Source organism: Miniopterus schreibersii (assembly GCF_964146895.1).
Source record: "Miniopterus schreibersii genome assembly, chromosome: Y".
NCBI lineage: Eukaryota > Metazoa > Chordata > Mammalia > Chiroptera > Miniopteridae > Miniopterus > Miniopterus schreibersii.
This window is the reverse complement of record NC_138120.1, coordinates 5761334-5822281: the sequence shown is the minus strand read 5'-3', so window position 1 is coordinate 5822281 and position 60948 is coordinate 5761334. Positions and strand designations below refer to the sequence as shown.

At 38.1% G+C, this 60948-nt stretch overlaps 1 protein-coding gene across 7 annotated transcripts; it reads right to left on the bottom strand.

The window, feature by feature from the left end:
* Positions 1-395: 395 nt before the first annotated feature.
* Positions 396-31189, bottom strand: LOC308552023 (lysine-specific demethylase 5D-like). Of its 7 annotated transcripts, XM_081126989.1 has the most exons (27): positions 30611-31183; positions 29110-29187; positions 27828-27950; positions 27403-27573; positions 26490-26624; positions 21112-21235; positions 20825-20988; positions 19093-19251; positions 18609-18728; positions 18342-18500; positions 13660-13841; positions 13402-13564; positions 8550-8669; positions 8236-8430; positions 7779-7960; positions 7570-7694; positions 7297-7444; positions 5185-5281; positions 4514-4663; positions 4305-4432; positions 3744-3882; positions 2952-3131; positions 2665-2802; positions 1889-2488; positions 1542-1620; positions 1234-1433; positions 402-1117 (listed from the first exon to the last, which is right to left on the bottom strand). In XM_081126989.1, the coding sequence occupies exons 1-27, from the start codon at positions 30812-30814 to the stop codon at positions 818-820; spliced, it is 4563 nt and encodes a 1520-aa protein (XP_080983115.1). In that variant the 5' UTR covers positions 30815-31183; the 3' UTR covers positions 402-817. The 7 variants fall into 7 exon arrangements, 5 of the variants coding, with proteins under 5 accessions (XP_080983115.1, XP_080983114.1, XP_080983117.1 ...); XR_013998091.1 differs by having other exon boundaries at positions 396-1117; positions 1889-2550; positions 4305-4663; XM_081126988.1 differs by having other exon boundaries at positions 4305-4663; positions 30611-31189.
* Between the last annotated feature and the right edge of the window lie 29759 nt (positions 31190-60948).

The following is a 60948-nucleotide window of genomic DNA, read 5'->3' as shown; positions in this document are numbered from 1 at the left end:
TTATGCTGCAGCCATCTTGCCTCTGCCCTTAATTGAGTAACTTTTCAATAAGTGATGCTGCACCAATTGGGATCCACAGAGCAAAAATGTGAATCTTGACCTAAGTCTCATACTTTGTATAAAATTAACACACCCCAGCGTTACCATAAAAAGGATCATGGATTTTAAGACTATGTTCTTATATTTCTTAACTTTAGTCTTTTACTTGTATATTCCAAAAAGTGCAAATAAGATGCACTGTTTAAAACACACAAGTTTTATTTTTACAAAAGTCAAATTAAAAATAGCAAGAACCAAGAACTAATTCTACCTTTGTTGGCTGTAACAGGTAATTACATCATACAATGTTTTGTTTTGTTTAACAATTGAACCAAGGTAAGAAAAGAAAAGGAGGTAGAATAAAGGTGCAGAAATCCTTGAAACACCAAAATATTTTAATATATACGGGAGGTAGAGGGAGAGGAAATATACAGGAAGGGGGTAGGGGATGAGATACATTTGCCTTTTTGAAGTTTTATTTGACCCAGTCTAGAATGAAACTCACTTAAGAAATCACTCACTGTGTTTTAGTCACAGTAATGCTGCTGGCAAGAGACTGGGAAGAAGCATACAAGGTATTGTGTTTATGACCTGAGCATTAAAACACTGCCTTTACCAGTTAGGATACTGAAATTTCTGAAGTGACAAATTCTCAATAGGAAAGAAGGTCCAGGACACACAAAGGACCAGGAGGCAGCAAAATAAAAAAAATTTAAAAATATTTTGTGCTGTTGTCACAACTCTTGCTGCTGAGGGTAGGACAAGTGTAGCAAAGGAGTTAAAGAAGGAAAAGAGGTTGTTGAACCTGAATCCTTTTGTCGTTAGTTTTGTTTCCTTTCAAAATGTGATTATGGACAGTGGAAGGTGTTAAAAGTATATTTTCATGATCTGCTTCCTTCTCAAACCCTCGCTCCTCTTGATTCTCCTCAAGTTTGATTCCTGAGCTCCGGGCCTTTTTTGGCTCTCTCTCTTCTTGAACAAGTCCCTCATTCTTACTACCCAGATTTACTTTCCGCTGTGGTCGCTTCTCCAATGCCTGGACCCTTGTCCAACTGCCTTGATGCTCAAGCTTCTCCACCTAGAACCATACACAGGAAAGCAAAAAGAAGTTGTAGGTCCGCACTTAGGCTTGTACTCCCTGCCTCGTAAATCTCCCTGGCTTGGTAACCTCCTGGCCATGACCGGGTGCCTTACCTCCAGAAGTGTATGAATCCGTTTCAGGTCTGGACACTGCCCAGCCTGCAACAGCTGCCAGATGCTGTAGTTTTCATCCAGGGTCACCTCAAGCAGATCCCCCTCCAACATGAGCTCCTCCAGTGGGACCCGGGTTTCCTCAGGCAGCTCCAATACAGGACCAGTCAACTGTGGCAACAGTGAGGACAGCAGGCCCAGGTCTGAGGACAAGATATGTTAGATATTGCCTCCAGTGTACTCTCAATTACAGAAAAGCACACAGTTCAGTACTGATATCCAGTGAACAGTCTACTTACACCCTGACCTACCTGTCTTCCTTGAGCCCTGCGCTAGGGCTACCTTCTCAGGACTGGTCATGCTGTCTCTGTTCTCCAGCAACCTCTGCACCTGCCAAGAATGGATAGCAGTACTAGAAGAATTAGGCCTTATTCTTCATCCTCTGCAATAGCCTTGGGACCTGTCTGCCTTCTGGAGGAGAAAGACAAACACAAATTGATAGTAGGGAATAGTCCAGAGATCTGCACAGGATGCACAATGATGCAAGGTGGCTGGACAAAAGGAGAATGAAAATAAGATAACAGGGATAGGACTAGAGCCAAAATAGAGGTAGTGCTAGGAGATACAAGTTCAACAAGATCTGGGCTGCACAATTTACCTTAGGCATATCCTTGCCACTGCCTTCTTTGAGAGGCTCTGAAGTGGAGAATGAAGGATGGGTCAGGAACTCCTTGGACCTGTGTTCAGCCTGTAGCTGTTGACGAACCTCAGAGAGCCTTCCCAACAGAGTTGTCACATTTTCAGAAGCCAGAGCCTGCCTGGCACGGCCCTGCCATCCAATGGCTCTCTCTGTGAGGCACTGCAGGGCCTCACCTTCAGGCAGCCGCACAGGCAGTCTCTGAAGAGCTACCAGCAGTGCCAAGATAGTCTCTAGGCGTGGGCGCCGTGAGCGCATGCACAGTGGACACAAAAATTTTGTGTTCCACTCCCACCAGGCCAGCAGTGGGGATGAGGTGGAACTGGCCCTTAGAGAGCTGAGAAGGTGGGGTACTGACACACATTGCCCATGGAACCAGTCCCGACACAGGTCACACTGTACAGCTCCCATCCCAGCTGGCACCTGTCCACACACACAGATGGAGGTTGCAGAGGACACCGTGGTTGATGATGCAAGTGGACTGGGCTTGGCAGAGTTGGTGCGTCGCAGCTGCAGGATACCCTCCTTCTCCCTCTGTTCCCCCATCTTGAAGGCCACAGTCTGAAATGCCCAGGAGAGGGGAAGACATCAGCAGTCCTCCCTTCTGTGGTGCCATTAATACCCTAATTCCAAACCAGGAGAACTGAGGTCCAGGAAGCAGGTGGTGTGACCATGGTCACCTAGGACAGACACTTTATCACCAGGCTTTTCTCCCTATTTACCCCCAAATCCCTTACCACAGAGCCTGGGTCCCTGAGGTCCTGCGCAGATAATCCCAGCAGCTCTGTGTCAGACTGACATAATCCAAGTTTCCTGTCTGTCCACCGGCTGCGCCTGGTGCTGTCTGAGCCCACATCTGCACATGGGCAGAGCACCTGAGGCAGGCAGACAGAGGAGAAATGATCAGGATTCCCCTCCCTCTTTCTCCCCTGAGCACGCTACAATCACACATGTAATCTTGAGTTATCTCAAACCAGGTAGGCCAGGAGGAGGAGAGTCTTTGGGTCCGGGCCTGAGGACTTACCTCCAGCAAAGTATAACATGAATTCTTCTTTAGGAAGGTCTTGGAGGCCTTCTTTCTCCAGGAGTGTGCCGTCAGTACCTGCAACTCTAGCTGTCTCAGCTCCTCCAGACCCACAGGTAGGTCCCGGCCCACAGCCACAAGGCCCTCCAAGTCATCCAAGCAGGGATAGTGGTCACCATTCTGGCAAAGGGGCAATAGAAAGCTCCCTTAAATTATATCAACCACCATTATATCTCCACTGCATCGAACAATCTTGAGTATTACCTGCATAGTCATATGTCAATAAGGAAAACCTACTCTCTTCTAAAAGAACATATGGGATACCTTTCTCACAAAATTCCCAGTTTCACTGCCTCAAAAAAACCCACATCCACTTAACACCTTACTGACCAGCTATTTCGAGCCACAACTTGCCCCTGAGGCCAGCTACTCTTCCATTGTGACCAGTCAGCAAGGTGTTTAAAACTACTTAAATTAATCTAAGTGTAGACACGAGTTATCTCATGACCAGTCAGCAATATTCAGACATGGAAACGTGTATACTTGTGACTGGTCAGCAAGGTGTTCATACCAGTTATGCTTTGATTCATCTGCCCCCCCTTTGTTGATGGTATCTGCTTAGCTGTAGACCCATACACCTCTTCTTTCTCTGTTGTTATCCTAATACCGACAGCCCCTTTTAGACCTCCCCCAACAGGCTGCCTCCCCTTTCTAATCAAATCCAGTTAAAAAGTCAGTGTCTTTCTTTTGGCTGCCTGCCAACAGTAGGAAAGTATTAAACAAGGTCCTCACTTGAATCTCATCCACATCAGCTATCCATGCTTGTGCCTTAATAAGTGCTTCTTTGAGTGCCTCAATGTTAGGCAGGTGAAGGGGGATGTTTTCTGCCTCACGGATTATGGTTTCCAGTGTTGCTGGTGGATGTTTCTGGCTAAACATAATGGAGGAAAGAGAAATCCAACCTTAAAAGTCACATGTATATAGGTATGTTTTTGGTCCTGTTTCCTTGCCAAAAGCATAAACCACAAAAGATTCAACAGAGTTACAGACCAATAGTCACTCAAGTGTGAGGAATTCTCTAAACAATGAGGCAGATGTGACTCTCTTATAAAGCAGGTGTCATATCTGTGATCTGAGAACTAACTCAGTCTAGGAATATGTGTTTAATTATTGCTTTGACATAGCAGGAACATATATGAGACTGAATGAACATGTTACACCAATCCTTTACAGTTTAGCACATGCCTAAATGGAGTCTGGTGCCAAGGTCACCCATTGAAGCCATATTTAGCATCACACACAAACTCTGAAGACTGGAGTCAGAGTACATATGGGAGAAAGGCTAGGTCCCACCTGGCTTCCAGGCAAAAATGGGCTTTTTCTTCCCAGCGCTCTGCAATGGTCAGCAGCTCCTGAAGCTCTGCCCGGGCCTTGTCCACTGAAGGGCTGGAGGCTACCTTGGCGCCCGTAACCAACAGCCCCTGCATGATAACCAGAGAGCCCCTTTGAGTTGAAGGAGCCACTGCTTGCTTCACCTCATCTAGCCATCGTGCCTGTTCCACCTGCTGCTGGAGCTGATGGGCTTCAGGCACCTCCACACCCAGCTGCTGCCCCCTTTCTAACAGAGACCGCAGTAGCCCTAGACTGGGGGGTAGTGAGGTCAGGGCCTCCCTGGCCTCTGCTTGGTAAGCCTCCACCTGTTCCAGGACATCCTGCAGAGATATGGGATAAAGAAAAGATTTAGCCATCTGGAAAATCAACCACCTGGGTTTGATCTGTTAGTCATCTTCTCACATGGACATAAACTGTTGATTTGTACTTGTCTTTAGTTATGTCCTAAGATGTGATATGCTTGATAGGAACAAAGGTTCTGTATTTACTGTACATCAACCTGCTTTTCCTTTATCTGAAATTTACTTTTCCAGATACACTTTAATACTATTATCATTTAGAAAGCTTCTTGAGACTTTGAAGTCTAACAAAAAATCTACCACCACCTTCAGGTTTGGCAATCCCAAAAGTCAGATTTCATGTAGCTTTCTGCTTACAACGTTTGCTTGGAAGGCGATCCCCTATTAAAAGCTATTAGGACTAAGATAGTACTAGACTCCCCACCTCCATAGTTTCTAAAAGTGATGTATTATAAGAAGCTACGTAAGACAATCAGTTTCTAAGACTTCCCTGCTATCTAAGACTTTGCTAGTATTTCTTGCTAACAAGAAACCATCCTCACCTTGACAGCCCCAATCTCATCCATAGCACAGGGCAGTCTGCCCATCTGCTCAAGAAGGACCTGGAGCTCTGTCAGTGTCAGTTGTGGAGTTTCAATCCTGTATGAATCAGGAAGAAAGGACTCACTAGGTGAACCTTCAAAGGCCACACTTCATGCATCCAATATCCTTATTTCTATTCCATGTCATAGCAATTAATATGTTTGAAGGTCATCTTCTACATTCAAGGACTCTGAAGCAATAAATTTGTACTTCTTTTCAAATACAGTAGAAAGGTTTTATATGAAAAGGGAATTCATTTTACATTTATTTTAATCTTCGCTTATGGATATTTTCTCCATTGCTTTTCAGACAGAGTAGAAGGGTGAGAGAGAAACATCAATGGAAGAGATACATCAGTTGGTTGCCTCCCACACGTGCCCCGACCAGGCTGGGGATGAAGCCTACAACAGAGGTACGCACCCTTGGCCACAGTCAAACCTGGGACCTTTCAGTTCACAGGCTGATGCTCTAACCACTGAGTCAAACCAGCCAGGGCACTACCTCATAATTTTAAAAAGTGTGGATGCTGAACACACAATATAATACACAGACGATGTACTGTAGAAATTTACACAAGAAACCTACATAATTTTATTAACCAGTATCGCCCAAATATATTTTTTAAAAAAAGAGCACTGGCCAATGTCACTCAGTGGCTACAGCGCTGGCCTTCACAGGCTGATTCCCCAGTCAAGGACACATACCCATGTTCCAGGTTCAATCCCCTATCCCTGGTGAGGGCAAGTTTGAGAGGCAACTAATTGATGTCTCTCTCACATTGATGTTTTTCCCCCCTTTCTCTCCCCCTTCCACTCTCTCTGAAAAGCAATGGAAAATATATCCTCACTTGTCCAGTGAGAAAAATAAATAAATAAATAATAAATAAATAAGAGAAACCAACAAGAACAATTGAGAGATGAATACAAGGGTCTGAAAAATTTCACTGTACTATAGAAGCTTACTATGTGATCAAGTTAGCATATCAAGTAAGTTGGAAATAATGATTTAATAAATGGTTTGAGGCCAATATACCCTGAATTTAAAAAATATTCCAAATACATTTTGAAACTAAAACTGAAATTTAAAATCTCTAAAGAAGGCAGAAGGAAAACAAAATACAGTATGTAGAGGCTCTGAAGAGAGCCATTAGTCTGAGACAGAAAACCTATTGTGTGTGAGTCCTTATGGCTGAGAGGAGCTGTATAGGGGGACTGCTAATTAGAGAGGGGACAATTCTTTGACAAACTGATGTAAAGCAGTTTTATTTTTAATAACTGATAAGTGAAGCACTCATATGTATATTTAAAAAATTGTTTGAATTTAAGAAAATCTGACTTTGACATTATAATAGCTCCTGTTCTTTCTACTCTTACCTGGAATTTATAAAGCATATGTATATAAATAATCACTCACTTGATTTTTCAGCCAGAAAAGTAGATGTATCTATTTTCATATACATTTGATGGCCAGTAAGTTAGCAAAATTTGAAAATTTCACTTTAACCCACACAGACAAGAATAAATTTTATGGAAATTCTGATGCCTGAATACATTTATAAAAGGTGCAAGTATGGCAGGACTGAAATTTTTCTATCCCATCTTCATTTCCATTGTTATTTATGGTGAAGTCTGAATCACACACATTCCTCAGAAACACTGCAGTTTCAGTTCCAGACCACTGCAGTAAAGCAAGTATCATGATAAAGCAAGTCATAATCTTGTTGCTTTATTACCATAATCTTGGTGGAGGGTCTTGCTTTCAATCTGTAAAAAACACAACACCCATGAAGCACAACAAAGTGAGATATGCCTGTAAACCCGTTTGAGATTGACTATTTTCAATGATTTCTAGTTCCTATTACATTGTCTTCATGTCTTATCTGGCCATTGTCACTATAACTTACCTGGAGTTGAATACATGATTCTTCATCTAGGTTATCTCCAAGTTTTCATCAGCAATATGGCCATATATTATTATTAGCTTTTGCTATGTATATTATTTATGCTCTGTCCATTTTTTTGTTACCCATTTTCACATAGTTCCATCTTTTTTTGCCCTTTTCTCTAACATACCTAGCCTTTTGGCCACTGACCAGCCCCAGGACTAGGGAAACACAAGCTTCTGCTTCATTCAGGCAGTTCGTTAGACGCTGAAGCAGCTCACTGTTAGGAAATCGTTTCTCACGGGCCTCAGACTCTAGTGCCCTTAGCTCTTCAAAGCCTGGAGACAGAGTAAAAGTTGCCAAGAGGTAGACACTGTTACCAAAAAAGGGGAGGAAGGAGGCTGAGAATGCTGATACAAAAAAACAGAGTTGCCCGTGGATCATTCCATTTGTCATCACTTACTGCACTTTCTGCCATTCTCTACCTCCAAGGCCACTCTCACTTTGTTTGCCCAGGAGTCAAAGGACTCAGCCCGAATCTTCAGCTTATGCAGCATGGTAGGTAGTTCATCCAAGGTGTACCGATATCTGGAAAAAAAGGACAAGGAAAAGCACATCTGGCCCAGCTCTCTGTAATCTCCTCTGTGTCCTCTAAACAGGCCCCATGCTCACCGCAGGTACTGTCGGCTACTTGAGCACTTGCATAGGTCATTGATGTGGGAAAGGCAGACAAGGCCATCTGGGCAGTCATAGCATGCCAGAGCTGATAGGAAGCACGTTGTCTTGCACTTGATGCACTGGCGCTCATCATCTGGGAGCAGTTCGAAAGCCTCTCGTTCAGCCTCTGTGATGCCCTGGAGGTGTTCAACCCACATATACTGTAAAGACTAGGAGAAGGGTTGTGGACACCCCACCTCAGCCAACACTAAGCCCTTCTGTGGGCTCAACCTTGTTAGGATAGCTGTGAAGAAACTGGAAGCAAAAAATATAAACACAGTCTCTGTGTTTCCATTTTATAAGTCCTGTTTGACTTAGAGATATGCAGAGTGCCTCTTCAAGTTGCGTCTTTGTCCCTCTTCCACAGTCTATTTCATTGAATCCCTAAGCCCTGTCCCTACCACCCACCCACCTTTTCCAACAAGGCCTTCCGTAAACGTCGCTCCTCCTGCACCATTATGAACATCTCCTTGTGTACAGCCATAGCCAGATTCAGGTCCAACTTCTCTGGAAAGGCAGCCATCTTGCAGATGAGCTCCTCGTGGGAGAAGACACAGTAGCGCCGGAGCTGGCGGTAGTGTTCAATGCACTGGCGTCCAGTTGGTAGCTGCAAGTAATTTAAGACTGTGGCTACCTGGGATTTGCAATGCTTACACACTTCACAGTGACCTCCACTTTTATTCCTTCCTCCTCTCTACCTCTAAGTTCACCACATCCCAGACTCACCCAGTCAGCAGTGCAAAAGTTGACAGCCTCAGCAAAGTTGTAGCCTTGGTTAAAGCCACTGTGGTAAGCCCGAGGGAAAGTAATGACAAATTCTCCTGCGCACTGATTTGTGCGAACCACCTAAAAAAAATGGGAAGGGAGCTTGAGTTAAGACTAACGGAATGTGGGCTTAAGACTCCCTTTGAATTTTGTTATCGATATGGGAAAAGGAAGAGACGAAGGCTCTATCTTCATGTATGTACCTTAAAAGAGAGAATGAAAATGTGAATATGAGGTTAAAAGTAATATTCCCAACTGAGACCTGGTGGCTTGGGTGGCTGGAGCATCGTCCTATACACCAAAAGGTTGTGTGTTCAATCCTTGGTTAGGGCATATATGGGAAGCAACCGACTGATATTTCTAAACATTGATGTTTCTTTCCCCCCACCATTCATCTTCTCTAAAATCAATAAACATATCCTCAGGAGAGGATAAAAAAGTATTATTCAGAAGTATATATATAAAAAATAACATATAAGAAATATAAATGGGCCATAAACATGTCAAAAAACTTTCAATTTCTTCAGTTAATAAAAGAAATGTAAATCTCAAAATTCAGAAAATAAAGCCCCCAGGTAATGAAAGGGGAACTCCAAATTTCATCCTTCTACCAAAACAATCATTAAGTTAGAAGAAAGGGACAAAGTGATACCTTTATAATTAGCTATAATTATAGTTATTAATAATTATAGTTATTAATAAAAGGAAAGGAGCAAAGGGGAGGCGAGGAATTATAGGCACTGCCTTTTGAGCATCTTCACCAGGAAGATACAACTTTGCATTCCCCAGGGAACCACCTGCCCATCTGCAGATTACTGGGGGAGAGGTCCAACAAAGGGGAGACAGACACATGGGCAGTGAAGTTGGGGGTAACACAGGTAAGGTACCTGTCAGTGAAACCTGGGGAAATAGATCACTGGTTAGAGTTGAGTGTAGCTACTGCGAGCCCAAGAGAGCTTGGGAATATATAATTCCCCAAAGGAGTTCACTCTCTTGTTGCTCTTGTGACTTTTGGCATTCTTGCCTATGGCCATGCAGACTCCACATGCAACAGACTGATGGATGCACTAAGAAACACAAACTAAACTAGCTTGATGCTGGACTGAACTCTGCTTCAACATGGAATTATAACTCTGATTTTAGCAGTGTTGCAGGCAAAATGGTACATCTTCCATGGCAGGAGTGCAGAAGTAAAAATCACTTGTTCTCTCATCAGAGTCTCAAAAAATTCTTTTTCTAGGTATATTACAAGAATTACACTCCCACAAGCAACAGGTGGGGATCAGGGCCTCTCCCCACCAGGAACAAAAGCATTTTCAATACTGTGTAATAGAATCAGAAACTATGAATACCAGAACATTTAATAGAAAAAAAAAAGTAATTTCTAAATTTTGGTAAAAGAGCATTGTGCTGTCTATGCTGTCATAACTTCCACCTGCCTCCAACCCCTCCAACCCAATCTCAGCAGCTACAATGGCAACAGTAAACTAAGATCCTGGTGCAGTTTGCTGGTGCCACAGAGCGCAATGTGGGTCTTATTTGAAAAAAAGTGAGGACATGTGTAGGACTTGTCTTTATTTCACCTGCATGAGAGTTTCCCCAGAACACAAATAGGTTCCCAGGCTCTGTTTGTTAAAAGTATATAAAGTCAAATGTATTATCCATTGCACAGCCATCTGTGGTAAAAGATATTAGGCAAACAACAGAAATTCTAAAGTGCCTGGGGAAAAAAAGAAGGGTAAAGATACTTGAGGGGTAAGGGTTCTCAAAAAGCTCCCACATATTCCTGAGAGTTGAAAAGACTAGAAAAAGACATGAGAAGACTCTAAGCTCCCACGTCTGACTTTCAACTAAACAAGCTGCCACTACTACCACCAAAAGCAGCAACAATCAGAACTGGAAGGGGATACTGTGGGTAGAATCTGCTTTCCAGAGTTGCGACAATACTCAAAATATTTGGTTTTTAAGGAAAAAATTAAGAGGTATGCAAAGAAACAAGAAAGTATGACATAGTCAATGCACCTATTCCTGAGATAGCTCAAGCGTCAGACTTACTGAACAAAGACTGAAAATAAATTGTCTTAATATAATGTTCAAATAACTGAAATAACAACAATCCAACTCAGAATTATGCTCTCCACATAAAGAATCTCAACAGAGATAAAAATTAGAAAAACACAAGAGAAAAATATTCTGGAAAGCTAAAATGTACTACAATTGAAGTGACATTCATTGGATGGTTTCAAAGAATTTGGGAAGGCAGAAGAATCAGTGAGCTTTAGAACAGGTCAACTGAGATGATCCAGTCTGAGAAGCAGAGCAAAAAGAGAATGAAGGAAAATAAACACCTGTACAGCACCATAAAGTAAACAATATATACATACTGGAACTCCCAGAGGAAGACGAGAGAGATCAAGGGGCAGAAAGAATACATAAAGAAAGAATGGCTGAACAATTACCAAATTTTAGGAAAGAATGAATCTATACATCTAAGAACCTCAAATCCAAGTTAAGACAATGTAATCAAATTGTCAAAAGCTAAAGACAGAGAATACTTAGAGCAGAAAAAAAAAAAAAAAAAAAAAAAAGCACTTCATCATATGTAAGATTTTTCACCAGAAATTAGGGATGGCAGAAGGCATGGGATAACACATTTCAAGTGATGAAAGAAAAAATATTAAGGGAAAATGAAGACATCCCTAGGGATAAAATACTGTAAGGCTCTGGACAGGTAGCTGAGTTGATTAGGGCATGGTCCCAATATGCCAAGGTAGCAGGTTGGATCTCTGGTCATGGCTCATTAGAGGAATCAACCAAAAAATGCATGAATAAGTAGAAAAACACATCGATGTTTCTCTCTTCTCTCTCTCTTTCCCTTGCTCCCTCTCTCAAATCAATTTAAGAAAATACTTTACGAAGTCCTTTAGTACTACAAATGACACTAGAGCAAGGATTGGGAACGTAAGGCCCACAGGCCGTATTGTCTGGCCCTGCCAAGGCAACCGCAGGTGGGACTCAAAATTCAATAAACCTAGGAGCTCTTCTCATAGTTAATTTTTAAGTTAGTAATTTTGTATGGCCCACAAATGATGTTATAAATATCCAAATGCAACTTGGCAGAAAAAAGGTTCCCCACCCCTGCACTAGGGGATAACTAGACACATCACAAAGGAAGTAAAAACACTAGTTAAAGGTACCTATATAGGCAAATATAAAAACCAGAATTGAACTTTTTATTACTCCTCTTATTTTCTTTATAATTGAAAAATGCATGAAATAATAATTATGAAATTATGACGTTACACAAGCAATGTGGAAAGATGTAATTGTGACAATAATATAAAGAGGGATTGAACTAAATAGGAACACTTATTTTTGAAACTTACTATTAAAGGTAAGTTGGTATTAATTCAAACTGGATTGCTATAAATTAAAAATAGTAAGTGTAACATGATGGTAACTAAGAAAATAACAAAAATATACAGTAAAGAGAGACATTAAACAAGACCACTAGAATAAAGCAATTCATCACAAAGAAAAAAGTAATGGAAGAACTGAGGGACAAAAAAATATAACACGCAGAAAACAAAGTGGAAGAAGTTCTTCCTTACTGAAAGTTATATTAACGTCAAAATTAAACTTAATTTGTTGTTCCACTTATTTATGCATTCATGTGCCCTGACTGGGGATTGAACCCACACCTTGGCATATCAAGGAGACACTCTAACCAACTAAGTTAACCCAGCTGGGCCAATTAGTCAATGACTTTAAGTAAACACTGTTACGAGATTAAAAAAGGGCATTATGTACTGATAAAAGGGTCAATTCATGAAGATAACTGAAACATACAACAGAAAAACAATCAACAAAATCAAAAGCTAGCTCCTTGTAATAATTAACAAAAACTGATAAGCATTTAGCAAAACAATGACAAAAGAGAGAAAACTCAAATTATTAAGATAAGAAATAAAAGTGGGGATATTATTAATCTTACAGAGGTAAAATGGGTAAAAGAGTAACACCAAATTAAATTAAGTCTAGACAAAATACACAAATCCTAGTCCTGAACAGCTGTGGGAGTGTGTTGAGTACAAATCGGAGGAAAAAAATTAGTAAGCAAAAATCATGAGGCAAGACAAATGGTTAACTAGGTACCTATGTGATTTCATTTTCATCACTATTCAAGCTTATGTTTTTTTGAGATAATGATGATGTCAACGAAAAAAGTTGAAAAGTGCAAATAAAAACTGATAAAATTTCAGAAACAAAAGGAAGCCTTGTAGATGCTAAGCCCATTTTGCACAGATGGAAAATGTAAGGGAAATGGGCATAAAAGTGATAAAAAGTTATGCAGAGGTTAACCCAGACCTTATAAAAGAAAAAGTGTAGTATGTTGCATAGTGTGTTGCACATTAGGCCTTATTCACTCTTTTGCAAAACTTGCTGATATAAATCAATCCTGGAAATTCCCTAGTCAGAAACCATTCCCAGACCTCCATGACTTTATGAAATTAGAATTTAAACCCTGCAATATTAACAGAAGACTAATACTAGGCAAGGAGACATTAAAAGACAAATCCAGGTTTCAACTTTGTTATTAAATAATCATCTGATCTCTCCTTTCTCTTCCTCCTTAGGATACTCTACTCATCTGTTTAGATTGGCATCCAGACAGCAATAAACAGAGAGATATGATCACCTAGTCTCCACATCAAAATGCATGTAAATTTATTTCTGCAAAACTAAGTTCTCATTCCCTCCCCATCCTTGAGCAGAATTAAATTCCTTTTGCCCGTTATTTCCAGGTACTCACAGGAACACCATGGGACATAAGGGTGTTAGGATTCATCAGAGTAACCAGTTGGTGTAGAAGGTCAGGCTGGCTGTCAAAAAGCTCGGGTGTCAGCCTCTTCATCACCTCCTCCAAATGCTCTGCTGCCAGTGAGGGCACCCCATACCAGGTCTTTGGCTCACCCCTGCTCAGGTAAAGAGGAGACATATAGAGTCTGGAAGTATCTTTGCATATGAAGGGAGTCTTGATATCTATTCCAGCCATTTGGGCCCTGCTCACCAGTGTAGGTAGTTAATGGAGTAACTCCAGTGATCCTCAATATGCCAACAAAATGCTGAGAAAACCATGCCCACATATAGCCAGGGAACCTTCATGCCGGAGATGTCTGCATTGATGTGACAGAGAACAGATTGATCCAGCACTGGCATCACATTCAGGTTCCAACCACTGGTCGCATACTCCTGTCAGTTCAGAGATTTGCGAGAGTTGGTAAGGTACAGTACTGGGTAAAGAAAGCAAACTAAGCCAGGCTTATACAGGAAGACACAGACAGCCAAATTAAACAAAAATGTGGACTAATAAAAAAAGTTAACAACAGTCAAGGCTATTTGAATTATGTATCCATTCCCAATTATAAGAAAAAGCATAAAAATGGTTTAAACGAATGAATCTTTAACATGATAAAAATATATCCAGCATACTCAATGCTTAACAGACACTCATAAGAAACAATTTCATTATCTGCCAATGTTTTAGAAGCAACACCCAAAACAGAGGAAAAAAACAAAAACCCTGAATATAAATACTAGAAAAATGACAGAATTGTATTATCGGTATTACTGAATGATTCACTTCCAAAGTTCCTGAGTTAAATATTTATCATATATAACTTTAATTTTTTTTTTTTTTTTTAAATATATCTTTATTGATCTCAGAGAGAGGAAAGGGGAGAGACAGACAGACAGAAACATCAATGGTGAGAGAGTCATTGGGGATTGAGCCCGCAACCCGGGCATGTGCCCTGACCGGGAATCGAACCCCAATCGCCTGGATCCTAGTTCGATGCTCAACCGCTGAGCCACACCCGGCTGGGCTATAACTTTAATTTTCTACCACACTGTAGTTAAATATTGAGTGAAATCATAAAGTACCTCAAGATGGAAGACATACTTAATAAGATAAAACCTAAGAAAATGAAAGCATTTTACAAATAAAAGTTCTAAAACTAATGTTTGATTTGGGTCATTTATACTTTTGCTGGCCAAAGCTTAAGACAGAAGATACAACTTCAGGTTTTACAGACTTCAACCTAAAGTTATGACATTTCCCATCAATATTACCTGTTTGGTAGTAAAATTGAAGAGGGTGGGGAAAAAAAATCTCAAGTTAAAATGACTGACTGTATTTCCCTGCCTCTGTAAGAGAACCAAACAGAACAAATGTTCCTGAGAGTCCTGATTCACAGCCTATCATTCACAGTAATCTGGACCAGAATTCACACTTACGAGAACATGCCAAGCAAAAAACTGTAGTATCCTAAGGCTTTTAGCAGAAACAGTATAATTATTTCTAAACAGGGCGTATTTTAATTTAAGCTGCAGGAAAATGTCCCACATATGTGGTTAAAAGAAACATGAGTTCATAATTAACAAACAAAAGTCACTAAATATGTGGGGTGGGAATGAAATGAGTGAAAATTTGTTGAGCAAACATCAAAGCTCAACTAATAATAGCAGAGACAGTATAATTATCAGTATAATTTAAAACAAAAAACAAAATAACTGCAAAAGTATCAGGAAAAAGAAAATTTTCCTTAATATTGACCAGAAAAATCTAAAAAATGATCAAAAGTTCTGAAAAAAAATTTTTAATATTAGAAATCTGAAAGACTAAGGGCTGTTTAATAGTAATTAGCTATTGAGAAAACTGGTGAATTTTAAAATTCTTTTTAATAAATTACTGAAAACACAGTAGTAAGAGAAATAGGGAAAATATGAAACATTAAGAATCACGAAGATGAAGTTAGAATAAGAATGTCAGATTATAGGGTGTTATGACAGATAGAATTTAATATAAAAAGAGGTTATTTTAGAAGGGTCAATTGTCCAAGAATTTTCTAGAATTGATGAAAGTTGAATCTCAGCAGATTTCAGAAGTACTATATTTTTAAAAACTGCAGTTAGTGAGAAGAGATCTTATAGCAATCAAAAACACACACATATTAAATTACATATAAATTACTGTAATGTTTAATTAACTTCTCAAAAGTCAGCATATACTGAGTATTTTTAATGTCCTGAAAGAAAGTAACTCCAAAACCAGATTTGTATATAGCCAGAAAATACCTTTTAAAGAATAAAGGCAAAGAAACACAATTTTTGTCAAGTAAAAAAAATTTAGTACCTCAAAATTTGCAAAATTTTAAAAGAATTTACTTAAAAAAATAGTACACAGAAAAAGATCTGGGTTTCAAAAAGGGTAAACAAACAAAAGGTATATATGTGACTAAAATCTACATGAAACCTAAAAATAATAAATTGATAAAAATAATACCCATTTTATTGAGCAGGAAAATATTAAAAGCATACAAAATTTCTCCATATTAGAAGAGAGGGGAATAGGAGAATAATAGTCTAATACTGCTTACAAGGAGAAAAAAAATGCCAAATAAGTATAAAGGTTGAGTTACATTTAAAACAAAATAATGAAAATAATACATATATATTTTACATATACACATTTATATACTCATATATACATAATTACCAAACTAAAGGTGATTAAAAATAGAATGAAAAAAATTGGCAGAAAACCCAAAAAGTTGGAAAATTAAGTCGTAAGATAGAAAAAAATGGCTGTAAACCAGCAGTAAGCACAATGAGTTGAAAACTGACTCCAATTAAAAGATAAAAACTTTTTACTTGAATTTTTTAAAAATAAGTTATTTGTTTTTTATAAGAAATACCGCAAAAGCCAAAAATACACATCAATTAGAAACATGATCTAGGACTCAAGAGCCAGTGGCAGAAAAGAGACCACTGTATTTGTTTTATAATTAAAAGTTATAAAACTGATTAAACTACAACCTCATCATGGATGGGAATATTATACACAAAAATACTACATATACTCATATATCTACACAGACAAATAAACACATGAAAGTATTTCTGTATTATGTAAGTGCCTGCAGGCTTCTAACAGTCTGCTGACAACATAAAGTGTATGCCTTTAAAAGTCTATACTTGTAATAACCTAAATGTGAAAGTCGTTAGTGAGTGAAGACATGAATGACTAGTTCCCTCAATGGTCTGAGTATGACTTGGTAGAATCACAATCCAAATATATAGCCCAGAATTTCTTCCTTCAGTCAAATATTGGGAGCAATGCAACAGAAAAATAGAAGGGGAACAGGAGAGTAATAGTCTAATATTGCTTGCGAGGGGAAAAGAATACCAAATAAATGTAAAGGTTGAGTTAAATAATGGGGTATTATACAGCTTTATACAATGAAGGATTACACAATAGTGAAAAACCAGATAAATTAAAGCTGTAAGCAAAAAAACAGATTTTTCAAAGTATACCACTGACTGAAAAAAGCAAGACAGAGACATACAGAGCCAACTACAAAGTTCAAAAAATTAAATGATGTACATGATTCCTTGAGAAAAGGACTATATGTAATTCTTTTGTAGTTTCAAAATATCATGATTAATTTCTTCCAATTTCCAAAAAGCAATTAAAAGTACACCAAAGTGTTAATAAGGAAGGGTATGAGTGGTTTTCTTTCCTTTATCTTCATTTATATTTTCAATTTCCCACAAATGATATATAATATTTCTACCAAAAAACAAAACTAGGAGAGTGACAGCCTGCACCCAGGAGTGTCTCAGGTTTGATTCTCTGGCAAGGGTGTGTACCTGGGTTGCAGGTTCTATCCCAGCCCAACTGGGGCACGTGTGGGAGGAAACCAATTGATGTTTCTCTCTCACATCAATCTTGCTCTCTCCTTCCCTCTCTCTCTCTCCTCCTTCCCTTCCACTCTCTCTAAAAATCAATGGAAAAAATATCCTTGGGTGAGAATTAACAAACAAAAAACCCAAGCAATCTATTCTTTGTAACCAGACTTTATAAGTGCTTTTATACACATATATACAGTAAGACAGTATACATACACAAAAAGTGAATTTCTACCTTCTTAAGTCACTACTTTTAATATCTGGACCCACTGTCTCCAGAAAGCCTTACATATAGGTCAATCAAAGTGAAACACTAATTCTCATGGCTCTGGCCAAAACAGTAAAACAATAATTGTAAAAATAATAATTCTTCAACAATACATGAAATAGGTTATTTTTATTTATTTCTTGTCCCCAAATAAGGTTGTTCCATCTATCAAATTTTTTGGTTCTCTACCTAGGCAGAAATTTGTAATGTGATTAGTTACAACTTAGGTCATCCAAATGGGTCTCAGGCTATACAAGAGATCACCTTTTATTAAAGTATGAAATTAGTGGCTTCTCTATTACTCCATCTGTTCTACAAATTGTATGCTAATTGGTACACTCAATGAAGGTATTTCTTGATGACTTGCTAGTGCTTTACAACTACAAATATAAATAAGGTGGTCACAGCACTTGTTTTTCTCTATTACAGAGATAACCAAAAAGTGGTAATCTTCCAATATTTACTTTTAAGGAAAACTGATGGACTAATGTGGCCCCTAACTGAAAATTCCAAGGCATCATAATGTTCATTTCTATTGCCATCAGGGAAAAGTAGTGGTAATTGTGGCTATCCAAAACTCTGAGCCAATGACAGAACATCCAATGGCGTTAAATTTTATCTTTATATCTAATATGTGAAAATAGTGCTATGAGGATGGACTAATGAGGACACAGGCTTTCAAAATGTGAAAATAACTTTGCCTAATCTTGAATATGAATTACCAATCATATTACCTCTTCCTCAGGGGACAGGTTCCCTTTGCTACTGCTGACAGGAAAACCACTTCCAAATTCTTTGGAATGAATGTCTGCTCCATACTCAACCGTCACATCCTCCTCAATGCTGCTCAGCAACCTCCAGAATTCCTTTTCCACAAGTTCTGTGGGTACCATCTGTGATAACAGATGTAGAAAATAATCATAACTCACTATAATTCAGTCTCAGTCTCTATGACAGCTACCAGACATCAACCTCTATGTCCCCATTCCATAATCACATACGTGTACAGGCATGTTGAAGTAGCTGGCCTTGAAGGAATCAGCCATTTCACCAAAGCTCTGCAAAGTGTACTCCTGGGTAGCCTGCTCAAAGCCAAAGGCTTCAGGGGGCTTCTTACATTCCTAAAATAGAAACTATTTCAGCAACAGAGAAGCAACAGGCAAGGAACCCAAAGAGAACTGCTGATATCTCATGCTATACCTCCACTTTTTCTGGTTTCTAGGTAGGATAAGTTTCCTTAGTATCCATTAAACAGATTTCCTTTTTTCCCCTCACGGTTCATGTAATGTGGATTCTTAATTGTGTATGGATTATAGTCCTTTCTCTCTTTCTTAATTAAGTCTCTACCATCATACAGCTTGTCTGTTGAATCATTCTTGCTTATCATGTCACTGACAGCTAATTAATACCTAACAAGGTATAGGAGGTTGGATTCAAAAATTACAAAGAATTAAATTTAAAACATCTATGCTGAGTAGGCCTTACCGCCATAACACATTTTGGGCACCTCCAGATCCCTCTAGGGATTTCAGGAAGAGATGGCAATAGGCAGAAGATATGAAAACTGTCATCACAGGCATCACAGAAAAGAAGTTTATCATCTTCATCTCCTCGGGAACACATTCGGCAAACATGCGCATCGACCTACCAGGAAAATAAAAATAACTTTGCAATGTTCTATTCTTGACTTCACCCATGAGTTCTCTATCTGATGGAAAATATGAAAAGACATAAAAAATTACTAAATAATATAATGTTAAAAAATGATGCTTTGGGAGTAACAAAGTATACTCTTTATAGAAAGGTGAATGGTATAAACCTGAATTATAGTGGTATAAACTAGCATAAATCACTCAATTACATATGGTTAACAACTGGTATAGACTGTAAGCATTTGCATACATGCATGTATGTATGTTTAAATATACTTACATATCTAAGTCACATCCAATTCCAATCCTATATATATATACATGACAGAAATGCCTACATAGCTTACCTAAAATCATAATACTGTACTAGTAACATAATTCATAGTAGCCCCAAACTGGAAACTACCAAAAAAGTAATCCATGAAGAGTCCTAGCCAGTTTTGCTCAGTGGTTAGGCAATCAGCCTGTGGACTGAAGGGTCCCAAGTTTGATTCTGACCAAGGGCACATATCCCATGCCCCAAGTCAGGGCACATGTGAGAGGCAACCAATCAATGTGTCTCCCTCACATCCATGTTTCTCTCCCTCTGTACCCCCTCCCCACCCTTCCACTCTCTTTGAAAAGTAATGGAAAAAATATCCTTGGGTGAGAATTTAAAAGAAAAAAATCCATGAAAAGTAAAACAGATTAAAAAATTGACAAATTGTATTTAATAAAACTATACTTTAATGAAACACAATACAATGATAAGTTATAAAATGAGTGACTCTCAAATATAACTTTAAACAAAAAGCCAACAGAATGTACTGAGATACTACTTGTTGAAAAGTAGAAAAACAAGCAAAACTAGTCTTTATTTTTGTGTATGTATCCTATACTGCAATAAAAATAAAAAGGAAGTAAAACTAAGCATCATCTAGTTATAGGAGTTGGAGAAAAATCACAGATTCCCAATGACAAGATCTGTGACAGTCCAGAGCATAAGCAGCACAGGATCAACTGGGGACATACAGTAGTAATAAAGACAATGTATCAGTGATCAGGTAGGCATGACTGAAAGAAACACAGGAGTGTAGAACTCAAAATAAGCTGTTCAAGTATAAAATTTCTAGTAACATCAACATTCACAGAGTAGAAAGGGGCAAACAAAAATTATAAAAACAAAATGAAGCCAGAAAGGAATGAGGGCAATCAAGAAAGGTGACTTATCATTTTATAAAAATGTAGAAACTCTGGAATATTTAAGAGATTGCAAAAATCTTTCAGGTAAGGGGTAAAAAAAGAAGGAAAATATTGTATACATAAAGACACAAGTAAAGCAATTATAGAAGAGAGGCACCACTATAGAAAATACAGGTTTGGAGAAAAGTTCTAAAAAACAGGTGATATGAATTTTGCTCCTAACTATAATACCTTGAATATGTTTCTTCCCCTTCCTGGCCATCAGTCTCTCCATAACAAAGGCTCAGAAGGAAAGAAAAAGAAAGATGAATGAAATAATTTGAGGTTCTATCTAGTCCTGATAATTCAAAAACAATGCTGGAAAATCACAGGTGAGTCCTTACAAACTGGAGACTGCTGTGATTCTTTCGTAGCCGCTTTGTCATGTTGGTGCAGCGCTCTAAGCTTTGACTCAAGTCCTCTTCGGGCAATGCTGACATCACTTTCCTATTTCCACTTGGTTCCTCCTTCATTGTAACAGTGTTGGGGTATACGACCTCTTCTTTATCTAAGAGTTAGAAAGAAACCCCAAATAAAGAAATCTATTCTCCATCAGGATTAACAAACCATCTCCCACAATACTTGAATACTTTACCCCTTATACTGTCTCTCAGCCTATTAGGTTTCATACCTTTCTTCCTTAAAGTCTTATCCTTGGCCACAAGGCCCAAGCCCATCATTTTGGGACCTGCCCCATAGATCTGTAGCTTCTTTAACTCTGGATTCCTCTCAATATCCACCTCTGTGGGCACAGGCTATTGAAAGAAAATGAGGAAAAAAAAGGTGAGTTTTACATATATAGACATAGTAAAAGCAAAAGAGGTCACATTAAAGTCAGTCAAATGTTGCCGTGGCCAATGTGGCTCAGTTGGTTAGAGTGTCATCCCTACATCGAAAGGTTGCAATTTGAATTCCTGGTCAGGGCACATACCCAGGTTGCAGGTTCCAAACCCAATGGGGGCATGTATCAAAAGCAACCGATCAATGTTTCTCTCTCACATCACTGCTCTCCCCGCTTCCTCTCTCTAAATCAATAAACAAGTCCTCAGATGAGAATTTTTAAAGATCATCAAATGTTTCCACCCATTTTTATTTATTTTTTTAATCCTCGCTGGAGGATATATTTTTTTCCACTGATTTTTAGAAAGATTGGAAAGGAAAGAGGGAGAATGGTAGGGAAAGAGAATGAAAGAAGAGAGAGACAAACATCAATTGGTTGCTTCCCACATGAGCCACAACTGGGGCCAGGGATGGAGCCTGCAACCGAGGTCCATGTCCATGACCAGTAATTGAACCCACAACCCTTGGGTCTGCGGGCCGATGCTCTAACCACTGAACCAAACTGGCCAGAGCTCCATCCATTTTTAAAGGTTTACTGTGTAATTTCACCTGGGGGTAAAGTATGGTTAGGCAGGAACAAATGAACAGATAAATTTGGGAGGCAATTCCTATTCTCAAGTTTTTTCATGTTATAAATGTCACGAAATAATAAATACTTGTATGTTTGCAAGGCTACTTAGGCTGAAATATCATGAAATATCATGAAATACATAACTTATGCTAGAGAATTCAATAAATACATTATAAACAAGTCCACTGCTGCAACTGAATTGAACATGCAAATGGAAGACAGGATTCCTATTGTTTGGAACTCAGATCATTAGAAGTAACTCCCTTTCCCCAAAAATTTAATCTAAGAGACCTGGGAAATTGAATATTGATTATATGAAAAAAAACACATATATTATACCATTTTCACCATATTATCTCTCACTGAAACACCAAGAAATACATTTTTATTTATGCTTCAGTTTCTGTTCTACTTTTAAATTAAAGCACTATTAAATTTCTCCTTTCCATTTAAAGCCTGAGATTTTATAGTAAATAGTTTGTATATACACACATACACAAACACACAGTAACACATTTTGTGCTTTTGCTTTACAACATCCATGAGAAACAATGGGTCAACCAGAGGACATGATGATGGTAGTAAACATAATCTCCCAATGATCAGAAGGAGGTGATTCAAAGAAACATAGACATCTGGGCTCAAAATAAAAGTCTATTCAAGAATAAAATTTCTGCCCTGGCTGGTGTGGCTCAGTGGTTAGAGCACTGGCCCAAGCAACAAAGGGTCACAGTAGTGGGTTTGATTCCCAGTGAAGGCCATATAGTTGTGTTGTGGATTTGTTCCCCACCCCTGGCCTGGGTGCATCCAGGAGGCAACCAACTGATGTCTCTCACATTGATGTTTTTCTCTCTTCCTCCCTTCCACTCTCTCAGGAAAACAATGGAAAAAAAGTCCTCAGTGAGGATTAACAACAAAAAGAATAAAATTTCTCATATATATATATATATATGCACACACATAGATGTATATATATCTGTTTTACAGTTTATTATATTAATAGCATATAATGCTATTCCAGAAACATTTTAACCTACTTTATTGGACTAAAACTGACAGCGTCTAATTTTTGGTACTATAAACAAGAATGTAATTAATTATATATTTTTTATTTTCTATATTTTATGGTGTTTTAACATCCAGGGGGAGGGGCAGAATGCTTGCTGGCTGCTCCAGGGCACTACTCCTCGGAACAGATAATTCCTAGAGGCAGTAAACAATCTAGGTGACTATGCCATTCATATATAAGCCAAAAGATCACAAGTCAGACCACAAACCACCTCATTAAATTCACACACACCAAGATAATATTTCTCCTACTCTAACTCAATTCATGGTGAGAAACCAAACTAGGGAAGTCCCTATGTCCCAAAGCCTACTGGATTTGTTCAAACTCTTCAGTCCTAAAACGTTTATCCTACTCTGCCTTGCCTTTCCTGAGGAAACTCCAATAAAGGCTATACCTCCCCCTTGTTCCTATCTGCCTCATTGACACTGATCCCTTCTGTGGTCTTGTGTTGTCTGATCTATCTCCTGTTTCTAGGTGACCTGTAAGTACTAATAAAGCTTTTCTCTCTACTGGCCAGGTGTCTCAGGTGGTTGGATCATCATCCCATACACCAAAAGGTTGCAGGATAGGATTCCCAGTCAGGGCATATAACTAGGTTGCGAATTCCATCCCCATCTATGGGTGGCAACTGATTGATGTTTCTCTCTCTCTAAAATCAGCAAACATATCCATGGATGAATAGTAAACCCCCCACACACACCCACACAAAACTTTATTTCAATGGCACTGAGTTATCCATGTCATCATTTAGTCATTATTTACACATTAAGACCTGGGCAGAAATCATTAATATCCATGTAGTTTATTGTACTGTTCTAAAAGATGAATAAAAATTAAAAAAAGACAGTATGCACATTTAAGATTTTAATCATTTTAAATTTTGTTTTTAGTACTACCAACAATGTGCACAAAGATGCCCATCCTTGACGCATTCTGACTCTTTGCCAAAAAGTAATTATGTAGTTATATCATATGTTCAATTTATGTGAGGTTTCTGAACAGTTCTGTAATTTTACATTATATGTTGTTAATTTTACCATACACATATTACCTATTATCTTAATACACAGGTTTCTAGCAAAGCACATTATTTATTTTTTATCCTCACTGGAGAATATTTTTTCCATTGATTTTAAAATTACTCACAAAATACCAAAAGATACACAATCTAATCCTAATTTATATAGCCTTGGTAGCCTGCCTAGTAATGGCACATGGGGTTAAAAAGGTCTTTTGGGGTTCAAAACTTGCAGAAGAATAGAATTTATATTAAGTGTTCCAACCAAATATCTCCATGGATGTTTCAGAACAAAAGTCTTGGTTGACATCCTGGAAATACCAAATATCAAGGACCTTTGGTGTGGACCAAATGTCTCTGTGGATGCTATAGAAAGGACCAAATGTCCTGCAAAAAGAACTTCCAGTGTTATGTAAAATGAAAGTGACAAGAGCAGAAACTTGCCTTGTTCCTGAATTTAGGAAGAAAGCTAAGTATAACGTTAACTGTTTCTTGTCTCAGGTTTTAAAAAATATAAAGAACGGGTATTGATTCTAGTTAACAATTTCTACAGATGACCAACTGAGTCTTACAATGTCTTCAATTATTTCTAAGTTCTTAAACAGTACTATATTTCTTGTATAACTTACTGCTGGGATGCAAAAAAAAAGAAAGAAATCCGAGACTTGAGACTGCTAAGAGCCTTGGACTGAAACTAATGAAAGACTGCTCAGTTTTCTGAACATATATAGAAGCTTCAAATCCACTTCTGGGCACTCTTTCAGCTCTTATGTAAAGAGAACAGCCACCATTGATTTCTGATTTCTCACACATGAACTGTTCATACTATTGCCCACAAGCAATCTAGAAACAGCAAACACTTCCTTTTATGGACTATATTCACCTATCCAGAAACTTTCTCCCTTTCAAATTCTTCCTAATCAACTTCTTGCTCAAATTAATTGTCTGAGAGAGCCCTGTCAAGCCCAGAATCCAGACACATTTGTCTTCTCTGTGTAGCCCTAACGCTGGTAGGTAGACTGTAGTATCCAAGACCAGGTCCTTGTTCTGGCCAGCACACGGCTCAATAAATCTTTGTCAGAAAAGCTTTCAGCCCTGGCCAGTTCTGCTCACAAACTGAAGGGTCTTACGTTCGATTCCCAGTTAAGTACATATACCTTACTTGCAGGCTTGATTCCCAGGCCAAGTCAGGGTGCACGCCAGAGGCAACCAATCGATGTCTCTCTCTCACATTAATGTTTCTCTCTGTCTTTTCCCCTCCCTGCCTCTCTAAAAAAATAAATAAATAAATAAAAATCAATGGAAAAATTTCCTAGAGTTATGATTTAAAAAAAAAAAAGGAAAGCTTTCAGTCCCAAAGGTGTTTAACAAAACATCCAAAATTTTATGAAAATGTATGTGAACATACAAAATAGGCTTATTTAGCAAGATAAGTTTTATAATTGTATTGTTTACATTTTTTATTTTCTCTATTTGATGTTTTACATCTTAAAAATCCTTTCTAGCTGAAAACAGACTGCCCCCCTGGGGACAGCAATTCTTCGAGATAGCAAATGACCCAGCAGAGTATGCCACTGATATGCAAACAAATCAGTCCAGAGCCTAACCTCCTCTGTAGGGCTTCTGCCCTCACAGGAAACAACATTCCTCTGCTCTAATCATCACAAGGTCAGGTGCACACAACTAGGGCACACTCCCCAAAGGTTACAGCCTAGGTAAACTGTTCAGACTAGCCAACTATCCAACCCTAAACTGTTAGTCTGCCCTGCCTTGACCTTCCCTCAGGAACCCCAATAAAAGCCATGGTAGAAGCTCTCCCCTCATTCCTGACCCTTCTTGCCTCCTAACCCATTCTCATGCTTTTTGCTGTGGCCTTTGTGGCAAGCCATGTCTCTTGAGTATAATAAATTTTGTTTCCTAAGCCTCTCTTGTGTCAATTCTTGTGATGACACCTGACCGACATATCAAATGAGAACAGGACAAAAACCAACAATTAAGGAACAACTGTACAGTGTGCTTTGTGAAAACCATCACAAGATTCACAAAAATTAAACCCTAAAAGGGTATTTTATAAAGATGATTGCTTTTAAAATCTATAAAGGCTAGAGTACAAAAATAAAACTACAAATCACACTCGTGAGAAAAAATAACTCATTCATTTTCAATTAATACAATCTTGAGGAATCTAAAGTTAAAAAAACACACAGTGACTTAGCATTGGGCAGGTGGCTCAGTTAACTGGAGGATCCTCCATTACACCAACAAAGGTAGCAGGGTCGATTCCTGGTTGGGATGCATACCAGGGGCAACCGATTGATGTTTTCTCTGTCACATCAATGCTTCTTTCTCTGTCTCTCTCTCCCCTTCTCTAAAAATCAGTAAAAACATACCCTTGGGTGAGGATTAAAAAAACAAAACAAAAAAACAACAGTACATTATAGAAATGGACCATCCCCTAAACCAAGTCCCGGATAAACTTTGGCAGTTTATGTGAAAAAAAGCAGCACTTACATCAGGCTGTAGTCTTTTCCCACGGCGACTATAGCTGCTGAACTTGGAAGGCTTCACAGACTGCCTAAGCGGAATGCTGTGGGGTTTGTATTCCTTGTCTTTTTCCTCACTGTCAACTTGGTGAGTGTTACACTGCTGGAAATGGGGGGAAAAATGTAGGATCAGAAATTAAATTATATTAATGATCAGCAAATAACAAAGTGATTCCTTCATTCTAAAATCTCTAGCAAAGAAAGCTGTACTTCTTTCTAACTTACACTAATCCATTCCCCTCTTGTTCTCTGGAATGACAGGACATTTATAATTCCACTACATGTAGAGGAATATGTCTTACATATGTCTTTGCCTTATAAATACAATGGACGTCTCATCTGAAAAAATGGTAATAAAAATATCAACTATAATAGGATTATGTAGATTAACTAAAATATGAGTTTATACACATGTAGTTTTAAGAAGTCCTTTGCAGATAATAAAACTTAAAAACCATTATTTAAAATACCAGCTAAATCAGTTCCCAATCCTCCTTAAGTTAAAGCCAAGTAACACCAAGGTTTTTATGCATAGAATTTCATTATCTGAACTATCCTAAGTATAGTAACTTTGCAAGATAATTATCTAATTGTCTTTTTCATGGATGATGGCCTAAAACAGGAACCGCTTTTCTCTAATTTCCACCGAAAGATCTTATCCATCAAGCGATCTTAGGAGACACCAATCCTCTAACACAAAGAGAAGGGATACTACAGTTCTCATCTAGCTGGCCTAGCAAGTACAAAACTTCTTCATAAAGGCTACAAAATATTTTCCAGGGCTTCCTGGAACTTCCAATTCTATCGGTCCAACCCTGAAAAGGTAAGAGAGCAAAATCAACAAAATAACATCAGTCTGCAAATCAGCTAAGGGCCCGCACCACAAGGTTGGTTCCACACTGAAACGTTTCATAGGGATAAATGATGCGTTCATAGTGAGATCTTAGGAGGGATCCAATGTTTTTCCCTGGTGGGTAACTGAGGCGCTGGGCAACTTGAGCCCATCGACGGTCCTTGCAAACAGCTTCATAGCCCCCTTCCTCCATCACAATCTAAAAGGGTAAGGAAGAGTATAGTTAACTGTGGAGCAGACTGGAGAGACCTAAAAATACCAATGAGGCTTAAAATATGAACACTCTGTACTTCCCCAATGCTAAGTATTCCAAAGGCTCAAAGACTCTATCAAGAAATGTTGGCAAGCTCTGTTCTCTCCTTTTCTTCCCAGAGACACAATGTTCAACTACAGAGCATTTCCCAAATAAGACTTTTTGCTTGTTTTTCCTTTTGAAAAGGAAACTACTCTTACCTTACTAAGGCTGTAGAGGTCCAACATCTTCCGCTCCACATTGGGAATTTTTAATGAAGAACCCTGGAATTCCCAGAATTTTGCAATTTGGTCCAAATAGTTCAGTTTCACTCTGGTCTGAGCCTGGGAAAATGGCAGTTATTCTTTAACCTCAGTTTGGTCCAATGTAAAGTAGATAAACCAGTATCATTCTGTACTATTTACAGTTCCCTTGGTTAAACTCTAGACTTCATTACCTAAATCACCATTACTTCCTACAAAAGTCAAGTAAGCTGACTTTTTAATCTGACAGGACAGGAAGTGATGCTTGAGTCAAAATCCTTTAACCTGAAGATAGAAGCATTATTATTGGGATCAATGAGGGCTGACAGAGAACATTTAGGGCTCAATCCACTATCTTCCTTAAGAAGCTATCCCCACCTAGAGTCAAAGATATATAGCTAAAGAGGCTAAAATATTTTTCCACCCTATGTTAAAAACTTGGACACGAAACTACTTTGTGAATGACCCTTCTCTTACCCTAAGTCATTTTGGACCTTCTAACACTGACCATAGTCAAAACTTGTAACAGCAAAAGAAAATGCCAAACCACATGCTTTTTGTATTTAACAATAAGCTGAGCCCTGGCTGGTGCGCCTCTCAGTAGGTTGAGCATTGTCCCATGCACTGAAAGATATCTAATTCCACTCTGGCTGAGGGCACATGCCTATTTTGCGGGTTTGACCCTTGGTTGCAGGGCGGGGGGGGGAGGGGGGGTGCTGGAGGCAGCAGATCAATGTTCTGCTCTCACATCGATTTTTCACTTTATTTCTGTCTCCATTCCTCTCTTTAAAAATCAATTAAAAAACACAAACAAAACAAGCTTTGCCTTTCCTACTTGCTGACACATTCCTAAATACTGTCCACTTTATCCAAGAACAAACATAACCACCAGCCTTAGCTGGAAATTTAGAAGACCATATTTGTACCTTGACCTTTGCTTTTCTTAAAGAAATCAGGGAAAATCCAAAATAATAAAATATGGGCATGGAGCTAAAAACAATGGGAAAGGGTGTACTGATCTTCTCTAGTTAGCCCATTCTATAAACTTAAAGCTTTCATATCTTGGCATTTTGCAGAAGACTTTCCCTAAGACTAATAAATATTCTAGGAAATAGAGCTGAGGTTACAATCAAAATATATTTTATTTCAAAACCTAAGTTCTTAACTACTGTTCTAAAACTACAAGTAAAATAATATTAGAGCTCAGATTCCCCTAAAGAAAGGTGACTTTCCAGTTTACCTCTAGTTCATTTAGCCTCTGGATTCGAGGGGTAAATCTGAAGTTATCTACTTCTACTGCAAAGGGAGGCTGCCAGTCCTAGAAGTAAAAACAGAGAAAAAAACAAACCCAAATTGGTTATTATGAGATAGTAAAGGACGAAGATGATTAGATGATTAGAACTGGAATTATCTGCTTCTGTTTTAAAACTTCTGGTTGCTTTTATTGCTCCAAAGTGTGAAATTGTTGGCTCTTTAACATTAGATAAATTGAGGGCATGGGAGCCAACTAATAATCCAAAACTCTTTTTGGTATGCGTCCTACAGAAAAGAAACAAAAACCAACAAACTTAGACCTAAAAACTGTTAAAAATGAATAAAGCAGACATTAACAAGGTCTGGCCCATTTCTGTTATGATGAAGGCAAACTAAATGTGGATAAAAAATTGCTAGATTTTTACAAGTTGGTTATTACCTCTTTTGAGTCTTAGAAGTCTGAAAAATGTGATTAAATAAACTGATGAACAGAATAGATTCAATGACATGGAAGCATAGATGAGACTGATGAATGTCAGAGGGATGGAGGGGGGCAGGTGGGTGGAGGGGGAGAGAGTAACCAAAGAATTTATATGCATATAAAGGACATGGACAATGGTGGGGAGAGGGACTGGGGAGGGGGGTGGGACAGGGTGGAATGGGTCACTGGGGAGAAAAAGGGACATCTGTAATACTTTAAACAAAAATAAAATTAAGAAAGAAAAAAAAGTATATTTCTAACTACAGTAATACTGAGAAAAATATAATCACCCAGATAGAAGGCACTGTTGTAGTTAAGCAAATCATCTGACAAATGAGCCATATGCTATGAAGAAAGTGACACATACTCTGGATATATTAGTTGTTTAAAGTGGTGGTCTAGGGTCATTTCAATATGAATAGTCAAATACCTATTTCAATTAGAAGTTCTGAGTATATGTAATTGAGAAATCTTTAAATAAAATAATACCAATTTAAATGGTGACAAGGATGCTCTATTGCTTTTTACACTCAGCTGTGTCTGTCAAAGACATCCGAAATTATATGGAAAAATGAAATCATCCCAAGCATTCTGGTAAGAGAAATTCCCATAATTTTTCGCTGCTTCGGTTACCTATACAGTACTTCTTAATACATTTAAGTTTTGTTCAAGGAAAACACAGGAAAAAAATATACATATATATATATATTTATATATATATGCATGGTGTCTCAATAGCACAGTGCAGAACCACTTTAGAATCGGCTCTTTTCTTCCCTAAATTAGTTATATTAGTAAGCCCAAGGAGTCTGGCGACCATATATGAGGTTTTCCACGGAGGGTGTTCTAATGAAACATTTAATAAATGAGAAATTGGCGGCTACGGGGAGTATTGAATTAACTACTAAGACTACGTGGTTCTCAATATAAGGCCTAGTTAAAGAAAAGGGCAGTTCCATACACCCAATGTAAACGCCACCTCCACTCCAAATTTTCAGGCACTTACCTTGGGAGGGCGGATCTTGCAAATGCCGGACTTCTCGGCGATGGGCCTGATTTTAGCGATGTATCCAAGTGGGTCTTGAAATTCCGCCCATGTGGGCTCGAACACCGGGCACTCGGGCGGGGGGAGGAATTCTTCAGTCCCGGAATCCATGTCTGGTCCGGACGCTAATAAGTGTTTCGTCTTGATATTCCTTCCTTGGCGCATGAATCCCTCCTAGCTAAAAATGGAGTCCCTTGGCGACCCAATTTTCCACCAAATTACAGTTATTCTAACGCTCATAGCTGCGTATGAATGCCGCAGATCTCAGTTTTAATACCACCATCTTGACCCTCGCGCTTTTCCGGCTTCTTCACGTACCGTGTCACTCCCGCGGATTGATTCTTAATACCTCAGTTACATCCAAATATGAGAGACTGTCAGCATGCCGAATAAAATCTGAAGACGAGAAGGCACTTCACCAACGTAAAAAAAGCACCACAAACTGCCCGCTAAAATGATTTTAAATCTTTCAAAAACCGAACGGAAGCATACAATATAAACAGACTCACCGGATCTTTTTAAAAAGGGTCTACTGCGCATGTTACGCCTGCGCGTTAAAGGGGAAGACCTTAAAAGGCGTCAGCCTGAGTGAACAATGGTTTTATTGAAAAAAACGGCAAAAACAGCAGCAACCACATGTATTTGCATAAACTGCAAGCCAGCGCTCCTCCTTTAATCAATCCACACTAGAAAAGACGAGGTGACTGAGCTAAAATCCTTGAAAGAGCTTTTACAGACTTACGAAATTCCGGTTCCCACCTGGCTTTATAGGAAAAGAAGCTGTTAAACAGCTATTTTACATTCCTGATGCCATGATATTATTTAAATTATATTCAGGTGTACGGTTTCACTTACAGTGTACCTGCCATGCACACATTTGTTATTGAATTTTCACAGAGTTGACTTTGGATATCTGCATAAAAACAAAAAAAGCACCAAATCCTGTCAGAGTTACTACCAAATACAACTCCCCAGAATTACTGACGAACACCATTAAAAAAGATTACTAATGTAAACAACATTGTTTCTTCGATGAAGTATTTTAAATTTCTGTACAATTAACTAAAACAAACTTTGCCAAAATAGTCATCATCACATGCACACCACAAATAAAAAACCTGGTCACTTTCTCTAAGACCAGACTTACAGAACAGCATACAAAATGATTACTACCAAATAAAGTTTTAACCAAAGAAAATGTCAAGGCTACAGTTAAAATCAAAACAGAACATTTCTTCCATTGTTATCGTTGTTAAAAAAAAGAGTTGCAACCTGGGACAAAAAGACTAGGGTACCAACTCAACTGCTCTCTGGACAGAACAAAGAAAGGCAAAATTTCTAAAAGCAAAAATCACAAAGTGCATCTCTTTCATACAAATGAAGGATTCAAGGTAGGTCAACCAGGATTGATTAGTTCCAATATCAAAGGAGGGAGGAAAAAACTACAGGGAGGAGGTAAAGCGCATGTGTCCATGCAGCAGTTATTCCAGGATGTTTATGCCTCAGCCTTACAGCCGCTTTTAAACTGCAAAGCTGTTGCAAAAGGAGGCTCAACAAAGGCAGATGTGCAAAGCCATCCACCTAATAGCCTCCTGACTCTAACTAATTCTCAACAATACCTATTCCATTTCATTTTCTCTATTATCAAAGTATGGGAAATACTAAAGGAAGAAGTAAAATATCTGGGCCCATTTCTCAAACAAATAACATATTTGAAAAAACAATAATCTGATCATAGCCCCCCAGGAAAGATTAATTTGGACAGACTTCTGAGTTGGCCACTTGCCCCTGGTTATTTCTATACTATTCCAATGATGGAATCAGAATGGACAATTTTCCAAAGCAGAATTCTCTTTACTGTTTATCAAGACAATTCTAATTCATCATTAGTGTTAGACAGACATGAGCAGAACAAGGAGGATGGGCCAGGTACAAAGAATCACCAGGGCAGGAAGCCCCAGACACTATGAAGGGACAAAACTGGGAAAACAATCTTGTCCCCAGGGCAACCTATCCTCCCTTCACATATTGCTGGTCTTGTGGTTTAGAACGCCTGAAACTTTCCTCCCTAAAAATAACCTGTAGGCCTCAGCAGTATTTCAACTCCAAGCCAAGAAAAGCCATAAAACCAGACAAGTGGTGCCATGGCTGCCTCAGGACCAGCTACATTGACTAATAACCCCTGCCCTGGCACCAACCAATCAATGGAAACCACCACCCTGGAAGAACACACCTGGAAAACTGATGAATACTCTATTGAGACCCTCCCCTGAGACCTCCTTTAAGATTCCCGTCTGCAAGAAAGAGATAAATATGCTCAGAACAAAGGAACCAGTGCACGATTCCCACCAGGGGAGCACACCAATGTCATCTCCATCCCTCGGAGGAGACCCTAGAAGACTGGCAATCAGGGGAGCAATGGGCAGCAGCACCTTGTCCTGGCCCTCCAAGGCCCTCTTCTGTCCCTCAGACTTCTCAGTGAGCCAAAACATCTCAGCCTAGGCTCTCCTGTTGCTTTTTTTTTTCTTTTCTGTATATGAATGTGTTTCTCCCCCCAATTTTAATTTTTAATTACAGTTGATACACAATATTATATTACTTTCAGGTATACAAACCAGTGATTAAGTATTTATACAACTTACAGAGTGATCCTCCAATAAGTCTAGTACTCATCTGACACCATACATAATTATATTATTGACTGTATTCCCTATGTTGTGCAACCCCATGATTATATTTTTTAAATTTATCTTTATTGTTAAAAGGTAATTACAGGAGTCCTACTCAACCCCCCCAATTGACCCCCTCTACTTCACTCCCACCCCCTCTCCAGGCCTTCACCTTTTTTATTGACTGTGTCTATGGGTTATGGATATATGCATATAACTTCTTTGGTTAATCTCTTCCCACCTTCCACCCCTCTTCCCCCTTTTCTCTGAAGTATGATCATCTGTTGCATGCATCAGTGTCCCTGGATCTATTTAGTTCATCAGATTCTTTTGTTCATTTGCTTCTTTTTTTTTTTTTAATTTTATTATTGTTTAAAATATTACAAATGTCCCTTTTTCTTCCCAATGACCCGTTCCACCCCATTGCTTCCCCCTCCCCAGTCCCTCTCCCCACCATTGTCCATGTCCTTGGGTTGTGCATATATGCATATAAATTCTTTGGTTACTCTCTCCCCCTCTACCCACCCACCCTCCTCCACCCCTCTGACATTCATCAATCTCATCTATGCTTCCATGTCATTGAATCTATTCTGTTCATCAGTTTATTAAGTTCTTTAGATTCCACATATAAGTGAGATCATTGGATATTTGTCTTTCACTGCCTGGTTTATTTCATTTAGCATAATAGTCTCCAGGCCCATCCATACTGTCCCAAAGGGTACGAGATTCTTCTTCTTTACAGCTGCATAGTATTCCATGGTGTAAATGTCCCACAGCTTTTTTATCCACTCATCTACTGATGGGAACTTGGGCTGCTTCCAGATCTTAGTTATTGTAAACTGTGCTGCTATGAACATCGGGGTACATATATCCTTTCTGATAAATGTTTCAGGATTCTTAGGATACATTCCTAGGACTTGAAAAACTGGGTCAAAAGGCAGCTGCATTTGTAATTTTTTGAGGAACCTCCATACTGTTTTCCATAGTGGTTGCACCAGTCTGCATTCCCACCAGCACTGTACTAGGGTTCCCCTTTCTCCACACCCTCGCCAGCACGTCATTTGTTGATTTGTTGATGGGAGCCATTCTGATAGGTGTGAAGTGATACCTCATTGTGGTTTTAATTTACATCTCTCTGATGATTAGCGACGTTGAGCATTTTCTCATGTGTCTCTTGGCCATCTGTATGTCCTCTTTGGAGAAGTGCCTATTTAAGTCCTTTGCCCATTTTTTAATTGGGTTGTTTGTCTTTCTCTTGCTGAGTGCTATGAGTTCTTTGTACACTTTGGAAATTAGCCCCTTATCAGATTTATCCTTGGCAAATATGTTTTCCCAGACCATGGGGTTCCTTTGTATTTTGAGGCTGTTTTCTTTTGCTGTGCAGAAGCTTTCTAGTTTGATGCAGTCACATTTGCTTATTTTTTCCTTTGTTTCTCTTGCCCTAGGAGATGTATCAGTGAAAATTCCACTATGTAGGATGTCTGTGACTTTACTGCCTATGTTTTCTTCCAGGATTCTTATGGTTTCATGACTTACATTTAAATCTTTTATCCATTTTGAGTTTATTTTTGTGTATGGTGAAAGTTGGTGGTCTAGTTTCATTCTTTTGCATGTATCGGTCCAACAGAACAGAGACACCAGAAATAGACCCACGCCATTATGGTCAGTTAATATTTGACAACGGAGGCAAGAGTATCCAATGGAGTAAGGACAGTCTCTTCAATAAGTGGTGCTCGGAAAATTGGCCATTTGCTTCTTCTTAAGGAAGACCCTTCAACATTTCCTGTAGTGCTGGTCTAGTGGTGAAGAACTCCTTTAGCTTTTTCTTATCTGTGAAGCTCTTTATCTGACCTTCAACTCTAAATGATAGCTTTGCTGGGTAGATTAATCTTCATTGTAGTTCCATGTTTTTCATCACTTTGAATATTTCTTGCCGCTCCCTTCTGGCCTACAAGAAGGGAGTTGAGAAATCAGCCGACAGCAGTATGGGTGCTCCCTTGTAAGTGACTAATTGCTTTTCTCTTGCTGCTTTTAAGATTCTCTCTTTGTCTTTAACCTTTGGCATTTTAGTTATGATGTGTCTTGCTGTGGGCCTCTTTGAGTTTCTCTTGTTTGAGACCCTCAATACTTCCTGGACTTGTAAGTCTGTTTCTTTCCTCAGGTAGGGAAAGTTTTCTGTCATTATTTTTTCAATAGGTTTTCAATTTCTTGCTCTCTTTCTTCCCCTTCTGGCACCCCAATAATATGAAAGTTGGGCCTCTTGAAGTTGTCCCAGAGGATCCTTATACTATCTTCATATTTCTGGATTCTTTTTTTCTTTTTGCTCTTCTGGTTGGGTGTTTTTTGTTCCCTCATGTCCCAAATTGCTCCTTTGATTCTCAGCATCCTCTACTCTACTGTTGATTTCCTGTAAATTACTCTTCATTTCAGTTTGTGTAATCTTCATTTCAAATTGGTACTTTATTATATTATCGATTTTCTCAGTTATTTTCATAATAATATGCTTGAGCATCCTTATAACCATAATTCTGAACTCTGTATCTATTAGCTTGCTTGGTTCTATTTCATTTAGTTCCTCTTCTAGAGATTTATTCTGTTCTTGCCTTTGTGACATGTTTCTTTGCCTCCATATTTTGGCTGCTTCCAGGTGTTTGTTTCTATGTATTAGGTAAAGTTTCTATGTCTCCTGGAATTTGCCAAGTGGCTTTGTGTAGTAGGTGTCCTGGAGGGTTCAGTGACTCAGCCTCCCTAGTCACCTGAGCTGGGCCTTCCAGGTGCTCCCCTGTGTGGGCTGTGTGCACTATCCTGTTCTAGTTGAGCCTTGGTTGCTGTTGGCACCACTGGGAGGAATTGAGGTGCCAGGAAATCAGCTGTGGGGATCAGCTGCAACTATAGCCAAAGAGCTTCTATGCTTGAGACACTCCTATGGAGCAGGATTTACTTCAGTGAGGCTTTGGTGATCACCAAGTGTGTCCCTTAAGTGTGTCACTCATGGATGTGGTAGGGTTGTAATCCAGTGTAGTTGAGTCTGACACCAGGTGCACTGTCTCTGGGGCCTCCCAGGAGGTCCAAAGTCTGCCTCTGCCAGTGCCTTGCCCTGGGCCACCCAGCATGAGCTACACAGCAAACCATAGTTGGCTGCTACTTGTGCTGGACTTGGCGGTAGCCAGGAGAGGCCAAGCCATGAACCAATGCAGGCTGCCACTAGTGCCAGGCATCTGCAATTTTATTTGCAATATTTTACATCTATGTTAATAAGTTAAATTTACCAATATCTTACTGTTTCCCATTTATTTTAGAATCGATTTTACACTTGTAAAATTAATTTATGGGTCCTTCTTATCCTCTACATTATTTTTTAACAAATTACAAAATTTAGTTTTAAAAATTTACTGTTACCCTGCCACCATGGATCAGCAGTTGAGCATCAACCTATCATCCATGACATTGAGTTTAGATTCCCAGTTATAGCACATAACCAGGTTGCAGGCTTGATCCCCAGTAGGAGGCATGCAGGAGGCAGCTGATCAATGACTCTCATCATTGATGTTTCTATCTCTCTGTCCCTCTCCCTTCTTCTCTCTGAAATCAATAAACATAAACATTTTTTAAATTTACTGTTAGCCCCACTTTTGAGGAGAAATGGAAATAAATATTTGCTTTAAAGTTTACTTGTCTGATTTGAGTATTGTTTCACTTAATACTTTCATTGGCATTTGCATTTTTTCAGGAGTTTACCCACTTGATCTTAGGTTAGCAACATCATTGATTTATCAGGCTAGAATAAATATTTATGTTTAAACATTTGTTTTCTCATTTTTAATTTCCTGTTTTCATCTTGTAGGAGTTTTATCTACAATATTTTTCTATTCTATAAAATCAGATTTCCTATAGTTTATATTAACCTTCCAAATGATTAGATTTACTTCTCTCAATCAGTCAAAAATAATATATTATGAAACAGCTTTATAGAAATAATTCACAAAGAATAAAATTCTCCATTTTATAGCACACAAGTGAGTGGGCATTTTAGTATATTTACAGACTTGTGCAACTTTTACTACTGTCAAATTCCACAACATTTCATCACTTCACACTCATGAGCAGACACTTCCCACCTCCTGAAAACCACTAATCCACTTTCTGTCACTGTAGATTTAAATATTCTGTATATTTCATGGAATCATACAATATGTATCTGGTGTCTTTCTTGTGCCGGGCTTCTTTCACTTAGCAAAATGCTTCAAGATTCACCCATGTAGCCATATGTGGTGTGGCTTAGTGGTTAGAGTATCAGTGGGCCTGTACACAAAGGGGTCATGGTTTTGATTTCTGGTAAAAAGAACATACTTGGGTTGCAGATTCCATCCTGGCCCCTTGTCAGGGCATCTGTAGAAAGAAACCAACTGATGTGTCTCTCTCAAATCAATGTTTCTCTTTCTCTCTCCTCCCTCCCTTCTACTCTCTCTCAAAAAAAGAAAACAAAAAAGCAATGGGAAAAAAGTACTCAGGTGAGGATTAATTTTAAAAAAGATTCACCCATGTAGCAGTATTAGAACTTAACAAAATTTATTATTTTAACCAAGTATAAAAATGATTTTATGTGTACAAATCAGGATTTCATTCTTACAGCAAAATAATATTCCTTTGTATAAATATATATTTTGTTGATTCATTCATTGATTGAGGAACATTTGAAATGTTTCTGCTTTATCTATTATGAAGAATATTTCTGATATGATTTCAATCTTCTTATACTTGTAGAGACTTGCCTTGTGCCCTAACATGTGGTCTATTTTTGAGAATGTTCCATGTGCACTTGAGAAAAATGTGTATTCTGCTGCTTTGGGGTGAAATGTTCTGTAAATGTCAATTAAATCCATTAGGTCTAGTGAGTCATTTAAGGTCTGCATTTCCCTACTGACTTTTGTCTTGATGATCTGTTCAGTGCTGACAGTGGGGTGTTAAAGTCCCCCACTATGACTGTGTTGCTCTCAATCTCCCCTTTAAAGTCCCCCTAGAAATTTTTTATATATTTAGGTGCTCCTGTATTGGGTGCATAAATGTTTATAAGGGTTATTTTCTCCTGTTCATAATCCCACTAGTATTATGTAGTGACCATCTTTGTCTCTTGTTATAGTCTTCATTTTGAAGTCTGTTTTGTCAGAAATAAGAATTGCTACGCCAGCTTTCTTTTCCTTTCCATTTGCATGGAATATTGTACTCCATCCCTTCACTTTTAGCCTGTGTGAGTCTTTTGTTCTCACTTGGGTCTCTTGTAGACAGCATATTTTTGGGTCCTGTTTTTTTATTCATTCAGCTACCCTATGTCTTTTGGTTGGACCATTTATTCCATTTACATTTAAGATTACTATTGATATCAACTTATTGAATGCCATTTTTTCCCTTTATGCTGATGTACCTTTCTCTCACTATTCCTTCTTTTTCTTAAAGCAGTCCTTTTAGCATTTCTTGCAATGCTGGTTTGGTGGTACTGAATTCCCTTAGCCTTTTTTTTTTTTTTTTGTCTGGGAAGCTCTTTATTTCACCTTCAATGTTAAATGATAGCCTTGCTGGATAAAGAAATCTTGGTTGCATGTTCTTGCTTTTCATTACTTGGAGGACTTCATGCCACTCCCTTCTGGCCTGAAGAGTTTCTTTTGAGAGATGTGCTGTCAGCCTTATGGGGGTTCCCTTGTAGGTCACTGCTTGTGTCTCTCTTGCAGCCCTTAATATTTTGTTTTTGTCCTTGCCATTTGCCATTTTAATTATGATGTGTCTTGGAGTGGATCTCTTTGTGTCCCTCTTGTTTGGAATCCTCTGTGCTTCCTGAACTTGTGTGGCTTTCTCCTTCACCAGCCTAGGGAAGTTTTCTATCATTATTTCCTCCACCAAGTTCTCTGTCCCTTGCTCTATTTCCTCCCTCTCTGGCACTCCTATAGTGTGAATGTGGTTTCAGTTCATGTTCCTTTAGAAGCTCCTTTAGACTGTCCTCATGCTTTTTAAGTGTTTTTTCTTTTTGCTCTCTAGTTGTGTGATTTTTTCTACCTTGTCTTCTAAGTCATTTATTCTATCCTCTGCTTCATTGAGCCTGCTTTTAATTCCTTCCAGTGCATTCTTGATTATCAGATACAGCATTCTTTATCTCTGTCTGAGTTCTGTTTATGGTGTGTATCTCTTTTTTTATGTTTTCACTAAGGTCCTTGATCTTTTCATCTAGTATCTTCTTAAGATCCTTGAACATCTTCAACATCAATACTCTGAACTCCGTGTCTGATAACTTGCTTAATTCCATCTCATCAAAGTCTTTTTCTGGTGATTTTTCCTTTTCTTTAATTTGGGGGTTGTTTCTTTGTCTCCCTATTTTGGTAGGTCTTAGTGTTTATATCTATATATTAGATATATTTGCTGTATTCCAGTCTTGTGGGATAGGCTTCTGTCTTGTGGGCCCAGTGGAGCCCAGAGGTGTGTTTTCCTTATACTTCTGAGCTCTTTGGTCTAGGCTTGTCCCTTTTGTCGGTGTCTCTTTTGTGGTTTCTTTGTGTTCTCCTGTTGTGGTTGGGTCTAGATTGCCATTGGTCAATCCTTGGAAGGACCCTTCTCTCAGGTTGGCTAACTGTGTCTCAGCCCCAACCTCGTCGTGTAAGCTGTTGTATGGGTGCTGGCCAGGCAGGAGACAATACGCAACTAAACTTCCAGGAAACAAGAGGTAGCTTACAAAATATCTTGACAGTCATAATGAAAACAACCCACATGAAAATAGAACTGGGAAGGTGAAAGGAGAACACACACACACAAATGCTTAGAAAAAATAGAGAAAAAAAGTAATGCTTAGAGATATGTATATTGTTGTTAATACTGATGAAAATTTAGAAAATAATAATAAACTGAAATGTAAAAATAGAGAAGCCCCTGGGAAATAACAGAAGTAGGGAAACGATTCTGAAAGAAGGGCCAGCAAAAAATTAAGGGAGAGAATAGGAATAGGATAATAGCTAAAAATGAGAAAACAAAAATACAATAAAGAGAATAAGAGAAACTAACAATCAAACAAAAAGACAGGAAGACAGAAGGGAGGATAACAAAAGAACAAAAGAAAAGTAAAAAAAGAAAAAAGAAAAAGAAAAAAAAATTATGGCAGTGGATTGAGAGGAGAGAGAGAGATGTAGCCCAGGCAGGGAGGAAGTCTGGTAAGAGATTTGGTGGAAACCATAGAGGAAAGCTGTAAACTTGGTTATAATGATAAAGTTCCAGTTGTTAAGTAGGGATATCAAGAAAGTCTTGATAGTAGAAGCAAGAATAAAACAAAACAAAGCAAATAACAAAAACAAAATTAAACAAGCTAAGCAAGACAAAATTCTTTTATAAAAAAAAGAAAAGAATTTAGTTTAAAAATGTTAAAATTTTTTTAAAAATTATTATAAAATTTTAAAAAGAAGAAGAAACAAATTTTCTCCCCTTCTCTTCTTCCTAAGGAAAAAAGAGAAAAAACAAACAAACACACAAACAAAAAACAAACAAAAACAAAAACAAATAAAACCAAAACCAAACCAAAAATCAGAAGAAAAAAAGGTAGTCAATCAGGTGAGTTTCTTCTGGGCAATTTATGTTGTCTGAGGGTCACTGTTTTGTATGCTGATTTCTGTTCTCCTGGGAGATATTTATGTATCACCCAATGTGAGGAGCCGTCTAGGTTTGGCTCTGGTGTCCTTAGGTAGCTGGTTGATCTGAGGCTCTCTGTGGACCACCTCCTCTTGTCAACTATTTTACAACCTTGTAGTTGCCTGCTCTTACTCCAGAGTCTTCTGTAGAGTTTTTAGGGTGCAGGGTGGCTAGTGTAGCTCAGGGTATCACTCCCCTTAGAGGTGTTGCTGTCAGGCGCTCACTCTGGGGGAGTTAGTTTCTGCTCCACTGCCAGCTCCTCAGTCTGTACTTTGTCCTCTGGTTCTAGTTCCCCTTACTCTGACCTGCTGCAGCTTCAGATTGATTTCAGCTTATTGCCATTTCTGTATGGGCCGTTTTAGCAGCCTGGCCTCAGTGGGTTCAATTAAAAAAACATTTTGGTGAGATCTCTACCTTCCCAGCCCCCAGCAGGGGTTTTCAGCATTTCCTCCAGTTCCCAAACAACAGTCCCTGAAAGTCCTATACTTATAATGTTCTCCTGTGAGCTGCTATCCCTTCCCTCTGAAGACTGTGCCCTGTGGGTGTGTCTGGAGCTTCAGAGAGCTGGACCATCCCCTTTCCTATTGGGGGCCTTGATCCTGGCTTCAGAAGAGGCAGGCGGGCTCTGCCCCTCCTTGTCAGCTCTGATTGGCTGGTTGCACCAAGCCTGCCCCTCATACAGTCTACTGTGCTTACTGCAGTCCCAGCCTCCACTGGTCTGTCCAGGCAGTGCATGCTGGGAAGGAGGGAGCGAGTTCTGTGGTCAACTCGCAAATGCACAAAGCAGCACACAGGCCAAGAGTCTGCCCTGTAAGTTCCTGCCACTCTCACATTAAGGCACCCAGAGGGAGGGTACCCAAATCAGCTGCATGCAGCTCTCCACACTGCTGGTTTAAGCAAAGCTGGGGCAGCTTCATGTGCCACCATGGAGCCCCTCAAGGCTGATCACAGATCCCAGACTCTCAGCTCTGGGAGCTCAGGGTCGGAGGGCTTCTTCCCTCCCCTGTGCCACACAGATTCAGTGCTTTCTGGGGCTCAACATAATGCCCCACAGGGAGGCAGAGGGTCCCTGTGTGCAGCTGCTCAGTACAGTTCTCTGGTCCCTTACCACTTGGGTGCCACAGACTTTGGGACAGCATTCCCTATGGTCAGCACCCTGAGCATTAGATGCTGGTCACAGCTGCAACTAGAAGCTTTGTTTCCTAGGAAGGCACCAATCCCTCTGGGACTCACTGCTTCCCTGGGTCTCTCTCCCCTGCACAGGGGTGCTCCTTCCCCTATCATCTATCATCGCTGCGGGTGTGAGATCCCCGCTTTTGGATGCCATCTGCACTCCCCAGGGGAGGGAGCTTTGCAGCCTCCAAGCCTCTGGGCTTAGAGCCCAGCACAGGCTTCAGGGGGACTCCCTCTTCCTATGCCCCCCCTCTCTTACCGGACTTCATGATGTTTCTTCAGTGCTCCCCAGTTGTTCTCCGTCCACTCAGGTATGTTTCTTTGGTTTTTCCAAGCTGGCTACATAGGATTTTAGGAGTAAACTGAGTTCATGGCTGGGAGAGGGGGCACTCTGAGGCTTCTCACAGTGCAGCCATCTTTCCTTCTCCTAGTCCATTATTTTTAATAACAATAACCATAAGGAAAGAGTGCACTTTTGAAATGTATGTCTCCAATGACAACAGAGCACCTAGAATAAGCTCTTAATCAACCTACTAAATTGTCAGGGTCCAGCCCCAGCAGTCCAGGGGTCCCCAAAGGTGTGGACAGTGGTGAAGAAGAAAGGAAGGACACGGAGACAGTGTTCAGAGCATCAGGAGAATCAGCTTTTCAAAGAATATTTCTGAGAACACTTGTATACAGGTTTCATGTGCATGTGCATGTATCTTATTATTTCTCTTTTGTATGTACTTATAAATAGAATTGTTGGGTTATTTCATAAATCTATGTTTAGCCAGACTATTCTCCCAAGTATCTGCATCATTTTAATTCCCACCAAGCATGTAAGTCAGTCTAATTTCCACATCCTCAAAAAATAGAACAGGGTCTCAAGGTATGAGCAGTTCTAAATGTCATATTACTAAAAACTACTTTTCCTAAATGTTTAAATGTAGTACAGCAATTTTCAGATCAGCTATAAGTAGGAGAAGCCTGACTGGAACTCAAGGAAGGAAATAGGGAATAAATGTAGACCACTGAAAATAAGAAGTCAACATGAAATTAACCAAATAGTGTGTTTAAGCAATGGCTAAGCCTCCTTTGGGGGAAACAGAGTTTAGGATGTAAATCTTCTATCTCAGGCTGCAAGTAAATAAGCTATCCAACCACAACCACCTCTTCTTGTTGAACGGAATATGTAAAGCCTGAATGAACTCTTTGAGTTTTGTAAGAACACTTATTATCTGACTTATTGATATGACAATTAGAGTGTTTATGCAGTAGTGTCTCATTATGGTTTTGATTTCCATTTTTTAAAATTAGTAATGATTATGATTATCTTTTCATATGACTGTTGGCCAATTATATATCTCCTGTGAAGAAATGTCTATTCAAATTATTTGTCATTTATTTATTTATTTTATTATTTTTTAACCCTCACTCAAGGATATTTTTTACATTGTTTTCAGGGAGTGTGGGAAGGAGAGAGAGAGAAAAAGAGAGCAACATCTACGTGAGAGACACATCAATTGGTTGCCTCCCATACTGCATCAATGGCAATCAAGCCTGCAACCAAGGTATGTTCCCCTGGTCCAGAATCAAACCCAGGACCCTTCAGTCCTAGGGCCAACACTCTAACCATTGAGCAAATCCAGATAGGGGATATTTGCCCATTTTTAAAATGGACTGTTTGTCTTTTTGTTGTTTAGGTGTTAGGGTTTTTAAGTAATCGAAATGATTTTCTAATCAGAGTGTATAATGCTAGAAAACCTTTTTCCACTTCTATGGATTGTGTTTCACTTTTATAATGATGTCCTTTGAAGCACAAATTTTAATATGATGACAATCCAGTTTATTTTTTTGTTTTGGGCTTTCAGTGCTTAATTAATGTTTTGACTAATATGAAGTCACAAGTTTATCCCTCTCTTCTCTTCAAAGAGTTTTAGTTTTGGCTTTTACAATAAAGTTTTAAATTTCTTTTTAGTTAATTTTTGTATACTGTAGGATAATGATCCAACACTACTTTTACAGGTGTGGTCATGTTACTAAACACCTTGTTTGCCAGAACTCAAGAAGTCCAACACTGGGGTATACTATTCAGGAAGATGTGGTTGTCCCTAGGTAGTTTTATTTACTAGCCTCAGGTAAAGGAGATGGAAGATTCACATCCAAAGTTTCACTGTAAGGAAGGCTTAACCATTGCTTACACACACACTGTTCTGTTAATTTCATGTTTATTTCTTCTTGCAGTTGGCTCCATTTATCCCAGTTGAGCACCTGTAAGCCTTATCCTTTTTATACCTAATATTCAAAATACTTTGCTACATTTTAGCATTTAGTAAGAACTGCACACATCTTGAGACCCAGTCCTAGCAGGTATTCCAGCACAATCTGAAGAGCACATTTTTTCTCATTGACTGTTCTTCGCACCTTTGATGAGAATCAATGGCCATAGATACATGAATTCATTTTCAGATTCTCAATTCTGTTACATTCATCTATATGCATACCATAATGCCAATAGCACACTGTTTTGGTTACTGTAGATTTGTTGTTCATTTTGAATTGAGAAAATTAAGTCCCACTTTGTACTTGTTTTTCAAGATTCTTTTGACTATAGTGTGCCCCTTGCTTTTTCATATGAATTATGGGATCAGTTGTATATTTCCACAAACAAGCAAGGTATGATCTAGGTAAGGAATATGTTGGATATATAGATAAATTTGGGAACTATTGCCATTTTAACAATGTCTTCTAGTTCATGAACAAGGGGTGTCTATTTAATTTTTTTTTTCCTTTTTTGGGTTGTTCATTGCTAGTGTAAAGAAATATAATACGTTTTTGTATGTTCATCTTGTGCCATGCGATCTTGCAAGCCTTAGTTATTCAAATATGGTTTTTCCTGTGGCTACCTAGACTTTTTTATATAAAGAAGGTCATGACATCTGTAGTGAGCTAGTTTTACTTCCTCCTCCATCTAGAACCTCTGATTACTGAATATTTGATTCTCTCCAAAACATCTGGAAAGATATCTTGTCCACACCAAAGAGTCGTTGATATTTGGTCCTTGATGTTTGATCCTATACCAAACTGTTCACAGACATACTTGGTCCACAACAAAAGGTTCTTGACATTTGGTCCTGTTCAAAGCATCCACAGTTAGAAGATGTCCCTGGGTTAATATCACTAAAAACACTTATTTCTACTTTGAGTTTAGAGGATTAATACTTTTAAAATATTATGTTTCATTGGTCCCAAAATTGTGGTTATATTGTTATATAGCCTTGGTAGCCTGCCTAGTAATGGCACATGGGATTAGAGAGGTCTTTTGGGATTCAAAACTTGCAAAAGAATGGAATTTATATGAAGTATTCCAACCAAATATTTCCATGGATGTTTCAGAACAAATGTCTCAGTTGACATCCTGGAAATACCAAATATCAAGGACCTTTGGTGTGGATCAAATGTCTCTGTGGATGCTATAGAAAGGACCAAATGTCCTGCAAAAAGAACTTCCAGTGTTATGTAAAGTGAAAGTGACAGGAGCAGAAACTTGCCTTGTTCCTGAATTTAGGAAGAAAGCTAAGTGTAATGTTAACTGTTTTTTGTCTCAGGTTTAAAAATATATAGAATGGGTATTGATTTTAGTCAACAATTTCTAGGCATCTACAAATGACCAACTGAGTCTTGTAATGTCTTCAATTATTTCTAAGTTCTTAAACAGTACTATATTTCTTGTATAACTTACTTCTGGGATGCAAAAAAGAAGAAAGAAATCTGAGACTTGAGACTGCTAAGAGCCTTGGACTGAAACTGATGAAAGACTGCTCAGTTTTCTGAATGTATATAGAAGCTTCAAATCCACTTCTGGGCACTCTTTCAGCTCTTATGTAAAGAGAACAGCCACCATTGATTTCTGATTTCTCACACATGAACTGTTCATACTATTGCCCACAAGCAATCTAGAAACAGCAAACACTTCCTTTTATGGACTATATTCACCTATCCAGAAACTTTCTCCCTTTCAAATTCTTCCTAATCAACTTCTTGCTCAAATTCACTGTCTGAGAGAGCCCTGTCAAGCCCAGGATCCAGACACATTTGTCTTCTCAACCTAGTCCTGCAGCTGGTGGTTAGATTGCATGACCCAAGACCAGGTTCTTGTTCTGGCCAGCACAAGGCTCAATAAAACCTCTGTCAGAAAAGCTTTTGGTTTGGAAGGTTTTTATAATTTCTGGTTTCAAAAACATGGGATCCAATGTGTGAAGGTGTAGGAAGCAATGCTACTCCCTTTGCACAGAGTGTGGCACACAGAGCAGTTCTATTGTAACTCACCTGACTGAAGCTCACACCTTTTGGTTGATGCACACAGCCTCACTGAGCTAGAGAGGGGAATCCTTCAACAAAGTGTCAGTCAGTAAGTGGTCTCCTAGGACATGTGACATTCACCCCAGGAAGGAAATCCTTCATCTGATTGGTAAATTATTAAGGAGAAGACCTCAAGTTGATTTCATTATTGTTCTGTTATTCATCAGTAACTGTCATTATTTATTATTTTAATTTTTGTTGGAGATCATTGAGCTCATGGTGACATCTTCTGGCCATTTGTTATACACACAATTTAGGATTTTAGTTGCTGTCTCTGATAATAAATGAAGATGGGTTTTCCACTCTCCTGGTAAGAGGCACTCATCCTCTTGACTTTAATGTGCTGTCTTTTTAAGGGTATCTGGATTCATTGTGAGGGATCTACAGTGGTCTCAGAGGTAAAAAGAAACTGAAGTTATATGAGCGTAATTTTCACTCCAAATACAAAAAGATAAAGCAACTATTTTAAATTATGGAAAGTCAAGACTCCAAAACTCCCTTTGGGGATGGCCCCCTTCTTCAGGAACACCAGCTGGTGCTATACACAAGAAGTATAAAAGCAAATCACACATGTATTTATCTAAATAGGTTAACCTTACTAAAAATGACATGCCTTGCAGTTCCCTGAACTTTGCATTTCTGAAGGGCAAAACTATTTCTTTTGTGATCTAAATTAAAATATAAATATACAAAGCAATTAAAGTGAAAAGTTTCTTATAATTGTAAAGAACTCTTTTTAATTGGATTAAAAAATTAATGCTTATATAAATCAAGAAATATAACAGAAAATAATCCAAATGTCTTTTCAAGTTCTGTAAAAGTGTTTGGTATTAAAGCTAATTGAACTATGTTGATTTAATTGAAATAGGCATGTCTTTAGAGATATCAATACTGAGAATAGTATATTCATTTTACTTAGGTTATTAAAATTAAGTGAATCTTATTTATGTCTGTTTCAGTGTCTGTCAGCAGGAAAAATAGCTTGGGATAATAAGACTTTGTCTAATGTCTCATAAAATTATCATGAGTAATTTAAATTTAAGTATAATTGTTAAGAACAAAGGAACTGCTCTGGCTGGGTGGTTCATTTGGAGCATCCTCTCGTACACCAGAAAAACATTTGCATTTCCTGTTCCTGGTCAGGGAACATACCTAGGTTACAGGTCCCATCTCTAGTTGGGGTATATTTAGGAGGCAATGGATCCATGTGTCTCTCTCACATCGATGTGTGTGTGTGTGTGTGTGTCTGACTCCCTGTCTCTCTCTCCCTCCGTTCCTTCCACTTTTTCTAAAAATCAATAAAAACATATCCTCTGGTGAGGACTGAAAAACACACACAAATAAACTAAATAGATATAAAATGAGAGTAATAATGCTTGGGTAAGCTTTTTAATAAATTATTATGTGTATGTATGTACTTAGAAATAGTTTCTCAAAATCTTTTGGGTAACTTAAAATGTTAGAGTTAGGCTAAGTTAAATATTATTGAATATCTAGATCATTTCCAAATAAGAAAATAATGAAAAAGTTATATGTTCAGTAAATAAGGCTTCCTATGTACTAACAAAATTTGGGTCTTTTGGTAAACACATTTTATGATACATTGAAAAAAGTTGTTATGAGCAAGAATATATTTTTTAAAATTTTGCTAGTCTGCTGCAGGGTGCTAATATATGATAGACAGCAATTGCCTGTTTGCAATCTTCCACTGGACAGCAAGGATTAAAAGTAGTTAAAAAGATTGGAAAAGGGCTTAGAGTACAAGATAAACCAAAGATAACATGTCAGAATGGTCAGAATAACAATGGAAAATTAACTCTGCATGAATTGCACATTGATGCTGAGAAATATCAGGCAAGTGGTAACATGAAAGACAATGGAGCTCTAATGAGAGATTTCTGATTCAGTGGGAGGATTTACTGTAACTTCTTATTCTTCAGATTCTGTGGTTATGCACCATTGATGTATTATGATGAACATTTATTGAAGTTGAAAATATACACATTATCAATATTTATCAATATAAATGGTTTGATCATCTATATCTGCAATTCTACCTGTAAACTACAAATAGATTTATTATGGATGTATTTTATATCTACATAGAAATAAAATAGATTCACTTCATAAAGTGTAGAATGGAATGTACATGAAGCATATACTGAAATGAAAATTATGTGTCAGTTTACTGAACTTTCGTTTCAGATGCTCCTGGAGTTTTATACATGTAAATATATACTGTTGGCATAATATATATGATATTTCTTACTGTGAAATGGTCTATATTTTTTTTAAGTAAAAAAATTTAATGAAGTTAATAGTAAGCAGTAAAACTCCAATTACATGTACAATGCCATATTTTACATATTGAAATTATTTTTCATTGTCTTTACTTGTAAGGTACTGAAGTTGAAACCCACACTTGAATCTTCTTTCTAGTGATGGAATAAGGTTCTGGAGTGCCATTCATATTGAATTTATTGTTTGTCCAAATGAATTTATAAGCAGTTGGTAGTTTTGTTGTTGAAAGATCATCAGTCCTACTGTAAAGGCAACAATGCCATTTAGGGAACACCAAGCTTCTCTCCACATCCCAGAATGTATTTTTGCCATTTATTTCAGTCATATATATAAACCATTCATTACAGCCAAAAAACTGCTTATTGTCCTCATAATATTTGTTTCCATATTTGTCTTATCCCGCTAATGTATCCTTTCATTATTTACCCTGAAGAGATTTGTAGATAACCTTGGAAGCTGCTGTGGCCTAAGCTTCAAGAACAGCAGTTACTCCATCTTACCCTGCAAGCCTAGCCTTCCAGGTACACCCTGATCTATTATGTTTGAAAACCACTGCCATTATACCACAATGAACTGAGCAACAGAAGGTTCTTGGCAGTCAGCTGAAAAGGCCAATACAAGAACAACCACCCTTTCTGTCCTGTACACACAGTGCTAACTCCTCAAGGCCAGGCTCTAATCACTCTTTCACAGGCTCATACTTTGTTGCTGTGTCTTTTTAGGTTTGTAGCTAGAGTGTAGTCTTTGTTTAAAGGAACTTATCCTATTTACAACAGCTTGCAAGGCTGGGCATTCTGGTGACAGGTTCTCAAGTATTTATCGCTTTGCCATTAATTTCGAAGATGTCATACCATTTTAAAAATCTTTATTCTGCTTACTAAAGTTGGAGCAACAAACTTCTTCAGCAATAATGAGAAAATTCTGAGGCCAATTCCTGCTCTTTCATTCCCATCCTTGCAGATCAATATCAGAATGAGCCTAGAGAGATGAATGACTCTCATATGGTAATTATCAAATTGTTTATGGTTTATTTTATTTTATTATTTATTTATAAAATATTTTTACTGATTTCAGAGAGAGGACGAGAGAGGGAGACAGAGGTATCAATGATGAGAGAGGATCATTGATCAGCTACCTTCTGCACTCCCCTTGCTGTGGATTGAGCCCACAACTCAAGCATGTGCCCTGACCAGGAATCAAACCTCCATCTCCTCGATCATAGGTCAATGCTCAACTACTGAGCCATGCCGGCTGAGCTGTATGGTTTATTTTAACATTAATATGTAAAAAGAATGTCTATTCATTTGTTGTAACACGTATGCAATTATGGTTATCCTCTAAGAGCAAATTAATTATTTCATCACACCTGCCTTGCATCATTTCTTTCCTAGTAAGTCTGTAAATTGTTATTTTTATTTTATTATTTTATTTTATATTTTATATTAATCTTTGCCCTCTTCCACCTCCACACACTCCCTCTCCCAGCACAATCACCACACTGTTGTCATGTCCATGAGTTCTCTCTTTTTTTTTCACTCATCCCTCTGAGATGGCTATTTAGCTTGCCCCCACACCACTGACCTTAAACTTTCAAAGTAAGCAATATTTATTTCTTTATTTCTTTATTTTTTATTTATTTAAATTTATCTTTATATTGAAAGCATTACATATGTCCCCTTTCCCCCCATTGATCCCCTCCACCTTGCATCCACCCTACCCACTGGCCTTCACTATACCAATGCCTGTGTCCATAGGTTATGCATATTAGCATATGAATTATCTGATTAATCTCTCCCCCCGCCCCCCAACTTCCCTCTGAGATCCCTCAGTCTATTCCATGCTTATATGTCTCTGGATCTATTTTGTTCATCAGTTTATTTCATTTATTATATTCCATATATGAGTGAGAACATGTTGTACTTGTCTTTCTCTGACTGGCTTATGTTGCTTGGCATAATCATCTCCAGGTCCGTCCATGCTGTCCCAAAGGGTACGAGATCCTTCTTCTTTACAGCTGCATAGTATTCTATGGTGTAAATATTCCACAGCTTTTTTATCCACTCATCTACTGATGGGCACTTGGGCTGTTTCCAGATCTTAGTTATTGTAGATTGCACTGCTATGAATATAAGGGTGCATAAGTTCTTTGTGATTGGTGTTTCAGGTTTCTTAGAATATATTCCTAGAAGTGGGATTGCTGGGTCAAATGATAGTTTAATTTTTAATTTTTTGAGGAAACTCATTACTGTTTTCTATAGTGGTTCCACCAGTCTGCATTCCCATCAGCAGTGTACTAGGGTTGCCTTTTCTCTACACCCTCCTCAGTACTTGTTGTTTGTTGATTTGTTGTTGATGGAGCCATTCTGACAGGTGTGAAGTGATACCTCATTGTGGTTTTAATTTGCATCTCTCTCATGGTTAGTGACTTTGAGCATTTTTTCTTATGTCTCTTGGTCATCTGTATGTCCTCTTTGGAGAAGTGTCTATTCAGGTCCTTTGTCCATTTTGTAATTGGATGTTTGTTTTCCTTTTGTTAAGTTGTATGAGTTCCTTACATATTTTGGATATTAACCTCTTATCAGATGCATCATTAGCAAATATGTGCTCCATACAGTGGGCTCCCTTTTCATTTTGTTGATGGTTTCTTTCACTGTGCAGTAGCTTTTTATTTTGATGTAGCCCCATTTGTTTATTTTCTCCTTTGTTTCTCTTGCCCTAGGAGATATATCAGCAAACATTGCTATGAGAGATGTCTGAGATTTTGCTACCTACATTTTGTTCTAGGATTTTTATGGTTTCATGTCTTACATTTAATTCTTTTATCTATTTTGAGTTTATTTTTGTGTATGGTGTAATTGGTGGTCTAGTTTCATTTTTTTGCATGTACCTGTCCAAGTTTTCCAACACCATTTATTGAAGAGAGCGTCTTTACTTCATTGTATGTTCTTGCCTCCTTTGTCAAATATTAATTGAGCATAATAGCTTGGGTTGATTTCTAGATTCTCTGTTCTGTTGCACTGATCTATATGTCTGTTCTTGTGCCATTGCCAGGCTATTTTGATTACATTGGCTTTGTACTATAACTTTATATCTGTTATTGCGATCCCACCAACTTTGTCCTTCCTTCTCAAGATTGCCATAGCTATTCAGGGTCTTTTTTGGTTCCATATAAATTTTTGAAGTGTTTGTTCTAGATCTGTGAAATATGCTGTTGGTATTTTAATAGGGATTGCATTGAATTTATAGATTGCTTTGGATGGTATGGACATTTTAATGATGCTAATTCTTCTAATTCTTGAACACAGTACATTCTTCCATTTGTTTATATCTTCCTCTATCTCTTTTTTGCAATGTCCTATGGTTTTCCGAGAACTTTTACCTCCTTGGTTAAGTTTATTCCTAAGTATCTTAATTTTTTTGTTGCAATGGTAAATGGTATTTTTGTTTAGTTTCTCTTTCTGAGAGTACGTTATTGGTATATAAAAATGCCATTGATTTCTGGGTGTTAATTTTGTACCCTGCTACTTTGCTCAATTCATTTATTAAATCTAGTAGTTTTTTGGTGGAGTCTTTAGGATTTTGTATGTACAATATCATGTCATTTGCAAATAATGACAGTTTTGCTTCTTCCTTTCCAATTTGGATACCTTTTAAGTTTTCTTCTTGTCTGATGGCTGTGGTTAGGACTTCCAGTACTATGTTGAATAAATGGTGAAAGTGGACATCCCTGTCTTGTTCCTGTTCTTAGGGGAAATGCTTTTAGTTTTTGCCCATTGAGTATGATGTTGGCTGTAGGTTTGTCATATGTAGCTTTTATTATGTTGAGGTATGATCCCTCTATTCTCACTTTGCTGAGAGTTTTTATCAAAAATGGGTTTGGATTTTCTCGAATGCTTTTTCTGCATCTATTGCTATGATCATGTGATTTTTGTCTTTCAATTTGTTTATGTGATGTATCACATTTATTGATTTGTGAATATTATACCTGACTTGCATCCCTGGAATAAATCCTACATGGCTGTGATGTATGGTCTTTTTAATATATTGATGAATCCACTTTGCTAATATTTTGTTGAGGATTTTAGCATTTATGTTCATCAGGGCTGTTGGCCTGTAATTCTCTTTCTTTGTAGTATCTTTATGTGTTTTGGGGATTGGGATGATGCTGGCCTCAAAAAAGAGCTTGGAAGTATTCCTTCCTCTTGGATTTTTTCTTATACTTTGAATAGGATAAGTGTTAGTTTTTCTTTGGATGTTTGGTAAAACACCCCTGTGAAGCCGTCTAGGCCAGGGCTTTTGTGTGCTGGGAGTCTTTTTTACAAAGTAAACAACATTTAAACTAATAAAGTTGAAATTGTCAGCAAAAAGTAGATTGCTAAGAAGCTCCCTTTTCAAAATTGATTTATAAAAGCGCTAAGATGTTTTTTGTTTTGTTTTGTTTTGTTTTGCTTTAAACATAACTAGAAAATAAGGTTAAAAGAAAATGACTGTATATGGAAAGTAGGATGTATATTTTGGGTAGACAAAGCATGATAAATATAGATGTATTTTTTTGAGAAAAAAGGAACTAGAATATGTTTTTTTTTTAAATAAATAAATATATACAGAATATGGGTACTTATGGGGAAAGAAAATAAAGTAGATAATTTTGTATTAAAGTAAAGATAGGACAAAAGTTGAACAAATACACAAAAATTCCAGGTGACTTATAGAAGTTGCAAAAGGTTTGTGGCAGTTACAGGGAGAAGATGAATTTTCAGAAAGGAATTTTATGTATGGAAAATCTAAGATTGGAATGGCTTTAACTTTCTTTTTATATGAAAACTACACTGATGTAAAATTAATATTTGATTTTCTCTGTTAAAAAAAACAAGGTTTTATTGTACTACTAGTATGCTCTTAGTAAGAGATTATAAAGGAAAAGCAAATATTTTGTTTTATGGAAACTACTTCCTGTGCTCTGTATCATCAAGACTTTGATTGCTTAGGGCAACAAATTCTTCTTAATGTTAAAACAGCAAGATTTTGCTTGCAACCATTTAAGTTTCTGTATTTGCTGCAAATTCTCTAATTGTCACCATGATTAAATGGATAGTATATGTCACAGTAACCTGTAATCCTATTTGACCAAGTGTTTCAAAATTCTTAAGTTTGATGAAATTATAAAACAGTCTTTCTCTAACCTGAGAGTGCTTTTCAGAGTTTTCAGAAGGATCATTTCTTTTGTAACTCAAGTTATCTTAAGATGCTGTGTGTTGCAACTGTGCTATAATAAGATCTTTAACCATATCATTTAAAATGTTTGTTATTCACAGAGAGTCATTGTCCTTTCTGTGATGCTTTGTGCAAATATGTTTCACTTCAGAGAGATTCTTGGAGAGGGCACTGACACTTCAACTCCAAAATACAGGTTTCTGATAAACTTTTAGATCATAACATTAAGCTAGGTGAGGGTTTGAAGAACTAAGGAAAAACTGAATTTACAAAATTGCTAACACAAAGGTCAATATCAATAAGAATCAATAAATGGGACTGAATGAATTTATAAGGATGATGATAATTTTTCCTGGTGCCTACTATCCTTAATTTTCTGGATTAATTAAAAGAACAAATGAAATTATTTTTAAAACCAGTTAGGTAAATTTATGGAAATATTTTTAAAATACTTAGTCAAAAGCTTTACCTTAAATCTAAGGCCCATCTCCTTTGGGAAACATAAGCTTTTCCATTTTGAAACAATAATGGTAATATCTCCCTATGTACTTTAACTCTAAGGGGAGGAATTCCTACACACTGTCAATAATTTATTAGAGTTATTAATAAAAGCCTTTCTATATTACAACAGTATTTGTTAAGCCACAAGCAAACAGACTAACATTTCACCTAAAGAGATCCAGCCTGGAATCTTTATATATTGGAAAATACATCTCTGTAAGGATTCTTTACAACCACCACTGGAAAGGTCCTTTCCAGGTAATTCTTATAAATCCCTATGAAGCCAAGCTCCAGGAAATTGACTTCTGGATTCATTCAAGTTTTTCACTTAAAAAGGCTAATCGACCTGAATGTGCCAGCGCATCAGTCTTTGCTGTCAAATTTTTGTTTCTGACCTGGAAGGGAAGCCACTGACCTCAGAGTAGACTGTTTCTGCTCAAGAGTCTAGACCAGGCTATTGTAAACCTGAAATACTGAACCTTGTAATGCATAATGCTTATGCTTCATTTACAGTTGCAATAATAATGCTGTTCCTAGGAATATTGGTCAATTCCCCTTTATAAGCATATTGTGATTTGGAAGGATGATAAAGATCTTTATATTTATGTTCATTTTAACAACTAACCTTAGTCAGGTATGGAAAGATAATTCTTTACTCAGAATTTTATAGTCCCTCACAACTGCTGGAAATCCACCTGGGAAGGAAGAGGATGCGACAGTCCACTCTTTTGTGGAGGGCTTTTCTTTCATGGTGGGGTAGTGGATGTCATGAACACATGATCAGGAATCTCTCCATTACAAAGTCTTTTTAGATAACCAAATTGCAGGATTACATATTAGCAGAACAAAGAAGCATGCTCATGGTAATTAATATAGTTAGTTGTCCACACATAAACACTTCTCATAAAGTAGAAACTCATTTAGAAAATATCAGAAAAGAAGGCACTTATTTCCTTACTGAGGAACCAGGATTTTATCTATTCAGTGATTTCTTTGGGTACTGCCAGGAGAGATAGGCTTGTTATTCAGAAAAATATTTCAAATTGGTTTAATAATTAAACTTTGTTTTTATTAATTTTTATGACCTTCAAGTGTTGTACCTGTTGCATCTCCCAATTATGTAAGGCCATGAAGGAAATTCTACTAACATTCTGCTCACTTGACAGACTGAAGTAGCCATGTATACCTTTCCTGAAGAAGTTATTGTTTAAAAAAAAATAAGAATCATCAACAGTTGACCGATAACCCTCTCTTCCTCTTTGTCTCACTCTCGTTGTTCATAATTGGCCTAAAACATCTCATCAGCCAACATAATCCTTGAACTTCCCTCCTCTATGGGACATCACTTGCTAGCAATAGCCCTTTCTAGCAATGTGTGACAATGCCCTGAACTAAGAGTTCCATTTGAGTGAAGAGTCCTGCAGATGTTCATCAGTTATGTTTCTATGTAAGATATTGATGAAAAATGTAAAATTAAAACAAAAACAATTATGAGTTGTTCTAAATTAAATTACAGCAGGCAGGCGGAAAGTGGGATGAAGAGACAAGGAGTTTTAATCAGTTAACAGAGCCTTAGGTTGAAACTAGTGAAAGACTGCTCAGGTTCCCAAATGTATATAGAAACTTCAAATCCACTTCTGGGCACTCTTCCAGCTCTCATGTAAAGAGAACAGCCACCATTGATTTCTGATTTCTCACACATGAACTGTTCATACTATTGCCCACAAGCAATCTACAAGCAGCAAACACTTCTTTATATGGACTATATTCACCTATCCAGAAAATTTCTCCCTTTAAAATTCTTCCTAATCAACTTCTTACTCAAATTAATTGTCTGAGAGAGCCCTGTCAAGCCCAGAATTCAGACATGTTTTTCTTCTCAACCTAGTCCTGCAGCTGGTAGTTAGACTGCATGATCCAAGAAAAGGTCCTTGTTCTGGCCAGCATATGGCACAATAAAATCCTTCTCTCAGAAAAGCTTTGTCTCAAAAGTGTATTTTTAATACTGGAAAACAAAATATAGGAATTAGGGGTTGAATGGGTTAAAGTTGAGAGTAAAAGAAAGGGTAGATGTGCTGGAGGAAGGTGATTGAGAGTGGATAATTTCATTAGGGACAGTATTATTGGGCTAGGACTTCTGAGGTTATGAATTGCTAGGAATCAAGAATAATGAAATGGTGAAAGATGTCAGAGGAGAAGTCTGAAGAGTAAATAGAGTTTGAAGCACTGATAGGGGACATAAGGGTCAAATTTTCCAGTGCAGAGTGCCTAAAGTTGTCTTTCTCCTCATGGTAGTCTGTAAGGATGAGCTCCCAGAGGTTCCTAGTGCTTCAGTTCTTCCCTCACCCTCTGTGGAACCTAGCCACAGATCCAGGGACTGGTTCTCCACTGCCAGGGCCCTTGCCACTGCCTACCTCTCAATGGGCTCAGTTCACAGTGCTGGAATGTATCAGATTCACTACATCCACATCTAAGAGAAACTGCATCAAAAATGCTGGGGGCCTGAGGCCCTGACAGGGTAGATTGACAGTGGGTGTGGCTAAGGGTGGACAAAGGGTTGTGGGGGGTAATAGCCAGAACAGGATAAGTAGCTAGCTACAGCTCTTATCATGGAGTTCGCACAGTTCTCAAGTGGGCACTTGTGCAGAGTGGGCCCTGCCTAACTTTTCCCTGGGAGTAGGTACAGGCAGAAGGCTGGAGCTCTAGGATCATGCTTCTGTCTGAAAATGCAGCTATAGGTGTGAGGAGAGGAGGACTGCTAATCTTACACTGTATGAGTTTGTTGAATATGTTCACTGATTTAATCCTCCTCACTTTTGTCATATTTGACATTTAAGTGACAATAAACTACACATAGCGTATACATGGTAAACTGTATGTATTCAAATCATACAGTTGGATGAGTCTTAAATGTGTACATACATTAAACAGTAACCTCCATTATGAAAATTGATTTAGCATACTTTTTTCACCTTCTTCCATGTTGCACCATATTACCTCTACTTTGTTTATTTTAAATATACAACTATGGCTCAGCCAGGCATGGCTCAGCAGTTGAGAGTTGATCTAGGATCCAGGCGATAGGGGTTTGATTCCCTGTCAGGGCACATGCCCTGGTTGTGGGCTTGATTAATGACTCTCTCATCATTGATATTTATATCTGTCTCTCTCCCTCTCCTTTCCTTTCCTCTCTCTGAAATCAATAAAGATATTTAAAAAAAAATTAAAAAAATAAATATACAACTATCATTTTATCAGCCAAAGTGAGCTAATTTGAAAACAGCAAAGAACTGCATTTGGGGACTAGCAGACTATGGCAGAGCCAAAGTAACTCCAGCAATCAGAGGAGAGGAATGTTATTTTATTAAGAGAAAGGAGGATTTGGAGGGGCTGTTTAGAATGAAAGGCTGTCGGATAATATTCAGGGGGATGATAATATTTTATTGGCTGTGTTTCTGGGACATTCAATTTACTGTAGGAGCCTGAATACCTCCATTTCTTGTAGGAGGCTGAACTATAATGGTTGATTCATATTTGTTGACAATTCTGTTGGGGACTGTCATTGACAATTTTTCCTCTCAATGATCTCAACTGGGACTATACAAGATCTTTCCCCTCTGGCTGTTTGCTGCAATTTACCTTTGTTAATTTTTATGTCTCCCTTTGACTGAGATCTTTTCCCAAAACAGATTAAGAGTCAAGTGTCCTTCATTTGTGGCCTTTTGTCCCCAAGTACCAGGAAGTACCTGTCTTAGATGTTATGTCCAAGTGTGGGGGGGGGGGGAGGGGGGTTTGTACAGATTGGAAACCAATTGTTTCAAATATTGGAAACCAATATTTCAAGAACAAGGAAGCATAGAATAACAAGGCAGATCTCTCAGGCACTTTGCATCTATAGCCCATATATGTCAAGATTATAAGCACTATGTATAATGTCCTTATGCAGGGCATTATTTTTTATAAAGGCTTGGCAGGCAACAAGCACAGATTCAAAAGTAACATGACAATTCCAAATTGTATGAGGGTTCTAAACCAGAATTCTACACCTGAAGGTAACTGATTGGGCAAATATTTATGTCACTTATTCTTACTTAGGGGAGAATACCCTCCCTACAGAAGGAAACATGCAGTATGTATGTCTCCTGAAAGTCTCCTCTTACTTCAATAAAAGCAGAATACACTCAAAGAATTGAGTGCATGAAAGAAACACAGTGCAGATATAAATATGAAGCAGTATCTTGAACTTTCAGAAAAACTTCAAAGATATTTTAAAACAGTATTTTTATTTCAAAAGAACAATGAAAAGAATCAGGCTGTGTAGGAGAAGAAAAAGCATTTATTTGAGCAAAGAATTGCAATCTAGGAGGCACAGATTCAGGTAGCAATCCAAATTGTGCTTCAAAATAGAACAAAGAAAGGGGAATATGTAAAACTGAAAAGCACAAGGGCTTTTTAAAATTTATTTTTCAAAATATTACAGCTGTCCTTTTTCTCTCCCCAGTGACTCCTTCCATCCCTGCCACCCTCCTCCCCAGTGCCTCAACACACCATTGTTTGTGTCCTTGGGTTATGCAAATATGGAAATAAATAATTTGGTTAATTTCTACTCACCCCCACTCTGCTCCTTCCCTCTAAGATTCATCAGTTTGATCTATGTTTCCATGCCATTGAATCTATTCTATTCATCAGTGTATTAAGTTCTTTAGATTCCACATATAAGTGAGATCATTTGATGTTTGACTTTCTCTCTCTGGCTTATTTAGCTTAGCATAATATTCTTCAGGTCCATCCATACTGTCTCAAAGGGTACAAGATACTTCTTCTTTACAGCTGCATAGTATCCCACAGCTTTTTTATCTACTCATCTACTGATGGGCAGTTGAGCTGTTTCCAGATCTTAGTTATTGTAAATTGTGCTGCTATGAACATAAGAATGCATTTATTCTTTCTGATTAGTGTTTCAGGGTTCTTAGGATACATTCCTAGGAGTGGGAGAACTGGGTCAAAAGGCAGCTCCATTTTTAATTTTTTGAGGAACCGCCATACTGTTTTCCATAGTGGCTGCACCATTCTGCATTCCCACCAGCAGTGAACCAGGCAGGGTTCCCCTCTCTCCACACCCTCGCCAGTACAAGTTGTTTGTTGATTTGTTGATGGCAGCCATTCTGAGAGGTGTGAAGTGATACCTCATTGTGGTTTTAATTTGCATCTCTCTGATGATTAGCAATGTTGAGCATTTTCTCATGTGTCTCTTGGCCATCTGTATGTCCTCTTTGGAGAAGTGCCTATTCAGGTCATTTGCCCATTTTTTAATTGGGTTGTTTGTCTTCCTGTTGTTGAGTAGTATGAGTTCTTTGTACACTTTGGAAATTAGCCCCTTATCAGATTCATCCTTGGCAAATATGTTTTTCCAGACCATGGGGTTCCTTTGTATTTTGAGGATGATTTCTTTGGCTGTACAGAACCTTTTTAGTTTGATGTAGTCCCATTTGTTTAGTTTTTCTTTTGTTTCTCTTGCCCTAGGAGATGTGTCAGTGAAAATTCCACTATGTGGGATGTCTGTGACTTTACTGCCTATGTTTTCTTCCAGGATTCTTATGGTTTCATGACTTACATTTAAATCTTTTATCCATTTTGAGTTTATTTTTGTGTATGGTGAAAGTTGGTGGTCTAGTTTCATTCTTTTGCATGTATCGGTCCAACAGAACAGAGACACCAGAAATAGACCCACGCCATTATGGTCAGTTAATATTTGACAACGGAGGCAAGAGTATCCAATGGAGTAAGGACAATAAGTGGTGCTCGGAAAATTGGCCATTTGCTTCTTCTTAAGGAAGACCCTTCAACATTTCCTGTAGTGCTGGTCTAGTGGTGAAGAACTCCTTTAGCTTTTTCTTATCTGTGAAGCTCTTTATCTGACCTTCAACTCTAAATGATAGCTTTGCTGGGTAGATTAATCTTCATTGTAGTTCCATGTTTTTCATCACTTTGAATATTTCTTGCCGCTCCCTTCTGGCCTACAAGAAGGGAGTTGAGAAATCAGCCGACAGCAGTATGGGTGCTCCCTTGTAAGTGACTAATTGCTTTTCTCTTGCTGCTTTTAAGATTCTCTCTTTGTCTTTAACCTTTGGCATTTTAGTTATGATGTGTCTTGCTGTGGGCCTCTTTGAGTTTCTCTTGTTTGAGACCCTCAATACTTCCTGGACTTGTAAGTCTGTTTCTTTCCTCAGGTAGGGAAAGTTTTCTGTCATTATTTTTTCAATAGGTTTTCAATTTCTTGCTCTCTTTCTTCCCCTTCTGGCACCCCAATAATATGAAAGTTGGGCCTCTTGAAGTTGTCCCAGAGGATCCTTATACTATCTTCATATTTCTGGATTCTTTTTTCTTTTTGCTCTTCTGGTTGGATGTTTTTTGTTTCCTCATGTCCCAAATTGC

Bases quoted from the DNA above. Each gene is read 5' to 3' on its own strand.
- LOC308552023 (XM_081126988.1), bottom strand. From the start codon at position 30,814: ATGCGCCAAGGAAGGAATATCAAGACGAAACACTTATTAGCGTCCGGA. The intron at 26,625-27,402 runs GTGCGGGCCCTT...CCCCATTTCCAG, and splicing joins AGTGTGGAACCAACCTTGTG to CAGTGTAACACTCACCAAGT. The intron at 7,695-7,778 runs GTGAGCATGGGG...CTTTTTTTCCAG, and splicing joins AGTAGCCGACAGTACCTGCG to ATATCGGTACACCTTGGATG.